The 72,089-nt window shown below is 33.6% G+C and overlaps 3 protein-coding genes across 5 annotated transcripts; 2 read left to right on the top strand and 1 right to left on the bottom strand.

Moving 5' to 3' along the window:
* The first annotated feature begins 23,927 nt into the window (after positions 1-23,927).
* On the top strand, positions 23,928-26,983 carry LOC131630104 (cytochrome P450 85A-like). The gene is made up of 9 exons (XM_058900901.1): positions 23,928-24,186; positions 24,330-24,651; positions 24,931-25,083; positions 25,352-25,597; positions 25,719-25,805; positions 25,904-25,982; positions 26,344-26,450; positions 26,552-26,676; positions 26,792-26,983. The coding sequence occupies exons 1-9, from the start codon at positions 23,999-24,001 to the stop codon at positions 26,880-26,882; spliced, it is 1,398 nt and encodes a 465-aa protein (XP_058756884.1). The 5' UTR covers positions 23,928-23,998; the 3' UTR covers positions 26,883-26,983.
* Positions 26,984-36,713: 9,730 nt separating this feature from the next.
* LOC131630105 (UDP-arabinopyranose mutase 1-like) lies at positions 36,714-38,808 on the top strand. Its single transcript, XM_058900902.1, has 4 exons — positions 36,714-37,141; positions 37,214-37,464; positions 37,579-37,747; positions 38,035-38,808. The coding sequence occupies exons 1-4, from the start codon at positions 36,824-36,826 to the stop codon at positions 38,344-38,346; spliced, it is 1,050 nt and encodes a 349-aa protein (XP_058756885.1). The 5' UTR covers positions 36,714-36,823; the 3' UTR covers positions 38,347-38,808.
* Positions 38,809-40,360: 1,552 nt separating this feature from the next.
* Positions 40,361-45,051, bottom strand: LOC131630055 (tRNA (guanine(26)-N(2))-dimethyltransferase 1-like). Of its 3 annotated transcripts, none has more exons than XM_058900851.1 (12): positions 44,771-45,051; positions 43,546-43,975; positions 43,123-43,244; positions 42,778-42,917; positions 42,615-42,687; positions 42,385-42,473; positions 42,160-42,265; positions 41,721-41,933; positions 41,430-41,624; positions 41,240-41,317; positions 40,897-41,098; positions 40,361-40,513 (listed from the first exon to the last, which is right to left on the bottom strand). In XM_058900851.1, exons 1-12 carry the CDS (start codon positions 45,023-45,025, stop codon positions 40,506-40,508), a joined length of 1,911 nt encoding a protein of 636 aa, XP_058756834.1. In that variant the 5' UTR covers positions 45,026-45,051; the 3' UTR covers positions 40,361-40,505. The 3 variants fall into 3 exon arrangements, with proteins under 3 accessions (XP_058756834.1, XP_058756832.1, XP_058756833.1); XM_058900849.1 differs by having other exon boundaries at positions 40,423-40,520; XM_058900850.1 differs by lacking the exon at positions 40,361-40,513 and having other exon boundaries at positions 40,551-41,098; positions 44,771-45,050.
* Between the last annotated feature and the right edge of the window lie 27,038 nt (positions 45,052-72,089).

Genomic DNA, 72,089 nt, shown 5'->3' on the forward strand with positions numbered 1-72,089 from the left:
TTTTAGTTGGTACTTTAATTTGAAAAAGAGCCTTTTATATATAAATTTTGATTTAAATTTTTTTAGAAAAAAAAAAGTAAAAGAAGATGATGACATAAATTTAATTTTAAAAAAGAAAAATAAAAAAAAAAACTCCTTAAACTACAAATATTTTTTAATCCCTTAACCAAATATCATATAATTGAACTTCTTTTGAATTATTTTATTTTTGTAAAAATCTCTTCTAACCACATTTATTTGTTTATAGACATATTTGAGAAAGAATATTATGATTTAGCATTATGATGAAATATGAAATTCGTGTTTAAATTCATTGTACTTTCTTTTAAAAAATCATTGTACTTTTTTTAAATTCATAGTTCAACAACGTAGCTTTTTCATTATTCATAAACCAAAGGGCTACAATTTGTTATTTGATGTCAAATCTCTTTCACAAGATCTTACAATGAATCTACACTTTTCTTCAAGTCACTATCCAACCTATCTTTTCTGCCACTTGAAGACAAGTTATCTCCTTCAAGCAAAAGTCAAAATACAAAATGAATTGAGTGAAGATAATAATCAGAAATAAGTCACAATCCAAACGTATGTCTCATTAAAATCATAAAGCATATTGATAAGATGATGGATGATCATCTTGTACACCAACCTTTAAATTGTACGGATATGGCCCTTTAAACTTTATGGTGTATATTAATCATAAAATCGGATTCTTTGCCGTCGACAAAACCCTACATAATTGAATATATCATTATTTATGTGACCGTTAGATCGAAATCAAATAATAGATAAAAGTTAAATTTTTATTTTTCAAAATAAATAAAAAAAATTTGTATAGTTGAAATCTAAATTATGTAACTAATAATTCAATAACTATCACATAATAAATGATAAAACCCTACATCATTATGTAACTATTTTTTTAAATTGAGATCAAATAATATAGATTACAATTGAATTTTTATTTTAAAAATAAAAAATAAAATCATGAAGTTGGAATCTACATTATTTAATCTTAATTCAACGACTACTCATAATAAACATGTGAATGCGAGATTTTGTCGAAGGAATAGAATTTGGTTTGTTAATAAATATGTCCATATATTTCACAAAATAATCCATACATAGAATGTTGGATGAATGAGTCATCTACATCTATAATAAGAAAAACAACAAATGAACAAACAAATAAAAGGGAAAAGGTTAAAGAAGTTGCACATCATGGTTATTTGATTGTGATTGAACAATGCTAATAGTGAAGAATTTGTCAAAAGTTTGATTTTTCAAAAAAATAATGTTGAGACGAAAATGACAGTTTTTATAACAATATGGCAGAGCATGCATTTAGTAAAGATTGAGTGATTTTTTTTTTTTTTTTTTGGTACAAAGATTGAGTGATTTTGATTGATCAGCATTCTTTGTATATGACTATTGTCCAAATGTGTATATTTATTTGAGAGAAATCTATCCATAATTGGATTCTATATTTTTAAATTGATGTTTCTAATTTTTAGCATAATAATAATGAAGGTCAATTTCAAAGCAATGACTATAAAAAATAAATGAAATCAACCAATAAATTAGATTATGTTTATAAGTACTTCTCAAATAAGTTTGTGGCTCTATTTATATTTAATATTTTAATATAATCATGTGGGTGACAACACACTATTTTGAATGGGTTTAAACAATCGAGGACTTTTTCTTTCTTAAATGTATTTTTCTATTCCATCAATCCTTTCTATTTTTGTTAAATATTCTTTTATATTTTCATAAATGTTGAAGGAATATTTTGGAGAAAAGTTTTAGAAACCGTATGATTTTTTTGTTTAAGTAGAAGTAAGATGGGGATATATGAAATATAAGTTCAACAAAAACAATAAGCATGCTTAACTTAAAGGTGAAAGTTTGAGATCATATCATCCCATAAATCACGCAGTTTAAATATATTGCGTGGTAATATAAAATGATGGAGAAATAGAAGATGATGTAAATCATTAAATTTAAGTTGACGACTGAAATGGGGGAAAGTTTATGAGTTTTATAGACACAAAGGTACAAATTAAACTGGAGGGAATATTTTATCGGGCTACGATAAGAGGAAATTGAGTCGAACGAGAGGCACCACGACCTCCCCACAAAGAGGGATTCATGCACTACCCAAAAAAAATCAAGTAAGACTAAACTCTTTAGGCCACGTTGATATGACCAATAGGACTAATGTTTGTCTATAAATACTTAATTGTATAATTATTTCAAACACACAATCAATAAACCAAGCTATTTTAAGTTTTTTTATCACTATTATTGTACCACACTTTCATGCATTTCATAGTTTAGTAGATGAACATCCTCATGCTCCATACTTTACGCTTTTTGGAGTATTTGAAGAACCCGTAACTAAGGGGCATAGTTCATCCCTATTTCATTGCAATTCCTTGAAGAAAAATGAATTAGTGTTAAATTCTATTTTCCAATCACTCGGCCAAGTGATATTCATTAGGTCAAGAATACTTTTGTCTTATTCACATATGATCCAAAATGTTGCTTGAAAGCATGGATTAACCACCACCATCATCAACAAGGCGGTCAGAAAAAAAATGACTCAATGTACCTCCATTCCATTGCTTCTAGAGGTCATTAGTTGATCCACCCGAGAAATTAGGGGTAATGATAATGTATTTTACTAGAGAAAATTTGGACATGGGGATACATGATATCATGTATCAAGTCTCTCAAAAACTTGTTGACATTGCTAGTCTTTTAGTTCGTAATGAGGTTCAATAAGTCAGAGTGATGGATACTAAGCCAGTAGATTCAAGTAACAATTATGTTATGTCTATCATACAAAGATTTCAAGAGAATCAAGGCTAAGTAGTCATTTTTATTTAAAGAATATTGATCAATGCAGGATTAAATCCTTCCTTGGTCCATAAGTCCATTTGATTCGTATACAATAGATACATTTGACTCTTTGTAATTCCTAACCCAATTTTTTAGCCATGATTAACCCTAGTAGAACCCACTGGCGAATGAAACATACATGTAGACTAATCTATAATTTGTAAATGTACATATAGTAATTTTCCACATAAAGCTTTGATACAAATTGGTAGTTCATAACCTTATGGCAACACGACTTATTAGTATGACAACATGGTTTATGCTAGAGGAGAAAACTTTGACAAAGTAGAAGGAATCCAAATACCGGTTATGGATTATTGGTTTTAATAATTGTTCTTTCCTGGAATTAGATATGTGATATTTGAACGAAGATGGTGGTGGATCGCAACCTCCGATTCGATGGAGTGAGGGTACCTGCAAAGTTAGCATTCTAACACTCAAGTCAGTATATGAATAAGAAGATCTACATGTTATATTGGAAACTTATTACCTCAATTAGGCGCCTACTCTATATTTATAGAGAGATGGAAAACAACGAACTAGCTATTTGTTTGTCGCTCTTAATGGATGGATATTGTTTATTTTTTAGATCTCTCATGATCATGAGAGTAACTTTCTTCAGTAATTGAGAAGGCTCTTGTAGGTGAGGGACCTTTATTAGATTGCAGGCTAAACCGGTATGACCAACTAAGATTTTCTGGGTCCCTTCTAGTCGATCCAAAATAGTTGCTCTAAGCCCTTACCGATGTATACGTAGGTGGGGGCTTAATGTTACAACCTCGGGTGCTAACCATTCCCTGGCTATTTTGGAAACAAGTGAATAAGAATCACTTCACTCCTTTAAGGAACCATGCATTTAATGCAACATGTTTCATACGTCTTTTCGTAGATATCATCTTAACAACTCTTAGGAACTTAAACTCTTGAGTGTTACATGTGAAAGACTTGGATGTGTTTAGTGATGTCTTTTTGCCTTCTAGAAAACTTTTTCTTTCTAAGGAATAAGCGCCTTTCTTCTTTTTCTGAGTCTTCTTTTCTAGTTTGACATTTCATTGTCTCCTCCTGTATTTCACTCCTTGTAACTGCAAAATTTGTGCATTATGAACAAGAAACTGCATAAAAGTATTAGAAAATCTTAAAAATATATTTCATCTTCTTGGATGGATACTGTTTATTCTATCACTACTTCTCTTTTTCCCAAACCATGCAGCTTTGACGGTGTTTCCTCAAAGGTAGGTTTGGATTCTAATTGGGAAATCGGGATTTCTTGTGAAGAAGACTCATAAATATAAATAATTTTACAATGGTTGTTTAATACAACCATAATTATAAGTAGTAAGCTTTTCAATTTACTACAACGAATAATAGACCGTAGTTATAAACTACACACTTAGAATCACATCCTACCTCATAACAATTGATCAACTGTGATAGCATCTTTTTACCAGAGTCGGCCCTGGGCCAGGATAAGTAGACCCACAGTCCATGACCTCACAAAAATGAGGGCCTCAAAATTTGATTTTACGGGCTTTGTAAATTTTATTAAAATATATTAAATATAATACATTACATTAAAAATACAAAAGCAGTGCTTGGCTGAGTGGTTGGATAGTGATTTTGAATTAATGACTGGTGTTTAATGTCCTGGTTCAATTCCCATGTGAATTTTTTTGGGAATTACTTATTTATTTTTCTTTAAACCAAAAGGAGAAAATATATTAATAAACAAAAAAGAAAAGGATTACAAGATACACAAGAGGGGGACCAAGCCAAAACCTCTTATGAAACAACCCTAATCCTAGGGGTACCCGCCTTGTCTAATAAGTAATCCAAATTAATGTCATTGTGAACAAAATTAAACCAGGAAGAACTTTTGCTCTTTAAGCCGATATTAGCTAATTGATCCGCACAAAAATTGGCTTCACGGAAAAGGTGCGTGATTGTAAAATCAATGGACAAAGAAAAAGACCTACACGTAAGCCAACGACATTTTATCTTCCACGACACAAGGTTAGGATTAGAAAAAGCCTTGACAAGGAGAACACAATCCGTCTCCAACCAAAGCTTAACCCACTTCATTTGCATAGATTTCTCAATGGCAATTATGGCAGCTAAGAATTCTGCCATCACAGGGGAACCATCACCATTGAACACACTGAAACTAAGAATATGGTTAGCATGGGAGTCGCGAAAAATACCGCCACTTGCCGTGAGCATGGGAGACCCGACAGCCACCCCATCGATATTACACTTGATCCAATCACCTATGGGAGGACTCCATAAAACCTCAATAAAATTCTTATGAATCCTAGGATGCAGATTGATGTCAAACTTCTTCAGCAAGGAAAAGCTACTAATGTCATTGTTTGCCTTTTTTGTAGTCATGTTTCCAACCATTTTTGCTCTAGCAGAGACTAAAGAAATACAATTTTTCCAGTGAATGAAAATATTCTCGAATTTGGCCTTGTTTCTAGACTGCCAGATTAGATACACGATGAAAACCAGGCAGGATTTGATAACAGCGTTGGCTTGAGGGTTCCAACTCGCTTGCAGCAACTGAGTACAGTCCTGGGTGGAATTGATAATGAAAGGCGATACAATCTGTAAACTGAACCATCTCCATATGTTAACAGCATAAGAGCAATTGAAGAAAAGGTGTTGAGAATTTTCTTCACAAATGCCACAAAGGGTGCAAATGGAAGGGAAGGAAAAACCTCTCAAAGTGAGGCTATCATCAGTGGGGATTTTGTTGTGTATCAGCCTCCAGGTAACCATTGAGTGGGCAAGGGCTGCATCAGGGTCCCAAGGGAAAATGCTCCAACTGTCATTTTTGTCTTCCTTTTTTAACCAATCATAAGCGATTTTATAGTTAGCTTGCCATGCTCCACGTGCTTCCAAGCCAACTCATCCTCAAAAACCAGAGATGGTATGGAATAGTGTTTAAGCTTATCTAGCAGAGAAGGAAAGGAGGCCAAGATATTTCCATGGATCCCCCAATTATTGTTTTTCCAACAGTCCGCAACAGTAGTCAGGATTTTAGGATGAAAATTGGTAGGAATGTTGTAGGCATTAGCAAGAACTTCTCCCGTCCAATTGTCGAGCTAGAAATTGATTTTTGTTCCATTCCCAAGAGTCCAAATACAATTCTCCAAAACTGTTTCATGCCAGCATTTTAGTCCTTTCCAAAGAGAGGACTTAATAGAGTACTTTAAAAGATTTCTATTTCTCATAACCCTGGCTTCTAAAAGGACATACCAAGATTGGCATCTGTTGAGAAACTGCCAGCAGAGGTGAAGATTGGTGGCTTTGTTGTAATGCTTCAGGGAGATGATGCCAATACCTCCTGCTGCAATCTTAGAGCAACACTTGTTCCAAGCTACGGTCACTAATTTCTTCTTATCCACATTACCACTCCAGATAAAATTCCTGATCCAGCCATCAATGCTTTTAATGATGCTCGAAGGCCAATCATAGATGGTGATGCTATGGTCCATCATGCTCTGGATAACAGTTTTCACAAGGAGGGCACGACCAGCGATTGAGAGGAGGTTTGCTTTCCAAGTAGCCAGCTTGAGCTTGATTTTGTCTGCAAGGGGCAAGAAATAGGCAGCTTTAGGTTTACCAACAAAGATTGGGACACCAAGGTAGATAAAAGGAGGTGTAGCTTTAGAGAATCCAATGATTTCAGCAAGCCTGCAATGTCTTTCCAAAGTTAAGCCACCTGCATAAATAATAGATTTAGTTGCATTACAATTCTGGCCAGAATTAATGGCATAATCATTAAGGAGTTTGGAAATAGAATTAATGGATTTACAATCCCCTCTACAAAAGATCATGATGTCATCGGCAAAGAGTGTATGTGATGGCACATTAATGCTTTTATTGGCTTTGATAAGATTGATCATATTGGCATTTACAAGAGAGGTAATGCCCCTGCTAAGAACATCTTCAGCCAGGCAAAAAAGAAGAGGGGAGAGAGGATCCCCCTGTCTAACTCCATTAGCACACTTAAAATAACCAACCATTTTACCATTAACCCCTATAGATATCATAGCAGAGTTTAGGATGGATTGAATCCATTGACAGAACTTGTTGCAGAAGCCAAACCTACTCAAAGTTTTCAAAAGAAAATTCCAGTTAAGAGAGTCAAAGGCCTTGGCTATGTCAATCTTGAGAGCCACATTACGGCTATAAAAATTTCAAGCTTATTTTAAAATTACAAATTAATCTATAATCTATAAATTATTTAAAATTATCTTTTAGAAATTTAGGATCCTATAATAAATAAGGTGTAGTTTTTTTAATTATTTTGTAATAAGTTTTTAAAATTTTAAAATATTACTTTAATTTAATGTTATTTTAAATAATTTTTTTATAAAAGATTATTTTTTAGATATATTATTTTTTTAAAATTATGTGATTTTGATTATATTAAAGTTTTTAATGATATATATATATTCAAATAATTAGATGTTAACACTATTTTTTTAATTTATAAAAAATAATTGAAAATAACTTCTAATATTTTTTTAAAAACTCTCATAAAAATATTAATTATTTTAAGATATGTTAGAAATTTTTTGTCTGACCAATATCTAAGAGTTAAGAATTATAATCATAAATCAGATTCAATCCTAAAATCAAAAGTTGGAAGTGATTGTCATTTTCAGAAGGAAAAAAATGTAAGAAAGGAGAAGTCTTTAAAAAGCTCAACAAATTAATTCAAATGTTGAAAGGATAACTTTAAGAATCCTAAAAAAATCATCATCAAGTTCATCAAAGAGATTAGAGGTCAATTTTTATTATTGCCATGGGACTCTAAAAAATTAGGATCGACCCTGTTTTTTATCAACCGTTATGAAATATATTTTCTGTAGTAATGATAAAATCTATTAAAAACCAAAAACCAGTCATACAATTTGTGAAAACAAAGTAGACAAGGTAGAATTAACGTAACTCCCTCAATTTGTAAACAAGAATAAGAATAGTAAACTAACACTAATCAAGTTTATTTATGATTAATTTATCATTAATGAGAGTGTAACAAAAAGAGTTTGTCATTGCTTTAAGGGAAAAAACGTCCATGTCTATGAATATTTGTGCAAGTGATTTAAATTAGGGAAATGTTAACTAGTGCCCTCAGAGTAATGATTAAGATTTTTAAAATAGTAAATTTATCTGGGTAATCAGCGTATTTAATGCCTTGAAAATTGAAATATTAATTTTTTTATAAAATATTTTCTTTTTTTTAGAATGTTTAACCATTTTCCCGAAAGCACTGGTTAGCAAGACCTTTTAAATTAATATGATGAAAAGAAATAGAAATAAACCACTTTTTGCGAATCATAGCACCTTGGTTGCCCATAGATTTTTCACTATATGAAAAATTCCAAATTTCTTTCTATTAATTCCAATGATGTGATCAATACGTACTTATCTTTTCATATTCTTAAGCTTAATTACTAACTCATGTTAATTAGACACGTTGTTAAACAATTAAGAAGATTAACACTTTCCATAACGTCGCTTAACTTGTTCTCATAAGATTCCAAAATTCATACTCCCCACCCACCATATCATAAATTACTTGTTAACCTCTTTTGTGGTTATAAAATTGAGATTGCTAACAACCAAACCAATTATCAAGTAGTGTAAGTAGGAGTGATAAAACGGATCCGTCCGTCAGACATGTCTGCTTTGCATGTATTTTTTATAGGACATATCAAGATTTTAGACCTGCACTCTCTAATATGTATGTTCTGATTTGCACGTTTTGTGGCAGGCACGAGCATTAGTATACTTTTTTTTTTTTTTTGCAATTTTTAACTTTAAAGGTGCAGTATCGAAAGGTTTGCCCTACCATACCCTCATTTTTTATGGGCAGACCAATGTTTTAGACTCGCGCCCTCAATAATGCGCGTCCTATTTTTTTCATGGTGGCTTAAAAGGGTCGAACATGCATGTTTGACAGTCCCAAATATAAAATAGACTATTGTACAATACTTAAACTTTTGCCTCTCTTCGTGATTAATAGTGGTAGAATGTCCACATGGAAACCTCTTTTAACCTCCCTCTGAGGCAAACTTATCTTGGTGTAACAAGCACATCAATTATGGGAAGGATTGGTCTCATTAATTAAATTTATAATAGTATCCTTATTGTTATCTCTTGTTTCTTAATATGCTTCATAATGTTTTTAAGCTCATTACTCAAACTCAAAGATATTTTCTTTGGAGATGATTAAAAAGGGAAAACTAAGATTCCTAGGTTAAGTGGTTTATCATGTGTTAGTCAAAGAATGAGGGTGGTTTGAGAGTTAGAGATTTAATACTTTTCAACTTGACTCTTCTAAGTAAATGGATGTAGAGAGTTATTTCATAACTAAACAGTTTTATAGCGTATAGTTTTTGTTGATATGAATGGAAGTAATCTCATATGTTATAAAGATGGTTGTCATTCATGTTCTAATAAACAGTGCTCAACTTGGTGCAATGAAATTTTCATAGGGGATTTATCTTTGGAGTTAGACTCAAACTAATTCTCTGAAGACTTATAAAAGGTGGTCGAAAACTGGGTTTTGACCTTCTTCTAGTCATATATTTGAATGTGAGAAAAATACACAAGAAGGGGGAGTTGAATTGTGTATCTGATAACTTTTACATTTTTAGAATCAGCAGCTTCTTAATCTAATCAAGTTCAAATTCTAAGCTAGAGTAAGCAGCAGTGAAATAATTTAAAGTGTAGAAGCAATAGGTAAATCGCACACAATAATTATCATGGTTTCTCTATAACAAGAGTAGTCCAGTCCCCTTGTCACACAAGAGCTTTTCACTATAATCATAACCTGATTACAACTTGCTTAGACACATCAGTCCAAGACTTCATACTCAATCACACCTGAAAGAGACCCCTTGCCTAAACACACCCGTTCAAGACTTCCTTGCTCAATCAACCTGAAAGTTGCTTCCTTGCCTAAACTCACAACTCACGACTTCCTTGCTCAATCTAACCAGAAAGAAACTTTGTTGCCTAAACTCACAGCTCAGGACTTCCTTTGTCAATATAATCAGAAAGAGACTTCCTTGCCCAATCTAACCAGAAAGAAACTTTGTTACCTAAACTCACAGCTCAAGACTTCCTTTGTCTATCTAACCAGAAAGAGACTTCCTTTCTCAAACACTCAGTCTGAGACTTCCTTGCTCAAACACACTATTTGAGACTGTTACAAACTCTAAACAAATTTTTTAGGATCACAACAATATGTACCTGATATACAATTAGACGTACAAATAATACAATACAAGTAAAGATCTTGTTACTTGAGATTTCTTGGATATACAAGTGTAAGAAGCTCTCAAGTCTATGTACAATACAACAACTATGTATAAAAGCTTAGAGTGCGAAATAATTCATGTTCTTTGTTGAATAAGTTATTGTTGTTTCATCTTTTGAATCTTCAGCTCCTTATATATAGAGGGAGCAAAAGAGATGTTGGAAGCTTGCTTGCAGAAGTATCTTTGCTGAAGAAGCAGTTTCCAAGAGAGAGACGTTGAAGTAGGTACGATAAGAATCTTCATTTTCTGAATATCATTTTGGCATCGTGTGAATCGAATGATTTGTAAGTTACAGAATGTAGCTACTTTCCTAATAAGCCTACAAATTTGAATCAATTAATGGACAAAATTAGATTCTCATTTTGGAAGTGATTACTGGATAAGTCCCATGAATCTCTTTGCACTTTTTGTGACTAGGTTACAAAATTTTCCATTTGCCTTTTGAGATGATTTTTAACTAGTATCTTATTTATTTGAGTTACAGTGTTTTCTTTTGGGGAGTTTAGAGTTTTTTATTTTCTTGTTATCTTTTTTTGTCCCACTTATTGTAATTTAAGTATTATTCCTCCTTAATTGGATATTTGTTGGTTTTGGGGTTAAGTCAATTTCCTGATCCAGGTTTAAGTTTGCCTCTATTTATTGGATGAACTCATCCAACACGCAGTTTAACGAGCTGCTATTAATGACTTGGAATAGGTTTTATCTCACTAATGCTTTGAATATGTAATGGTATATAGCCCCTCTTATCAGTCGAACCATGCCACAATAATTTTCTTAGGATACTTTTAATTTCTTGAATGATCTTAACTGGTAATTTGAAAAAAGGAAAGGTTATATATTGGCAAGTTTAACAGTGCTGAATTTAGCATTGTTACTCTACCACCCCATTGACATCAGATTTCCCCTCCATGTAGAAAGTTTTGATTTCAATGTATTAATCATCGGCCTCCAAAAATTTAATTTTCTTGGATTTCCACCAATTGTTAACCCTATGAATTTGAATGTGATTTTGTCTACTTTACACGCTAGAAATTGAGAAGCAGCTTGCATAAAATTTGAACAAAGACCTATCTCATAAAGTTTACTTTTACATAAATTTATTCTCAACCCTGAAGCATTTCAAACCCTCTTAACATAGCTTTTATTGCCCAAAGATTTGACCAAGACCCCTCACTTATTAGTATAGTGTCATCAGCTAACTTTAATAAGTTATACTCCACCTTATTCTTTACCTTAAAACCAGTGAACATTCCACCATTGATTGCTTGTCTAACAATTCTTGCCACACCTTCTGCTGTTATTGTAAACAAGAAAAAAGACATTGGGTCTCCTTGTCTTATACCTCTCAGGACTTGGAATTCATTTATTAGGATACCATTCACTAAGATTGGCATGTGACTAATAAAGACTCCTACTCCTATCCACTGCATCCATCTATCACCAAATCCCATTCTCTTTAACATGAATCTCAAGTAACTTCAGTCAACACAATCATAAACCTATGCAAAATCCACTTTAAACAATAGAAAGTTCCTCTTATTTCTAGTAGCAAAATCACTTACTTCATTTTTTTACCAGTACTTCATCCAATATTTGCTTTCCAGGGATAAATGTAGTTTTATTACTAGAAAGAAACTAGAATCTTGGATACAACTTTAAGTAGGCCACCAATTAAGCAGACTAGCCTATACTCTTCTAGGCTTTAGGGGTTCTCACATTTGGGTACCAATGCAAGAAATACATATGTCATTTCCTTAGGGGGCCTTCCCTTATTATGGAACTCTTGGATGAAGCATATTACCTCCTCACCTATAATCTCCTAACTTGTTTTCAAAAACTCCAAGTTAAATCCATCAGGTCCTAGGATTTTGTCTCCCTCACCTTCAAACACTGCTTCCTTAATTTCCTTCTTTGAGAGTTCTTCCTCCAATCTCCCACTAATCTGAAACCTTGTAGCAAAATGATTTTTAATTACTCCTTTCATTGTCTCAACATCCTTAACTAATCCCAAATTTGTTTGTACTAATACAATTGCATTCCGCCTTGTTCACATCTTCATGATGGCATGAAAGTATCTTGTTTTCAGGAATCCCTCCTTAACCCATATTTGTCTTGATTTTTGTTTTAAAATGCTCTTCTTACAATGCATATTTTTCCATATTAAATCATGAGTTTTTCGTCTTCTCATTTTCATCTCCTCAATTACTTGACAACCTACCAGCTGCATTTGATCTTCTAGCTCATTTAGGTTCTCCACTCCTTCTTCAATCTTGAAATATATCTATTCAAACACATTTTTGTTCCACCATTTGTGCCTTTCCCTTAGCAACTTAAACTTATCTTTTATGACAAATGATTTTTTTCCTTTTAATACAAAAGAGTCTCATTCATACTTTACAAATTCCAGAAATTCCTTATGTTCATACCTGCAATTATTAACTTTTAAAGATTTAGGGCCCCAATCCAAAATGCTAGACTTAATCTACGCTGGCTCATGATCTGATATATCTTTGTTTCCCACCATCTAAGCCACAACACTCCATTTGCTTATCAGCCCAACTGTTAGTAAGAAACGATCCATCCTACTTCACAACATTCCATCATATTTTATCCATGTGAATATATTTCCCACCGCTGGTACATCTACCAATTCCATTAATTCTATAAAACTACCAAATTCCCCCATCTCAATCTGTCTATTACTATTCTTCTTCTCTCTCCTCTCCTCCCTACTTTTGATAGAATTAAAATCTCCTCCCACCACCCACTCCCCTAAATCTGATTTATTCTTCCAAGCCACAAGATCCAACCACAGTAATCTTTTACCTACTAACTTATAAAGAGAATAAAAATTAAATAACAATTCATACTTCTATATAGCACATTGATCCCTAAGAATCCTTTACCCTTGAAGTTGTAAACAAGTAAAATCGAATTACTCCTCCCAATTGGTAGAATTCCTCCTGACTGTCCATCAGACTCTTTTGCCGACCACTCGCACTCCCTCGATCCCCACATACTCGTCACTATATGATCCTCCATCTGCTTAACCTTTGTTTCTTGAATGAACACTATATCAGCCCTTCCCTTTAATAATATTTGACTTACTCTTTTTCTTTTAAAGGAATTTTTCGCTTCCTCTGATATTGAACGTCCCTATATTCATGGGACCCTAGTGATAATCTCCTTCAATGCCTCATTGTTTTTGTTCTCCCTATCTTCCATTTTCGAATGATACCTTTAAAAACTTCATCTTCTTCATCACCTTCCATACCTATATCCTTGATCGAATTCCACACTTTTGTTGTGGCACTTTCAATTGACTTCCAAATTCTGGAGTTGCCTTGTTTAACATCTGAATCATTAATTGATTCATAGCATATAATCGAACCCCCAATAAATCTAGATGAACAATCTTCTGAAGGCTCCACCATCGTCTTAGGTATAGGTGAGGATTCCAGATGCAGTATCATTCTAGGGTTAATATTTGAGTGAATTAGGACTGAGTAATAAGAAGGGGCATAAGGGATCTTCAGACTTTCATAAATCTCCATAAGAGATTTTTTCTTACTAGGTCGAATACTAGATAATGGGCCTCTCAAACCATATTGTGAATAAGTTATTGGATCCGATGCCCTGATACCAAGCCCACAATTATCAGGTTATGATTTGGTACCTCCCCTACCCGATCCTCTCTTTCAGCACACACCAACTCCGTTGACATTTGCCCTTTTTCAATTACGTTTACATCCAAATTAAATGTTGACTTCACCCATTCCTTATGAGTACCAACTTTTTTTTATACACCTTTATTGAAACTCACATTTTCTTCTATCTCCTCAGAGATTTTAGAGTACGCCACCTGAACTTTATTGTTCTTTTCCTTCCGTTGCTTGCTTCGAAACTTGGATACCACTTTCGCCTCCGTGTTTACTGTGAAGTGACCTGAAAACTGTTACTCATACTATTTGTCCCATCATCACCTTTCTCATCACCTTCATCTTCCCCCACGCGCTATCTTCTTCCTCTGACGAGCTATCATTATGTACATTCTCTTTACTGGCTTCTTTGGGACTATTATTCGTTTTGGCTCATGCATATCCTCATGCTTGTTATTTTTTATTTACTTTTTTCAAATTAAAAATAATCAAAAATCAGAAGATATCTAATTTGTTATAATAACTATTTTAAAGATAATTATCATAATATTATTTTTTTAAAATAATAAGTTTACTTTTGTATGTTTGTAATGATGGAGATCTTATTTTATATATAAAAACCGTAAAAATTACTTTTGAGATTTCTAAACATAGATTAATTAAATAAATGTAATTGGCCACCGGTACCACTATCAAAGTGTCCCTACATTTCTTTAAAAAATTGATGTGATTTTTATTTATATACATTAAAAATAAAGGGTTATTTTTGTTGCATATGCATATGAATCTTATACTATTGTTTATAAATAAATTTTTGCATGGACAACATCATATTTAACTATATTTCAAATAACTCACCCATGTTGTAAGACTGAACAGTAGAAAAAGTCAAGAGTACAGTTGAATGGATTTCTAGGAAATATACAATATTATTCCAACAGTTTGAAACTGCCACAAGGTTCAGTCTTAAATTTTCAAAATTTGCAGTTTAGTATATTTAGAACTTAGAAAAGAGAACCAAATTCTTTTTTCCCTTCTCTCTGCACATACTCACATGGTAACCTAAGAAATATTGTCATGTAGTGACATTATATATGAGCAATTCCATGACCAGAGATCTTATTCACAAACATGTGAAGGACCACCCCTTTTCTTTTAGGTCCAATGGGGTGCTTTGCATGTGCCTATTCTTAAAAAAAAAAAAATTATCATATTTTATTTTTAATAATAATGTTTAAATAATTGATGGTTTCTATCTATAATTTATTAGATTAGTTAATCTAACATTCTCCTTCTTAAAAAATGTTTCATAATAATGCTTTGATTCATTGATGTCATAAAGTTAGTTTTTTGAAATTTTATTTTATTCATGAATCGTGCAAGTTTGAAAGAACATTGAAAATTTAAAGTGTTTGATTGTTTAAAAACTTTAAATAGTATTTATTATGCATTAATGATGTTTCGACCATGCATGTTTGAATTATTGTTTTTTTTCTATAGAACTTTTGTTTGAGGTAAAACAAAATGTTAAGATGGAAAGAGGTGATAAATGGCTAAATTACTTAATTTATAATGTATTCTAAGTGGCAGAAATATTAGACTTTTCACTTCGCCTGAATGTTGTCTGGTCTCTGACAAGCAATGCGTATTAACCCCTTCACAAATTATTAGTATGGGAAATACATTTTTCTACATCTCGAGCCTTCTTTTCAGCATTATTTCCCCCGCACTTGATGTAACAATATGCTTGCATTACTACTTCAGCGAAGGACATCTATAGCCCTTGGCAAGGGATTCATTGAAGTATCTCATCATGAGCCCATTATGGAATGCTCCTATGAAAATTTCCTAGTTTTGATGGATTACCTTAACTGTTGCTACATTGAAGCGTGTGAGATACTCCTTCAAGAATTTTGAGGGGCCTTGGAGAATGTTGAATATGGTGGTGGTTATGGTTATCTTCCTATGACTGCTTGTGGTGAATTGGTGGACTAGCTTCTTCACCAAATTTTGGTAGCTGGTGACAGAGAGTCAGGGGAGGCCCATATACCACCTCAGAGTTATGTCTCGGAAGGTGCTAGATAAGAGCTTGCACTTCAATAAATCTTCAATGATGGCTATCTGAGTGTCAATGGAGGCAACATATGTTGGGTGAGAATATGGAGTAGGAAAATAGTCTAGAGGGGTGAATCGACCCTTAAAAAAAATTTGGCTGATTTTCCAAAAATAGAATATCAGAGGTTTTTCAAAATGCGAACGAAAAAGTTTAAAACAAAAATATGAGGATTATAATTTTATTGGAATTTTGATCACGTTGACAAATAATTAATTCACAAAACTCACAGATTGTTCAATAATGAATAATTGAACGACTGTATATTACACGAGATGTGTCCTATACAATGTTTCAATTATGATTGGATTCTAATAGCACTAGTTTCCTAGAATTTAATTACCACTAAAGCTCTATTAGTCACCAATTCTAACAAAACCTAACCTTGCGTAATAAGTCGCTACCAATTAAATATTTGATAAACTACGCTAAGAATTGAAAACCTAAGCATTTAATATCCTACGAAAATTAAATGCAATATTCTAATCTTCATTGGTTTTCCATTGAAGCTCCTTTGCATTTCAACAAATATTGCAAAAGTTCACATAATCACTAATCCACAATATTTCTCATGTGTGTAATCTTTACTTAATTTGCTCTTCTTGCATCTTCTAGTATCACCAATCTGCTTGCAGTCTTTGTGTGTGGCAATCACCCATTGATCCCACTGATTTCTTGAGCGATGAACTATCTATAGATTTTAAAAGAAATCCACCTTGTCCATAGCCTTCCTCACAGTCACTTCCAAGGTGATCTGGAGAGAATAACCTCCTTCTTTTCACTGGAATTTATCAGCACCAATGACAATAACCTTAATCTTGCAAACTACCATAAAATCTCAACCAAATCTTCAAGAACGATTAGTTTCAAGATGGCGTCACCCTCAATCAATTATAAATATCTCATTATCAAGATATAAAATAAAAACTATAGGTTTAGGAAGAAAGAAACTTGTTTGCAGGAGTTTTTGAACTTTCAAAAAGAGAGGGCGTTATTTCACAAAACACGCACTATAAATTGTTTAAAAGTTATGTAATTTGTAAAGGTTATATTAAGAAAAATGATGACAAAGTGATTTTATATGTGCTTGAGATTAAGCACAAAATGGATGGAAAAAGTTAGTTAGATTTGAGTCAAAAGTATTTCATGATTTGAGTCAAATGAGCAAGTAGAGTGAAACAAATTCTCATGAAAAAAAGTTATGGAACCTTGTTGGCAGGTAATATGCTTTTGTTTTAATGATGACAATTGTGAATAACTTAATAGATACTCATTATGATAAAGATACAACTTGATGACAATTGTAAAAAATAAAACAAATACTCAACATGATAAAGATGCAATCATAAAGAAATTCAACCAATGTACTTAAAGCGGTTAAAGATGCAAGTCATGGGTTTGATAAGAATTGACAAAGTTTTAGACATAGATATAGCTTCAAACATAAAACACAGTTTTAGACAAAGGAAAACAAATATATTATATCAAAATCCTCAAAGGAAATCTCAAAGAAAGTGTCAACACAAGAGAATTCATCACACAAATCTCAGAGGAGTTAATCTCCTAATTTAGAAAGTGAGTGAAACTTTTGTAAACCAATACTTCTTTCTTTGTAGAAGTAGATATCTTTAAGCGTGCAGACAGACACACACAAACCCTTTATAAAATGTTTTTGAAAAAGAAAAATCTTTGAAGAAGTGTGTAGAAGTTGCTTAGAAAAGGATGTGAGCATTAAAAAAGCCACAGAATTAATTTTTAATTGAATCTAATTGATTAGAACTAAGTGTTAACCGATTAGATTATCACTTCCGTGAGGAACGAGGAAATTTGAACGCGCTTAGATCCTATGCAACAGCTATATATCAATTCTTTCCTATTTTTGAACTCATAACCGTTATTTTTAAATGAACTAATTGATTGGCTCAATCGATTAACAACGGTCATTTTTGCTTTAATGAAGTTTCCTATTTTTGGGAATTTCAAGCCTATAAATAGAGGTTTATTCCTCATTACATTTCATCGAGAAAACGAGTTGTGTATTAACATTATATCTCTCTCTATCTCTATCTCTCTCTCTCTCTCTCTCTAAGTTTTCATTTTCACTTTCTCTCACTAGTTCTTATAGCCAAATGCTTTTTTGAGAAAAGATATTTTGTGAGTGAGGTGTCTATGGAATTCATGATGGATAACATTGTATAAGTTCTCCAAGAATGTTGTTTATGCATCTTTGATGAACACATCCCATTAAGGGATAAAAATATATGGTTAGAAGCTAAATCTGTTAAAAGCTTTGGTTGGGGACTGTGTGATCAGTCCCTGTGTTTATTTAGGTTAAAGACCGTTAATATTGATGAACTTCCCTTAAGGCTCTGAGTAAGTCTTTTTTATTTTAAGGTTGAAGATTATCAATATTGATGAACTTACCATTAGGTTCATGGTTAGCCCGTTTAAAACTATAGGTTAGAATATCAGCCTGTTAAAATCTCAAAAGGTTATTGGTTATCATGTTTAACCAAATTGAGCTCAGATATTTCGTGGAGAGAAGATTAACCACTTCACCACTTCAATCTACAATGGGGAAGTAATCTTGGCCACTTCAGTCTCAACAATTTCTATGGACAAGACACAAACGATCATATCTTATGTCTTGTATTATCATGGTTATAGGATAACCACAATTTCCTTGTATATGGGAGTTTGTGAGTTTCACCTAATAAAAGCTCTCAGTTATATAATGGAAAATATCAAGATCAATTTTTAAGGAGAGAAGTATGTATTTTTTTGACCGAACCTCTATAAGTCTTGGTGTTTTTATTCTTCTCATTACTCTTTTACTTTTCGCACTTTATTTTTATATTCCGCTGCTTAGAAAAAGAAAAATATTTGCAAACTCTGATTTTAATGTCGAAAAGTTTTCAAAACTATGTTTTCCAAACCACAATTCACCCCTTTCTTGTGTGTGAAGTCTCAAGCTAAACAAGTGGCATCAGAGTCTAACTCTTATTTAAGAACTAACCATCTCACGAGGAAGATGACTTCTAACACAATATTCTTTTTCAAAATTCAACACCACCTTTTTAAAATTTATTATTTCTTTTATATACATGGGTTTTCTTCAAAATAAAAACTTTTTCGCTAGAAAGTTATTCAATGGCCTGTTTTACCTTATTCATCAAGTTAATAATGAATAAGTGGAAAAACCTTATTTTGTCTATGGACCGAAGAAGACAAGAAAAATAGATACAGATTTCAAATTTAAAATTTATAATCTTTTTTATGTTTATCATTGTTTCCAAGGAAACATAAGATACTTTGAAGAATATATATGGAGTCTGTCCAAGTATCAATCCAAAGGATATGAACACATGAGGCGAAGATATTCTTTTCTTAAAATATTTAGATTATTGTAGCTAACATTAATCTAAAGAATTTAGAATTGGAAAATATTTCAAACTCCTAAATCTATAGATAGAAACCTTCATGAATTTTAGGAAAACCAAGAGAGAAGGAACATAGAAGTTGAAGCAGTCAAAAGATTAAACTGGAAAATCATACCATGTTCCAGCTCTATCAAGGAATCCTCATGTTCAAAGAACAACAAAGAAGATGAAGAAGTTCTTCAACAGTCGAACAAAGAAGAGGAAAGATTTCAACCTTGGGGAGAAATATAAAGAATCGTCTTCCAACGAAGAAGATAACACGTGCTCAAAGGCACCTTACAAGGAAGATGGAAGATAGAAAGAAAAATCAAAATAGTAAACTTACTTGTTTTGCAAGCAATGCTTTGCAGTTTAGAGCTCTTAAGATAATTTGAAGAATCTATATAAAAGAAAAAATATACATTTTAAAGTCTTTGATCCTGGCAAATGAACGATAATGACATATGTTATGATTAAATCAACATTATTTGATAAATTTCTCAATTTATGATATGTGATGATCGATAAAGTAAATAAATGGACTTATATAGCTATTTTTAACTAACTCTCGCATCCAATGATGCATGAAGATTGAAGAAGGATACATTTTTGAAGTGTCTTATCTAAGAAAGTTTTAACAAGAATTTTTCTTGATGCAGGTAAAATTATTTTAAGTTTGAAATAATCAGTTAATATGATTAACCCCTTAAAATAATTATTTTTAACTCTTTTTATGATTTGAATAAATATTCTTTTATTATGCATTTTTAAATATTACTTATTTTTAACCCTTAAAATAAGTTTGCTCAAGTGTTTCAAGCTTAGGGGTGTCAAAATCATGAAGTGGAAGTGTTAAGGAAGCAGCCCAAAAGGCCCAAAGACAATAAAAATAAAAACGGGAAAAGTAAAAATTAATCTATTAGATGATTCAAAACGGAGAAAAATTGAATGTTGAACAACTCCCCAACGAATAATTGGAGAATTAAGTGTTGAAACATATACTTGCAATGGAAAATTCTTAAATATTGTTGTTCCTAATCGATTAAATGGAGTCTACTGGAAGCCAAGGATGTTAAAGGTATTGATCAAGTAACAAATTAGTCCAAAGGTGGAACATCCACTGGCATTTCAATAATAGGAAGAGCTTTTGTTTCAAATATGAAGTCCTTGAAGAAAAGTCCCTTCAAGTTTCATATTCAGATGATGATGAAGAGTGGTTAACCTTTGTGGGTTTCGAAGGAAGGGTGTATTAGTAACATTAGAAGCTTTATGCTTGCATATCTTGTTGAATCTCTTCTGTGTCAAGTCTTTTCTTTTCTTCCTTAGGGATTGCTCTTGTCCTTGTATTTTTTTTTGGAATTTGTTGTACTTCGTCTGCTTCCTTTTATCAATGAAAGCTAGTTTCTTTGTTTTTCTCTCACCGTCTTTCTGATTATGTGTTTAATCAATTAAAATATCTTAAATTTTTTATTATGACAAAAAAAAGGAGAATAATAATGATGATTTTGATTCATATATATATATATATATATATATATATATATATATATATATATATATATCTTAAAATCTCACTGCTTACATTTTTAATATTATTGCGAAATGAGATTAAAATTCAAGGTTCATGATTCAAAATGAATAAACTGAATCCTGATAAAGATGAAAAAACTTCTGATGGTCATTCAGAAAAATTTAAGAAGTATTATCTGAAGTAACTCTGATGTTCAGAAATCTAATAAGATTTGATAAACGTGCTCTGATGTTACATGATTTGTTTCACTAAAGTTCTTAGTAGCAATGAGAAACAAAGCGCCTTATTATGAAAGATCTCACACGTTGTGATACATGAAGCTTTATGCACTCTGATATATGAAGTTTTAATGCGCTCAGATATTTGAAGCTCTGATCATTGAATGTTTATGATGAAATCCAACTCTGATAAGTTTGACCAGGGCTACTGTATCCCTTATTTGACTTAGGGGAGATTGTACAACTCAAGGAGAGTTTTCTCTATCTTACTCTAATTGTTTTATGATATTACCTTGTAAAATTATTCATCAAAATACATGGTTTTGTCATCATAAAAAAGGGGGGATTGTTAGAACAATATTTGGTTCTGCATTCAATCTTTAGTTTTGATGATAACAATACATATATTTTATACGCAACAATTTTGTGCTCTAATAGTTTCTTAAGTGTGCAGATACTATTTTGATTGATCAAGGATTGTTGTCTAAAAAAACATCGGAATCAGCGCTGGTACGCATTAGAAAAACTATTCATCTATTTTTGAAGTGACATAAGCAGTTCTTAAGAATGTTGAATGCTCGTCGGAAAAGGATTTTCAAAGTGTTTCTAAAGATAAGCTACTACCATATTAGAAGTCAAGATTTCAAGCCTAGATAAGATTTTGCTTCCAGTTAAGAAATCAAGATGCGTCATTCAGATAAGTTGTTGCGTTCACCTGTAAAGACTTCATTCTGACTATGAAGACTCAATTCTCTTAGGACGTCTACGTTACTTGATCTCTTCCATTCTTTCTTTACTTCAGATAAGAAGTACACTCCAAAGAAAAATGACTAGAAACTTGCGCTAGAAACTAAATAGTACAACAATACACTATCTTTTCCACTACTGCGAGGACGTATGTATGAATACAATTTTGGTGTGCTATTTGTCTCCCACGATCTTTTTGGATCCGTTACATCATTTGGAAAGGAAATCTACGACTTATCCTTCTCGAAGGTCATCTTCATGGAACTATATATATGAGATACTCTCCATTGAAGAATGCTGCTAATTCACTACGAAGTTGCTCAAGCTACTCAAACTATTTCAAGCTCAGCATACATATCTTCAAAGGGAAAAGAGAAAGAAAGAATATTAAAGAGATTGTACTAAACACTCCATTGTGAGAAAAATATTTCTTAGAATCTCAAGAACACAAGAGTTGTTGCTCATTAGTTGTGTTATCATTTGTTCTTAAGTTTTGTTTCAATCTGCTTATTTAGAAGCACAATTTTGTAAACACTTTCATTTGTAAATTTTTTGAGATTTGTATTTCTCAAGTGGCTAGGTTGTTAGTCTGAATACTTGAGAGGGCTAAGTTGTCCTTATAGACTCTTAGAGGTTGTTTGTAATATTTCAAGATTACTGGATTAAGTCCTTTTCTAAGGTGAAATCATCTTGGCGGGTAGACAATATTAGTCTTTTCTAAGGCGAACTTGTATAAAACAAAACGTATCAATCTTTCTTCATTTCATATTCATCTCATTGTTATTGGTAAATAGTTTTTCTAGAAGTTTTTTTTTTAGAAAATCCAATTCAAACTCCCCTTTCTTGTGTTTTTCTCTAACTTCAATCCCAACTAAATTTCAAATAAGATGCCTCATTCAACATTAGTAAGGATCTCAGCTCTATACCTCCTTTCAAGTAAGATAGGTTTGCACACCTTCTTTCAAGTCACAAACCATTTTGTATTTATCAACCTTTTCAGACCATATGAAGTTTTTTTATGCATCTTTTCAAATATCTAATCAAAGAGACGCGCCAAAAGTAAAAGAAAAAGAAAAAATTGATAATATAATTTTGTGTCTGAGTGAGGTAAATCAATTGATATGTGGTAGTTTAGTTAGGTGTAAGTTGTTGGTTCGTGATTTGATTCATACAAATACATATTAATAATATTTTAAATTTTAATTAGGATAATAAGTTTAAAAACTAATTTTTTTAACATAATGATATTTAATTAAAGGCTGAAAAATACAAGTATAAAATGTAAAAAATTTAAACCATATATCCATACAACAAATAAACAAAATGGCCAATGATATAACTTTTTAATTATTTTCAGATGTTTATAAAAACTAATAATCTATCAATGAAGTAATCATAATTCCATATACATAACATTTCAAGTTTTAGTAAAAAAAAAGTTAAAAATATAATACTTTTATAGAATAGTAAGTATTAATGTTCATAAAAGGTTGAAAAGTATAAATATACATATATAGATAAATGATGTCATGTTTAACTAAATACAAAAAAAAAAAAAAAAAAGTGAAAGAGTAAATATTTTTACAGTGTCTATCTACTCATTTCACTATCATCAATCACAAACCATTTTTCTCTTCCCTCTAAAAAACCAAACAAACTTTTTCAGCTTAAAATCTCGAAGGGCTAAATAAGGGTCTGAATTTTCTTATACATAAATTATTGTACACTGCACTTTTCTTTTTTGCTCACTTCTTTCATTAAAAGTACCAACCACCCTTTCAAATCTTTTTACCATTTTACATACAAAGTGTTTACCATTATTTAACACTAATTATAATAATCAGATTTTTTTTTTGGAAAATATTTTGAATGAATTTAACTTTTTTTTTTAGCTTATAATTTTTTCTATATACAAGGCTTTTAATAAATGAACATTATTATTATTTTATTTTCTTGTGTGAGAAAGTTCCAAGGGCCTATATATATATATGAGTTTATGTGCAGTCTCTTTAAGAAACTAAAACATAGAAACCGTGTCTTTTTTTTCTTCAGTCTTAGTAAGTGAGAGCAACAATGGTTTTTTTCATGGCAATTTTTGGTGTTTTCTTGATTCTCTGTTTATGCTCTGCTCTTTTGCGATGGAACGAATTAAGATATAGGAAGAAAGGTTTACCTCCTGGCACAATGGGATGGCCAGTTTTTGGAGAGACAACTGAGTTTCTAAAACAAGGTCCAAATTTCATGAAAAATCAAAGATTAAGGTAACAACAACAATATCATGTGTTTTTTTTTTCTCTTATGTTTTTGTTTTTAATAATGTTTCTTAAATTAGTCAAACTTAAGCACTGTTTTTTGCATGTACTTTTACCTCAAAAAATTTTACTTTTTTTTTTTTGTGTGGCAGGTTTGGAAGTTTTTTCAAATCACATATACTTGGTTGTCCTACAATAGTTTCAATGGACACAGAGGTTAATAGATACATATTAATGAATGAATCAAAGGGTCTTGTTCCTGGATATCCTCAATCTATGTTGGATATCTTAGGAAAATCTAATATTGCAGCTGTTCATGGTTCAACTCACAAGTACTTGAGAGGAGCACTTCTTTCTATCATTAGTCCGAGTATGATTAGAGATCAAATTTTGCCTAAAATTGATGAGTTTATGAGCTTTCAATTGAGTAATTGGGATGACAAAATCATCAACATTCAAGAGAAAACTAAAGAGGTTTGTTTGGTTTGTAACATTACATCAGTTCCTATTCTTTGTTTTATAAACCGAACTGGACTGGACCGGACGGTTTAACTGCTTGAATTATGAACTAATATCATGGTTCAACTGGACTGATCCGGCGGTTAAAGCAGTTGAACCATGATTTTCAAGTCTCATTGACTTGACGTGTTGTCTTTTCGGTTCTATGTTTAGTTCGGTTTTTAAAATATTTTTCAAATTTTTATTAACTAATTGACAATGATTTAACTTTCTAACATCAACTTTTTTGAACAGATGGTGTTTATGTCATCTTTGAAGCAGATTGCAAGTATAGACTCAAACTCCAAAATTGCTGATTCTTTCAAGACAGAGTTTTTTAAACTTGTTTTAGGAACCATTTCCTTACCTATTAATCTTCCCGGAACAAATTACCACCGCGGATTTCAGGTTTGATCATTAATCATTTCTCAATTTTTCGATGAATCACTAACACAAACACACGAACACCAGACATAACTTAACACAGTTAATAATAAAAATAGTACATGACCACAAATGATACACAGATGTATAGAACATCATTTACAATGATCATATGTCTGTATCCGACACTCCCATGTACATCGGACACATTTTTAGTATGATAAATCTGTGGTGATTATTTTGGTTTTTTAGAGTAGATTTTAATATAAGAATATTTCACTATGTTTTGCAGGCAAGGAAGAACATAATTAACATTTTGAGACAGTTACTAAAGGAAAGAAGAGCAACCAATGAAACTCACAAAGACATTCTTGGTTGTTTAATGGAAAATGAAGAAAATAAGTACAAATTAAGTGATGAAGAAATAATTGACCTAGTAATTACACTTATGTATTCTGGTTATGAAACTGTTTCAACCACATCAATGATGGCTGTCAAGTACCTCCATGATCATCCCAAAGCTCTTGAAGAAATTAGAGTGAGTACAAAATTTCATCATCATTTCCTTAAAAACAATTTTATTAAAAATATTAATAATCATATTCAAATAAAATTAATATTAGAAATTTTTTCTTATGGTTTTTATGGAATATTTGCAGAAAGAGCATTTGGCTATAAGAGAGAGGAAAAAACCAAATGAACCAATTGATTTCAATGATATCAAATCAATGAAGTTTACACGTGCGGTAAGACTATATACATTTTCAAATTATTTAATTAAGTTTAAATTTTCTTCTAATAATTTCTAATTATTTTTTAAAATTTTTTTATTTAATTTTTTCAGGTGATTTTTGAGACATCACGATTGGCTACAATAGTTAATGGAGTTCTAAGGAAAACCTCTCAAGATATGGAACTAAATGGTATATTTTATTTTTAAAAAAATTAAAAATAAATCTTTAAATAAATTAAAATTGTAACTTGAATAATAAAATAATTATTAATGAACCAAAAAAAGGGTATCCCTTAGGATATGCATACCTGTCATTTTGAACATCAATTCAACAACCCTACTAAGACAACTTCACTATAAAACAAGTTTTACAGATAAGAATGTGTCTTTTCCCAAATTCCTTTTTTCCTTTTAGAATTAATTAAAATACTAACCTTAGAGCTGTCAAACAGAATTTGAGGAAGAAAAAAAAAAGACAAAAAGGAATGAATAATTTAACATATTATTTTTGTAATTAAAAAAAGTTCTAATAATTTATGTTTTTTTTTCAGGATATTTGATTCCTAAAGGATGGAGAATATATGTGTATACAAGAGAAATAAATTATGATCCTTTTTTGTATCCAGAACCATTAGCATTCAATCCATGGAGATGGATGGTTAGTACCAAAAAAAAATTATTTATTTATTTATTTAACTACTAAAAATAATTATTTTTTTTGGCTTATATATATTGATATCATTTAAATTCAATTTGCAGGATAAAAGTTTAGAATCAAAAAATTATTTCTTGTTATTTGGAGGTGGTACTAGACTTTGTCCAGGAAAAGAGGCAGGAATCACAGAAATTTCAACTTTCTTACACTATCTTCTAACTAGATACAGGTGATTAATTTTTTAATTTAAAATAGAAATTGAACATCATAAATTGCAGAATTGATAAGTTAAGATTTATATTTATTTGAATCTTCATTTAACATCTTTTTAATGTTGATTGTAGGTGGGAAGAAACAGGGGAAGATAAACTAATGAAGTTTCCTAGAGTTCAAGCACCAAATGGATTACACATGAAATTTTCATCTTATAATTAGGGGAGCACTTTATGTACAGTAGTGAGATATACAAGGTTGTAGGATGAAAATTTTCTTAAATATATTAGAATAAAATTAGTTTTTCTCCTAGATCTAATTTTGTTTGAAATTTATTTTTTGATTAAAAAATAATTAATTTAGAGAATCAATTTCACTGTCTATTCACCAGAGTCATAATTAAATAAAAAAAGTTGGAATAAATTTTTTTATACTTCATCTTGAACAAATATATTTATTAGTTACACTTAGAAATATTAAAAATATTGAATATAATGAATAAGAGAAAAATAAATAACCTATCAAAGTCAATGGGTATAGTATTTGGTCAAAAGAGATAGTGCTTGGGCCCACGGGCCGAAATACTATGGGCTAAGATTTCGAGCCCCATGCTTAGTCTTGGAATATGGAATTTGAAACCAAATAAATTATAATTTATACACCTCCACGGTTACAACTACATTTTTTTAATTTATTATTCTCTTTGGTTATATTTATAAGAAACAATTTACTTTTTAGATATATTTGAATGATTAATGTATTTAGATAATATATTGTCCAAATATTGTTCAATATATTTAAAAGAGTGAAGACTCATTTTGGTCCCTCACAAATATTACACGAGTCAAATTAGTCCTTCACAATAAAATAGACCTAATTTAATCCCTTATAAAATTTAATCGGATCATATAAGTTCTTCTGTTAATATTTTTTTTAAAATCGGTTTTTTCCTAGTTTTAAACCGTGACTGGACTGCCACGTTGGATTTTATTTATTTTCATTTTTTTAATATTAAATTGATTTTTATTTTTAAATTCATTTTTAAACAATTATAAATTAATAACATAAAAAAGCCAAAATTGTTTCTTATAAGGAGTTGAACTCAAACCTATGTGATTAATATTAAGCAATTCTAAATTTAAAATAAAAAATACAATCGGCAATTCATCTGGTGACTTCACGGTTGCCAAAGAAGCCCCAAGAAGCATCAAACATTTCCGATGAGATCCATGGAGCAATTCTTAGATAGCAAGCACTAAGTCTCTTCAGATTAAATGACAGTCAATTTAATAAAATAGAAATTGATCCGTCTATTTATAAATGATAATCACTTTACTAACAATAGAAATTGATTTGTCTAGTTGCTATTGATAGTCATTTTACTAACCGTAGAAATTGATTTGTCTAGTTGTAAATGATAATCACTTTATTAACAATAAAAATTGATTTATCTAGCTGTAAATGATAGTCACTTTACTAACAATAGAAATTGATCTGTCTTGTTGTAAATAATAGTCACTTTACTAACAATAGAAATTGATTTTTCTAGTTGTAAATGATAGTCACTTTATTAACGATAGAAATTGATTTATCTAGTTGTAAAGTGAAAATTATTTAACTTGAAGGGACTTGGATTTGAGACCTCATAGGTAAAAATTTATGTATAAAATTTGTTAATATTAGAAGAAATCATTGAATTTACTTGTTTAAAAATTACTTTATTAGAAATAATTTTGGTTTTTTTGATATTATTCATTGATAACTGTTTAAAAATGAAATTAAAAATAAAAATTAATTTAGTATTTAAAAAATAAAAAATAAAAAATAAAAAAAAATCCAACGTGTCAGTCCAGTCACGGTTTAAAAGTATGAAAAGAACTGGTTTAGAAGTAGGAAAAAACCGATTTAAAAAAAATATTAGCAGAAGGACTAATATGATCCGGTTAAATTTTGTAAGGGATTAAGTTGAGTCAATTTTTTTGTGAGGGACTAATTTAACTCGTGTAATATTTGTGAGGGACTAAAATGGGTCTTCACTCTATTTAAAAACTAAATTTTTTCTTATAAATAAGATTTATAAGATCGAAGATAATAATATTTTCTAATTTTTAGTGAAGAATATACTTTCTTAATATTACTTTCAATAAAATTTAATTTGTGATCATGGGCTCTACCTTGAATCATAGAAATATTATTTTATATAAAAAAATTGAGGTGTATTATAAAAAATGATTATTGGACTCCCCAACTTTTTTGGATATCCGTGGAGAAATTTCTAAAATGTCCTTATATTTCAAAAATGCATCTCCGAAGTCACGTTTTTATAAAAAAAAGATGGTTTTGAATGTGCACTTCAGAAAACACCTTATTTTTTTGAATAAAAGGTGATTTCGGAGATGCACTTCTAAAAACACTTTTTTTCTAGAAAAAATATGACTTCGGAGATGCACTTCCGAATTCACTCCCCTTGAAATATTTCGGAGATGCACTTCCGAAATATTGTCTGATACAGAAAACATAAAACAAACGAACAACGCTTCGATTTATCATAAAGCATCAAAATTACAAAGATTACACAACATGAAATTAAAGTTACATATTGTTAAACACGGGTAGTTGAGGATGAGTCAACATTTGATGACGTCGACTCCCGATCTTTTGAAGTTTCGCATCCAACTCGATCGGATCCTTCGTCGTTCTCGACTTCAAATAGGGTGAACTGGACGTCTCCCTTGTCGTTAAGCGAAGGCGAGCGGTACTCAAGCCTGACGACCTTCCGATTTTCCGGGTATTGCAAGAGAGAGTTAAGCGACGTTATCAATTCCGCGAATGGCGTGTCACGCAAGTAGCGAAATTGGAACGGCATCGGGTAACCACTATTGAAGTAGACAAAAGCTATGTGGGGGTAGGTTTGTGTCATTGTTGTTTGTGGCTTCTTGTTGATGAAAAGGTATGGTGTATTATTTATAGACTTATTGGAGTAATAATGACCCAACAAACCTTATTTTTCTTTCAGTGGATGTTTCGGAAATGCACTTTCGAATTTAGCAGAGACAGAACAGAAAATTAATTTTTGATGTGTGTAGTCTGTTTTGAGAAATTCCACAAATTAAACCAATACAAATACATGTAATGAGTATAACATAAACAAAGACAACATTAAATATAAGTATATTATATATGTATTGAATCGGTTTGATTTTACATTCTAAACGACAATACATACAAAAAATGACACATCCGGTCTACAGATAAAAAATATCCGGTAAAATCTAAAATGCTTCTAACCAATCCTCACCACTTAGTTACAAACCAGTAACTTCTTAGACTGCTCTCTATTTTCCTCACGCTCTTACTTCATCATTTCTTCAAACTCCGCCACTCTTTTGTATGATGTGTTGTCCACTGACAAGAAGTAGCCGGAATAGGACACCCTAGTTTCAAAAAACTTGCACAGAGTGGCGCGATCTTAGATACCCGATTCAAATGATGCGGCTAGACGCGTTCAAAGGCGGACGACTATGAAGCGGAAAAAATGTCTCTGAAAATCCAAATCTCATTAAATCGACACACACCCAGAGATGCATCTCCGAAAAAACACCTGATAGTTAACATCCAACGTTTAATTTGAAATTTAAGTACTTTCGAAGATGCATCTCCGAATTCTGGAAAATTCTAGAAAAAAAATACTTCAGAGATGCATCTCCAAAGTAGGGATATTTTGAAGTTTTCAGCAGTGTTATTCCCACATGAGGTATGTAAAGAAATTGTCTAAATAATTTGGGTGCAAAAATTTTTGGTTCCCCTATGGGGGTGACCCCCAGCGAAAACCCCTAAATACCCCTACTTCGGAAATGCATTTTCGAAGTAAATTTTTTTCTAGATTTTTCTAGATTCGGAAGTGCATCTCCGAAAAAATTAGAATTTTGGTTATTTCGGAGATGCATCTCCGAAACACCAAAAAAATTGTAATTAATTCGGATATGCATATTCGAAAATATCCCAAAATTTAAATTTTTTGAGATATTGATTAATTCATATATTATTAAATTGATATAATTTATAAGTTATAAATAATAATAATGATAATTATTCGGTTGATATTTCTATTGTAATTTCAAATAAAATGAATAAATAAATTTTATATTAATAATTACTAGAACTATAACTAATACACAATAATTATGATTATATAAAAAATAAATACATTAATAATTATTCAACAAAATTTTAAAATAAGAGAGATCAAATAAGAATAAAATTATTTACTATTTTATTCATCTTTTAATATAAATTTCAAATTACATAGTTTTTCAAAATAATAAATAAAAATCTAAAATCTAAAAATTATTTTAATAATTAATTATGATAAAAAAATCATTTTTTATTTAGTTTAAAAAAATTAAAAGAAATTTTATCTTAATTTTATTTAATGACTAAATAAATTATATATTTATTTTTATATAATTCAAATTTTACTTATGAAATTAGAATATTTTTAATTTATATAAGTTAGTAAAATAATTTTTAACTTTAAAATTGTTTAGGAAATTTTGAAAATTAAAAGTGTTTTATATAAGTTAGAATGTTTTTAATTTATATTTGTGTATAAAATGATTTTTTATAACTATTAAATTGTTTTTGAAAATTATTTTATAAAATAATTTATTTAATGTCTCATAAAAAAATAGAAAATAAATATCTTTATTATTATTATTATTATTATTATTAATTTTTATATAAAAATAAAATGTTAATTTAAATATTTATTAGGTTAATATTATTATTATTGTTATCATTATTATTATTATTATTATTATTATTATTATTATTATTATATCTTGATTATAATGATATATATTTAATAATTTATTTTAATTAATACAATTAATTATACTATTAATTGAATTGATTCACCTTGATTTTAATTTTTTAATAATTATTGAATTTTTTGGAAATGACATTCCAAGACCAAAAATTAGAATATTTCGGATATGCATCTCCGAAGACATCCCTCTCTCAAAAAAAAAAAAGTTAATTTCGGAGATGCATCTCCGAAAACACTTTTTTTTGTGTTTTCGGAAATATATCTCCGAAAACACCATTTTTTTTGTGTTTTCGAAAGTGCACTTTTGAAATCAACTTTTTTTCGAAAAAAAGTAATTTCGAAGATATATTTCTGAAATATAGGAACATTCTTAAAATTTCGCCGCGGGTGATTAAGAAGTTCAGGGGCAATAAAGAAATTCTGAAAGTTTTTCCTTTTTATACTAGCTTTATCATGTTCTCTTAAATTGGGCAAGCCCATAAACAAACAAAATGTAGAGTTTGCGATTTTTATCTGTCATAGTTAAACCCGGCACTTCCTATAAACTTTTTTTTTTTACATTTTTGGTTTTTTAAAAAGTGTCTTATTTTATCAGATTTTTTTATATAATATTAAAAAATTTAGGTTATTTGAAAAAATATTGTATTTTTTGAATTTATTTAAAGAAATATTGAATATTTGTAAAATATTCGATAAAAATGCATTTTTTTTAAAAGTGTATGATAAAATACAAAATCTTTAAATTATTTGATGCATTTATAGAAATTTTAAAAAATCTGATACTTTTTATGTTTCCCGAATTTTCAAAAAAAAAAATTGTTAGCAATATCGAATTCTCCATAAATATCATTTTTTTTTGGAAAAATGTGGTACAAATACACTGAATTTTTAAAAAATTCTATAAAAATCTTTAAAAATACTAAATTTTAGAAAATATGTGGTATAATTGTATCAAATTTTAAAAAAAATCGGTAAAAAATTATATCATTTTGCTTGAAAATATCATATCTTTTAAAAAATCTGGCAAAATTCATACTAATTTTTTAAAAATTCGATAAAATTTTTTGAAATGTTTTGTATCGAATTTTTCACTCAATTTTGAAATGTTTTGTATCGAATTTTTCTGTTTCTTGTGAGTAAATTTTTTTATCAAATGTAATTTTTAGATAAATAAATAATAATAAAGATATTTTGATTAATATAAAAATAGGGGGATGTCAAGTTTATGTGTGAGAATGACAAGTAAAAATTTGTAGAGTTTGTAAGGGAAAAGAAAAAAAATAGTTTTTCAATCCATCTTTTTATATACTCAAGTTTCCTTTAAAATATTTGATCGAAAGAATTTTTTAGTCTATTTTATTTTTTTTATCAAAATCTACTGTTAGATTGATTTTTTCGATAAATTTCCCGCATTTTAGAAAATAAATTGAGAACACTTATAAAAAATAATACTTTGTATAAAATTATTCTTATTTTATAACTCTCTTAAACTAGATTTAGAAAACCAATAAAATGCCAGCTTATGAAAAATTTATTTTCATAAATAGATAAATTATCACTTTGAAATCTAATTTCCAGATCATACCAAAAAAATTAGAGTAATATGACAAAACATTCTACGCATATTATGAAATTAATATCTGCCACAAATGTTAGGGAGATTTGGGAAGATTTTTGTACTAATGAGGAAATCTCTTTTAAGGTTTGGGAGAAAAGTTTAAGTTTATATATTTTAATGAGTGTGACGTGTCTATAATCTCTATATGTGTCGAAGGTGATGATGTTTTCTTAGGACTCGTTTTTCCCATCAAATGTTATTAGTGGGGAAGGTTTAAAGTTCTCTAGAATTGAGAAGTTCTAAATTTCGCTGAAATCATGTTTTGCAAGTTAAATAATCAAGAAAGTTTTCAATAACATGTTTTTAATAATCAATATGTTTTTTATGATGACAATTAAATGCAAGCATAACAAGCTATCAAAGATGTAAGTAGACGAAGAAGTTTTTTTTTTTATCAAAAGAAGAATTTTGATGATCACTACAAACATCCTCTAATGATAACACTCAACTAAACTAAATCTCAAGCCTCATCTTCAAGAAGAATTTAAGCAAATGTGTATAAGATTGGATTACTTGACAAGTTTTGAAGCTTCAAAGTGTGAAAGAGATGAAGTGTGAAAGTTCATCTTGTCGCGTCTGAGTGAACAATATGTTGTAAAAGCATAAGGACTTTTATGTAAAGGTATACTGTTATATCACACACATTAAAATATGTTTTAAGCCTATTTTTCATTAAGAATTATTCCAAAAATTGTTTTGGAGTCGGGCCAGTCGAATGATGAACTATCTAAATGATTTTAGACAAAATTTGTAGTGACCTATCGATTAGCATTCATACCCAATCGATTGAGTTGGTGTTAAAATTGTCCTTAAAAGTTTGGAAGTTTGGGACGGTGTTTTAATGGACGAAAACAACTTTATAGCCTTTCTATCCTTTTAAAACATCCTAAACATTTATTTTGAGGCCTTCCAATTGATTGACACATTAATTTTGACCCAAGAAATTTTCTTTTTTTGTGCCAACCTCTAGTCTATCAATAAAGGTCCTTTCTTTCTCATTTTCACAGTCAAAATCGTGAGCATTCTATCTCACGCCTCACTCTCTCTCTAAAAATATTTTTCAATTTTCTCTCGCATATTTTTAGCCATAACGCTTTGAGAAAGTTCTTTTGTTTAGCGAGGTATTATTTGTAATTCTTGAATGAGTATTGTAGTAAATTCACCAAGAAGCGTTTTCCCTTGGTTGAATAACTTATCATAAGAGCCCAACGAATTTCCATATACACCCCCTAGAAGCACCTCACCCCTTTTTGTTGGCTGATGCTTGTGTTTAATTTTGGACCCCTTTTCTATGAAGAGCCCAACACCGCCCCAATTCATCTTTGCACCCCTATTTTGCTTTTTTTGTTAGCGCATATTTTATTTGTTTCTATTAATTGTTTTAGTTTCATTTCATTTCTAATATTTGTTTTATTTTTATTTCCCTCTATTATATATTCAAAATACAAAAACATGTTTTTATTTTTGACTTTATTTCATTTGATTTTCTTTCATACTTTAAGCAATTAGTTAAATTTTGATTTAATTAATTGATATTTGTTAAGTGAAATTAATTAGTCTTGCTAATTAATTTTTCTTAACTTTAGTTAATTAATTTAATCAATTTTTAATTAATTGATTAAATAGTTAATTTGTTCATTTTCCTTATTTTAGTTGCTCCTTATTTAGGTTTAGCTTTATCGTTTAGTTTTAGCTTTTTCTTTTCAACTTTTAAAACACTTAATAAATATCAAAAGTGGAGAAGGGTGAGTATCCTTACATTAGGATTTAATTCACCACTATCCACATTTTCCTTTAAAAAATACCCAACAAAAAACACTTAAAATATTTATTGTAATAAATTTCAGATTCTTAAAAAGTAGAGAAGGGTGAGTATCCCTGCATTGGGATTTAATTCACCATTATCTACATCAAAAAATACCAACCAACTTCATTTTTCTTTACTCTTTAAGAACATGTTAATTCCTTTCCATGACAATTGTGTAAGTCTCCAAAGGTCGAGCAGCAGTGGAATGTGACATTTAACATCGTTCATTTAAAAAAACACAAAACATACAAAAATTTATAAGCCGGACTACGACTGCTCTGATTCCTTAAAGGGATACGTAGGCATTGGGTCGCGGGGCGTGAAAGAGCACATCTTTGTAAATATTTTTTTTCTTTTCCCCGTGTTTCTTTTCTCTTCTTTCTTCGCGCGTTTCCCTTTAGGTTTTAGATTTTAGACAACACCCATAGACTTAGACTAACAAGAGCGGATCCCGTCGAGTACGACGGACGTGAGGAGTGCTAATCTCTTCTCCTTGCGTAACTGACACCCTTACCTTTTTCTCTTGGTCGTAAGACCTCTGTTTGTTTCCCTTTAGGTTTTAGTCGATGTTTTCCTTTTCCCATCTTTTGGGATAAATAAGTAATCGATGGCGATTTCATTGATTTAATCATCTGATGATTTCGATCCAGTTATTTCAGTTAGCACTCCCTTGCGCTTTTTTATAATACCATCTTTGCTTATAAAAAAAATTAAGACAATATATGAAGGGATCATGTTCCTTAGATGCTATTAAAATATGAAGTTATTGAAGAAGAAAGTGAGACACAACTAAACTTAAACGAAGAACGTGAAGATTTGAAAAAAAATACTTTAACAGCTTAGAGCACCATTATCGGTAGTGTCTTATGATTTTAAAGTCACCCATGTTAGAAATTAGTATTATTTAAATGCAATTGTAATGCTTTTCATATGGCACCGTTGCTTTTTGCAACCACGGTGCTTTGACTGGTTTTGAATATTTTTTTCTTTGTTAGTCAATAATATAGTTACATGCAGTATATTCAGTATATTGTAAGATTAATAGGACTCACTTTAGAGTTTTAAATAAGTAGTATGGATATTTGAAAAATATAACTTAGTTGTTTAAATAATTAAAAAATATGAAAAAAATATAATATATTGTGTAGGTTCCATTTATACCACTAAATTGAGTGGTATGACTGTGGATGCTGTTAAATACTTTGTTAAGATGGTGATGGAGAAAAAAGGTGTGAACTTTGCAAACCCTTGCACAACTAACTTTTCTTATGAAATTTAAGTTTAAAAAGGGGGTCAAAAAGAGTAAAAAGAAGGCAGAGTGAAGTGCATTGTGATTTTTTTTTATTGGGACCCTTCATTAATTTCTTATTTTCTTTTCATTTATGAATGGAGAAAACTCAGTGATTCATTGACCAAATTTATTTATGAATAATGATCATGACATTTTACTTAAAGGTATAGGTAGTCATTTGCTAATTCCATACGTTTAATTTCCAAGTTCCTCTCCATGAAAAGACTCAAAGTTTGAATCTATAAGTAACATTGCATGTGGTCTTACAAGGGACAGCAATATAACTGAAAATTAGTAATATTACAAGGGACAGCAATAATCAATTTTATTTTAGAAAATATGGTGTAACTATAACTAAAAATCAGTGTCTCTTTTCCAACCACAAAAATGACCAAATCTCACGGCAAACCACACAACCTTTGAAAAAGTCACAACTTACCTTAAACATTCCGAAACCTTAAACTAATCCCACACTTATGCCGATAACTCAGCCACTTCCACATGTTACATCACTATTCACACCCCCTGATATATCTTCACACCCTCCTTCTCTTTCCTTTAAAACACTCTCACTCTCTCTTTCTCTCAACAATCACACTCTCTCTTTATTGCAACAACCATGGCTGCAACTGCAACTTCACCTCCATTGAAAGATGAACTTGACATTGTCATCCCTACTATAAGAAACCTAGATTTCTTAGAAATGTGGAGGCCATTTTTTGAACCTTATCATTTGATCATTGTTCAAGATGGTGATCCTACGAAAACCATCAACGTTCCACCTGGTTTTGATTATGAACTTTACAACAGGAATGATATTAACAAGCTTCTTGGTCCTAGGGCTTCTTGTATCTCGTTCAAAGACTCTGCATGCCGTTGCTTCGGTTACATGGTTTCCAAGAAGAAATACATCTTCACCATTGATGATGATTGTTTTGTAAGTTTGTCTCTATCATTTTTCTCTTCTTCTTGAAGAGTTTCTTGTTCATATGTTTTTTTTGTGTGTTAGGTTGCTAATGATCCATCTGGAAATCAAATCAATGCGCTTCAGCAGCATATTAAGAATCTTCTGTGTCCTTCAACACCTTTGTTTTTCAATACTCTCTATGATCCTTTTAGAGAAGGTGCGGATTTTGTTCGCGGATACCCTTTTAGTCTTCGCGAGGGTGTTCCTACAGCTATCTCTCATGGACTTTGGCTCAACATTCCTGATTATGATGCTCCTACTCAGCTTGTCAAGCCACTTGAGAGGAACACTAGGTATGTATAATGTACTATCTCTCTGAGTTCACGCAGTCAGCACATCAGTGGTCGTTGAATCCAGGTCGAATTGTATAGATATTTTTAATTTAATATTTGTGTTGATGTTATAAGGTATGTGGACACTGTTTTGACTATACCAAAAGGAACATTGTTTCCAATGTGTGGAATGAATTTGGCATTTGATCGTGATCTGATTGGACCAGCTATGTATTTTGGTCTCATGGGAGATGGTCAGCCTATTGGACGATATGATGATATGTGGGCTGGCTGGTGCTGCAAGGTTCTTTTCTTTTCTTTCTATTTCAATTCAACATGTTGTTATTATTGAGGCTTAATGATCTATGTAGCACCGACCCGTGTCCGTGTCAGTGTCGGTGTCGACGTGTCAATGCCGGTCGTCGTGTCCATGTTTCATAGTTTGTGATTCATAATAGTTTAGACATTATGAAGCACAGACATGCGCTTTTTTTCAGAGGTGTCGGTGCTTGCAGTTTAGAAATTCAAGTTTGAGTGGTAAAAAACAATCTTACATTGTTAAGAATCATTTTTTATGTATGATTTGCTCAGGTAATTTGTGATCATTTGGGGCTAGGGATCAAGACTGGACTCCCCTACATCTATCATAGCAAAGCAAGTAATCCATTTGTGAACCTAAGGAAAGAGTACAAAGGGATATTCTGGCAGGAAGATATCATTCCATTTTTCCAAAATCTTGTTCTTCCACAAGAATGCACAACTGTTCAAAAGTGTTACATTGAAATGTCAAAGCAAGTCAAAGAAAAACTTGGAAAGATTGATCCTTATTTTGACAAATTGGCAGATGCTATGGTCACTTGGATTGAAGCTTGGGATGAACTTAATCCTTCCAAAGCATCTTAGGCCAATCACAAAGCATAAAAAAAAATCTTATACTACTAGAAAATGTTGAAATAATGACGAAAATCAGAGACCGAAAAAAAATAAATTGGTCGCTAAATCGACGTCTCTATCACTTAGAGATGGATTTTGCCCTTTTTTCGTCTCTAAAATTTTGTCACTATTTCAACTTTTTGAGATAGTTCGTGAAGTGCAAACATGGCGGTTGATCTTGAATTTGAACTATTTATATTGTGTGCTTTTTCTAAAGTGTTTTGTTTTTGATATTATTGTACCTTTAGAATTTGCAGCATTGTTAGCTGTAATTCTAAATTTTAAGACTTTGTGGTTTGAGGTTAAGAAGCAATAAGGTACAATGGTCTAGGTCATTGTTACTTGTGACTTTTGTTTTATGAGTTCTAGTGATCTTTGTTTGTTGGATCTTATATCATTTTGGAAGCAATGTGTTCTTATGTGAAAACATGTGTTATTGAAAGAATGTTAATGCATGGTTCATTTAGTTGTTACTGAGCCTTTTAAATATGAATCATTAGAGTAACGATTAAACTATTTTTACACATGTATTCAATCAAACTAAGTCGTTTTTTTAAGTTTCTTTTTAAAAACTCGACATTTGACCCTAAAACCGACTAATTCACAAATCAAACTACATCTCATCGTTTTTCTAAGTTTCTTTTTAAAAACTCGACATTATTTGATTCTATCAGATATAATGTTGACTAGCGTCGGGACCAAAGCAAAGATCTATATGGACCTATAATAACTGCAGTACGAATGTCTATGTCCTTAGAAGATTTGGAACCTTGTGGCATTGATTTCTTTTTAATAATGGTACTGCTGCATGCATCAGGAAGATCTAGCTAGATGTGATTTTGGTTCAATTGGATGGACACCATTATTGTTCTTATCCTTTCAACTTTGTAACTGCTTCTGTATGTACTAAAACTCTCTGAATGTGTTTGCTGCATTATTGGTAATTACTAGTTCTTGTACCCTTGTTTGTGTTCTTGGAAAAACATATGTGGACTTATTTTACCCCCTCACCGACACTAGTACTGATTCTTTTAGGGGACACAAAAGTACTACTAGTGATATCTCATTAATAGCTTATCGAAATAAGTTATGAACTAGTAAAAAAAAATTTACAAGCTTTTGAGAATAAATATTACTAAAAGTAACTTATGTTACCCTTATATACAATTCTAAAGGTATAGAGTGATTTTACCTAGAATTGATTTTAGAATGATTTTGCCTATATTTGAAAATCTTTAAAATTCACGGCAATAATGTACGATTTGGAAAAGTCATCAATAGTAGCTTTAGAAAATCGTCAAGAGAAGGTCTTGAACTTGACATGGCCATGGATGACTTTGCTTCCAAACACAACTTAAAGTGTTTGATTCTTTTAAAATAGAATTGATTTTATATATAAATGTATGTTTGGTTTAGTTTTTGGAAGAGAAAAAACAATTTTAAAAGTTAAGAATTGATTCTAAAATGATTTTGAAATGTTTAGTTCTTCTTAGTAAAATTAAATCTGCCTCTAGAATTGATTATATTTAAAGCTACAACTTTTGAATTGAACGTGAATTTTACACTAAAATTTATTGTTCAACTCATTTTTACTTAAATGTATTCAAATATAAATCAATTTACATCAAACTCGCATTTAACCAAAATCAGTTCTATAAAACCAATTCAATCAAAATTAATCCTCCTCACCGTAGAACCAAAGATACACTAAAAGTGATTCTAGTTAAAATTAAAATTTATAATTTTTGAATTTAAACTAATTTTAACATTAGAAAATTACATTAAAATTTTTTGTTCAATTCAATTTTGCATAAAATCATCTAAAAATAAACCACTTAACATGCCACTCGATTTTAACTAAAACCAATTTTTTTTGGCTCCAAAACCAAACATATGCATAGAAATCAAATATGAATATTACTAAAAGTAAGTTATCTAAGCACTTATTCAATAAACGTTTATATCATATCATGATATAAGGGCTTAAATTCAAAAGATTATAGAACTATGACACAAGCAACATAAATATTATAGTCAGAAACACCTCAAAAATTGTAAATCCTATGGTCCCGTATTTAAAACAACATTACAAAACAGTAATAAAAAAATTGTCAAATTTTGAACAGTCTTCAAGAACCTGCATGCTCAAAGTTGTTGGCCATAAAAATGTGTCATTATAAAAAACACCAAATCAAAATTAAATCAAAAAACAATTATTATTCAACACAGTACAATTTCCAAATAACAACAAAAAAAACAGATTTAAGTAGCAAATTTGATGCTAAGTGCCTAAATCTCTTGCCACAACATTTAACTTAATTCTTCATTGAGCAAAAAGGCACATAATCTAGAAAAATAACTTAGCTCAGCTCACTTTGATGTGCAAAATTTTGGTGAAAACAAATAGGCTTTCTTTAGTAACCAAAAAAATGTGGAATTTCATGAAAATTTGATTTCAAGAGCCTTTTTTTATGAGCTAAGATGTGGCATTATTATCTTCTTCAGTCTTTGGCTTCTTACTTTTAGGTTCTTCTTCTTCATTGTCTTCTTCATTGTTGAGAGCATTAAGGGCTGCTTCACCTATCAGAGAGACATGTTTGCTAGTGATTGTTCGTCCCGCCCTTAGTTTTGGACCCCAATGTCTTTCGGGATTTGGAAGAAACCTCGAAACTTTCTTTGCTTGCGCCTTGCTAAGAGACGCTACAGCCCTAGCAAAATTAGCCTGAAAAAAGAAAACATGGACAAGAAAAGAAAACTTTATACTACGCTGAATAATTCGATTTTAGGAGACGTTTGGTTAAAGGACTTAATAAAAGCACTTATCATGAGAGTTATGCATAAGTTGTTTCTATACTCAACATACCTGAAGAACAGGTTCCTTTGCAAGTATGATACTTCCAGGTTGATCTGCTGGCTGACCTTTCACGGGATGATTTTTAACCTACAATGAAAGGGGTGGGGCGTTATTTTATTTAGGAACCGACACCGATAATGACCTAATAGTATAAAAGAACGAGCCTTAAACACGTGAAAGCGAGCATTTAATCCCTTACCCAGCAGCGCATAATGTCCCAAATAACATCCATAGGTGCGTCTGATTTAAGCCCTATTGCACAAACATGAGATCTAGAGATACGATATCCAGCATTGATGACAGCAGAACGGAAAATAACTGCCGATGGAGATGTGCATTTAAGGGTTGCACAAAGGTTATGCAGACTCAAAAATAGAGGAACATCTGGCAACTCCTGCAACAAAGAAAATACATTGAAAGTATTAGAAGATTTGACTCCCAATTAATCGTAACATATGAAGAAATGTGATAGGTATAAAAATATGCATACCTCTGATATTGTATTCAATATGGCAGATATGTGTTCGTAAGCAGGATAACTGGATTTCATGCGATTCACGTCTGTTATAATAGAAGTTACCCATTCTTGGTCATGTATAGGAGCAGACCATATAGGGCCACCCATAATGAATTTTTTCCCACAGTCAGTGCAATCTTGAGGAACAACAGGACCAAATCCGGGCAAATATCTAACACTAGCATTCTGAAAGAATCGGAAAGAAAAAAAATCTAATGAAAATAACGTCGCCGCTACAGGAATCACTAATATTATAGTCATTCAAAATAAAGCAACACTTAAACATGTTTCTTAAACACTTGAAGCATCTGCTCTTATCTTGAAGAGTCAATAGAAATAAGCTGAAAACAGCATTTGAATAAGTCATAAGTCGAATATGGCACCTATTAACAGGCTAGAACATGATAGATACCTTGGTAGAGGCCCTTCCAAGGGGTTGAAGGTGGAAAGAATCGCAACCAGTGCACTGATAAACATATGAAAGCTTTAGCGGAGTGTTTTTCATAGCACTTGCAGAACTGCAACCATGTAAATTTCATCTTTCAGTTAGAAAAAGAATTGTATGATTATGAAATATTATGGAAATACCATTTGATAAAAGACTCTGGCAAAATATTTGCAAAAACTAAGGACTTACGTGTATATGCGAACAAAAACACGAAGATAGAAGTCTTTTTGAACAGATAGGACAGGAACAATATATCGTTTGTATCGATTAGCGTGACTCTGCATTATATTAATTATTAAGAACAAATAAGTATATTAAAATTTTAAAGATATTCAATAGATCCGAAATTTCTATTAATTGAAAATTTTGAAATTAAGTAATTATATCCGATTTCATTTTAAAGAGCTTCAGATATATACCTCAATGGAAGCAAGAACGATCCTCAAGGCCATTTCATGGCAATATTTTCCTTTTGTCGGGTATGATCCATATCTAGTATAAAAATCAGTTGTTAGAAAGCCAATTCAACAAACAAACAATTTTGCAACGGAAGATCATATCGAATAAGAGTAATAACATTACTTTGAATAGCAGACCTCCCCATTTCCTCCGCAGAGTACAGCCATATCTGTTGCAGTACACATCAGTATACCTCCATCAGCAACAGCTTGAACGGCTGAATCGAGAAACACAGAAGGTGAACCATATGGATCAAGATCAACCTGGAAGACAGAAAAGGTAAAACTAAAGACCATGAAAATGTGTTTTTGTTATATTAAAAGCATTTTTGTCAAATAGCTGCTATAGCGGTGCTATGACACTGTTCATAATGTAGTCTAAACATTCCCCTATTTTCTGCTATCTGATATTGACAACATTGATGAAAAGTTGAATAAAAGTGCATATTAGTAGAAAGCATCGACTTACCACATCGAATTCTTTAGGGTTTGCTAGCATATAGACGCGAGCATCAGCAAGATGAGACTCCACTTTTGAAATTGCCACCGAGCCATTGAATTGAATGTTCCTTTTGCAAGCTTCAACAGATGCTGCAAGAAAGCAAAATTCAAGTATAAGCATGCATTGCAAATGCATAAGCTTAATAATCAAAGAAGCACTTATCTTAAACAAAAGTAGCAATTATAAGTATCCAAATAGCATATATCAACCACTGAGGTGCCGGTTTATAAGAAATAAAGTGACTTTGACATTCAATACCTTATTATTTTGTGTTTGTTTAACATATTGAAAAAAATCTCTTCTTTAAGCAGTTTAATCAAAAAAGTGATTTTCATTAAAAACTACAAAAAACAGATTCCAAGGAACAAATTTGTAGATAATGCAAAGCACCTGGATCATTGTCCAAAGCAACAACTTGACCAATCCCTTCTACTTCACGAGCATATCTGAGAGCCCTTAACCCAGAAGCAGACAAGGCCTCAAGAACCCTTGGTGGCTTCAGCTCCTTTGGTCCTTTTACTTCCGAACGAACAATTTGCTCTTCATCAGCATCACATTCTTCATCGATCTTGCCTGAACCTTCCATTGTAGTGCATGATTCTTCAGGAGAAGCCTCTTCCACTGATTCAGATTTGCCATTTGATTTATGATCTTCTGGTGGAGCTTTGTTATCTACTTCCTCCACGACTGATTCAGAAGAATCATTTTCAGATGCTTTCTTTGCCCCTTTTGCTCTCTTCAACAAATTTGCCTCGTGCTCTTGCTTCCTTTTCGATATAAATGTCCTCAAAACGGCAATGGACAAATCCCTATTATTAACCTGTTCATTACAAAATCAGAATAAATATAGGATCAATATACACAAAACAAAAGTGGAATTTTTTTCACACAAAAAAAACTTATAAGAAACAGAATAATTACATACAAACACGACAAAAAATAAGTGCATGCATTGGAAGTGCTTTTGGAAAAAGAATTGATTTTGAATGAATTGATTATATAAAATTGATTCTATCTAAAAGTAAGTTGAAGGTTAAGTGATTTATATTTGGATAAATTTATGTAGAAGTGAGTTCAACAATAAATTTCAAAGTAAAAGTCACGTTTAAACTCAAAAGCTACAAATTATAGCTTCAACTAGAATCAATTCCACTTTAGAAGAACCAAAGATCTCAAAATCATTCCAAAATCAATTCTACACCTCTCGAATTGCTTTTGGCTCTTCCAAAAGCAAAACCAAACATACACTAAGCTTCACAAAATTCCCGGTGCTAATGTGATCCAATAAAATTCACATTGATTCCAATCATATCCTAAGGGAATAATGAATGTATCTGATAAAACCTAACCAGAAAACTCCTTAACAATTCAATTAACAAATCCCAAATCACAAATCATCAACAAAACCCATCTCAATAAACTCACAAAACCTCCAAAATCAGCACCACCCCATTACACAAGTTTCAATTTTGTTCACAACCCATCACTTTTTTCACCATGAACCAAACATTCAATTAAAAAAACACAAAAAACCCAACTAGGGTTTTTCATCAAAAGCACGATTTCAAAGCAAAACACCATAACCCGTGATTAAAAAAGCAAACTTTATCGTTACCTGAGCTTTGTTAAAAAAGACTGTATTTTTCTTATGCATAAGAATCTCAGCTTCTCCTTCCTTAATAATTTTGAAATCTTCAGGATTGAAAGCCATTGTTTGTTCCTCTTTCTTCTCCTTCTGCACTTCGGATTCTCCGGCGCAGGAAGAACAAGGAGAGTTGAACACAGAAAAGGGGTTCGATGCAATTCGAGTTGCTGCACGAACTAGCTTCAGTTGAAGTTTGAGAGTACGAGATTCTGTAACCAACCACATAAGAAACCGTTTTTATACATAGTTTTTAAATGTGTGTAAATTCAAAACCCTACTATGATTTTTTTAGATTTCTAATGGTCAAAAATTAATATCTAAATTTTCAACATTTTATCTTTAATAACAATAAACCCCAATTGTATGTTATCTTTACTTATCTACCAATCAAACATTAGATTATAATTTATAATTTATAATTTATAATTTATAATTTAATTAGATTATAATATATAATTTATAATTTAAATTTAAGTTAAATTGATTTTCATATTCATGGATATGATTATTTTTGTCGTGTATGTTTGAACGCGTTTGTTATATGAATTGAATTTAAATAATTGAAATATGTGAGTGATTTGACAATAAAATCGCATATTATACTAGCATGATATTCATTGATATTATTTATGTGTATCATAAAAATTTATTACTAGGGTGAGATCTTAGTTGATGTGGCATATAGTAGGTCGTGCACCAATAAAACGACGATGATTGAAGTTTTTGAAATGATGTTGAGGATGAAGTTTGCGAGACATTCTTAGTGTCGTTGAAGTTTGAGTAATAAAGAATTATAAAAATTTAAAATTTTAGAGAATCTAATGTATTATTTAAATTCTTTTTATTTATCATTTTTCGATTGAGATCAATTGATTAAAATGTATTATTCACGGTATTTGTATATGGTTATTTAATTAAACATCAATTGCTTATTTTTTGTTTTTGATAAGCAAACTTTTATTGATAAAGATTAAGTTTCCGCAAGATGTGCAAAGTTACTAGTGTAGTCTATATATAAAATGATATTACTCCATAGTGGCGGGTCTATTAAAAGGCAAGCATGGGCACCCCTAACAAAAATTAATTTTAAGAATATTAATAAAGTGTTCATACTAGAAAAATCAAAAGTCAAACAAAAGAGGATCCAAGTTTATGACTAAGATATATAAAACTTGGTATAGAGGAAGGCCATAGAAAACTGAGGAAGTATGCGTTGAAAGAAGAAAATAGAATACAGCGATAAAAAACCCATAACATAGAAAAAACAGAGAGAGGACTAAATGTGAGTGTGAGGTTGTTCATTGGAACAGATGCAATATATTTGACAACTAAGGTTAGTTTATAATAGTGGGCTTTAAATTTTTTTTGTACCTAACTTCTTTAGGCTACGTACTTGCTAAAAGCACAATGAGTGACAACACCCAACTATGTAGGGCTGTCAGAGAGTTTTATAGTTGTTGTGGTGTTAGCGCAAGCTTACTTAGAGATGGTAAGAAGCTTTGTATACTGGTATTTTATGAGTGAATTGAATGTCCCCTAAATTCAAGGGTTGTGTTCTTTATAGGAATCCCCTAGGCCTGGATCTTAAGACCCTAGAAAACGGATACAACATTCTCTCTCTCATAAGCGTGGGAAGTGGAACCGTTATTCTCTTATGATTTTGGAGAACATTACTTGCATCTTTAACCACCTCAGATATCGTTATGAGAGATAAAGAAATATCATTTCCCATGTTTTGATAAGGGGGTGGTTATTTCAGACGATGGGCATGGATTATGATAAGTAGACACACAAATCAATAAACGGATGCCTAGTAGCCTTGCTCTAGGGAGACGGACAGTATATGCCCGCCTTTAGTGTATCTTGCATTGTCCCCAATGAATCCCTCCACAAACATACCAGTGCACAATCCATTAAGCACAGTAGCTTGTACAAGACGAAGTGATTTATTCTGATAACTACTGCATATTTAAATGAGTCCTTCCGGCATTATTGTAGAACAAAAGTAAGTGTATTTTGTGGTCTTTATGGGTATTGGGTTGTGTTTTAAAGGTCGTTCAATAATTTCTATTACTTTAAGAATGGTTTATCATATGGTTGATTGTTGTGAGTACTGAAATGTAAAATAACAAAAAAAAATGAACTTTGGTGATTAATGGTTTAGAAAATTTGTTGGGGTTAGATTTCATTTACCTATTCTTATAGAGAATCCTTGACAATAATATGTAATAATAATAATCATCTATTAATATTATCGCCCGAAGCTCTCATTACAACTCATGTCTAAGTCAACAATATGAGATCAGTCGTATTACTTGATAAACAATCTCCCAGCCTATTAACCAACACGACAACATTAAGTTTCAATAGTTAATATGAATACTTAACCTAAATCTAAGTCTAGACTTTAGCATATCCAATAGATAAAAAAAACTTAGATCTAGTAATAATCTATACCTTTCGAATATTAAGTCATACCATAAAAATGTGTTTTAGGCAGCTAATACAAAACAAGCATTAGGAGCAAAGAATTCATCGATATTAAAGGTGTAATACAGTGAACTGACTTTTTTATAATCGAAAATGTTGCGGTAAGCAAGAGTCGCCACCGACTTTTATTTTATCCAAATTAAATTAGAAAGGCTAAAAGAACAGAAAAAACCTTTTTTAAAAGAAAATGGGTTCGGGGGGTAATTATGCAAAGGGAAGGTGTAAGGCACCCTTTGCATCCATGGTTTTCCATGGGCTCTTAATTGCTTTGCTCGTTTTGAAAAGAAAAGTAGATGAAGAAGAAAAGTGGACTTTAGCTCGTAAATGAGCGTAGCCATTTTTGAAGAATTATGAGAAAGAATATAACAAAGGTTTAGAGCAAGGCAAAGCAATTAGGGGCAATTACCTTAAAGTTTTGAAAATGAGATTCTTTTAGCCTTTCAGAGTGAAAGGGTCTATCCTTGCCATAAGAGGGAAGGAAGCCTTTCATTTGGAGGTTGAAGGGTCATCGCGTTATCATTCGCCACAAGACTGACCCATGCCATAGAGAGGCAGGTAGTCTAAGGGAAGGATCAAAATAGCCTTTTTCGTAGGCAGCCAGAGGATATCTCAGCCTTTTTCGTAGGCAACTTCCGAGGGTCGAGGTCATATTAGTGTATCGAAGGCAGCATCATTAGGGTCGTATGACCTTTATTGATCGAGGCAACATGGCTGAGATATCCTCGTATTCGAGGGACTGGCTATTCTGCAAATAAACACAAGGCAACAAGGCAACAGGCAGCAAAGAGGTTACCCCAAAAGTGTGCGTGTGTACAACACGTGGTTAATTCATTATATCATCTTATAATTAGTTATCCTAATTCAGTTCAAGACTTGCACTCCCTAGGATTACTAACCACACAATAGATATTAACAGTAATAATGGGGAAGGGAAATTGTAACCAGCGGAGGAGAGGGGAATTGAAACCAGCGGAATATAATAAAAAACAAAAAAATATAATAGTTTAGGGTTTTAGGATTACCGATACTCGTAGCTTTGGCAATTGGCAAATCCTGAAGATTTGGAAAAGGAAGAATAAACAGAAAAATGGGTGAGTGCATTATCGATTCAAATGATAATTGGGGTTAACCCTAATCAATAACAATAACAATAAAAGAAAAAGGGTAAAAGAAACCTAGCTTCGATTGATGAAGATTGATGGGCAAAGGTTTGCCTTGAGCCTTAAGCACTGACCCTGACCATTTAAAGAATTGAAAAAAAATAGAAAAAAGTAAGTGTAGGAGAAGTTCCGTTAACAAGGGCACTAAACCCTGATTAAATAAAATAATAGGTAAATAAATATTTAAATAAGGGAGGTTAAGAACTTAGCTTTTGATTGATAGGCGTATGGCGCGTGGTCGAAAGATCTTGTTCAACCCTGAAAATTTTGCACGAAGAGAAAAGGAAAATGCAAACCCTAACAATAAACCCCTAAGGTTTATTAAGAAAACTTGTTGTGACCTGAATGCTAGAATCACGTGTATCAGGTGTGGTCGAATCTTGAAGGTCCACCATGAAACTGCAGGTTCTGAAGCGTTAGGATTAATCCATACAGCTAAAAACAGTCCGATGCTCACGATGGTAGTACCTCGCAAAAACAGCAAAAACAAGAAAGTGTTAGTATCGAAAAATTAACAAATATGAATGGCAAGTAAAAGAAGAATGATTAATTAAAATAGTTTTGGTGTTTTTGTTATTATCAAAAGAATAAATGAAAATAGTAAAATAATTAATAATAAAACAATTAAATTGGGCCAGAAGAATAATAAAATGGAGCTGTCAATATGTAAATTCGGATGGGCTTGAAATGTCTAGAAGTAAGCCCAAAAAGAATTAAATGATACAATCCAGGGGAGGGTGTGGTTTGCTGCAAGTAAGGTGCAAGGATAGTAATTCTAATTAGGCTGGGTCCAAAACTTAAAACAAACAGCAAAACCTAAAAACCCAATGAGGGCTCCGCCCCTCTTCTTCTTCTCTTTGACCGTAAAAACACCAAAAATATCTTCTGCATGTTCAGATTTCTCCCCTTTCGACAAAACGAGTTCTCTCCGTTATTTTCCTCGATGAGGAAGCTATAGCACGGTTGAAGAAGGAATCTCTCATCGGTCGGTGCCTTGGGGTGTATGGACTTCGGTTGGCCGTTTGCTTCGTGTGGATTCAGATTTGAGAAGTTGTTGGGTTATGCAACAAACCGAATAGGTGGCCGCTGATGCGTGTTGTTTCACACCTCCTCTTCCTCTTTGTTTCTCGTTTGGTGAAGATTGAAGGAAGAGACGTGTTGGACGATGATGAGCTTTCCAATTGAATCCGCAAGCTGTTGGCGTCAATGTGATGGTTATTCGCGTCGGAGTCGGATTGTATTGTTGGGAGTGAGGTTGTTGCAGAGTGGTAATGATGCTGTTGCGATCTGATGTCAAGTTGTGCAGCGATGTTGAATCGTTGTGTCGTTGAGATTATATTGCAGGTGCAAGAAGATGAAGGTACGTTGTGATCTGGAATTTGTTCGAGTGGCGGTGTTTGAGTGTTGGTGACGAGGTTGAACGCTAAAAGAAGAGGATCAGACCGGTGGAACTTTGTAGATCGGAAGTCGCCGCTGCGCGTGTTGCTTCGAGTGGATCGGTGAGGCTGCGCTGTGAAGCGCTGTGAATGGCGTCGAGAAGCAAGTCACGGTGACGCATCATGAGAGGTGGCAGGGTCGCCTGGAGGCGTGACTATTCCAAGAGACGGACTCAACAAATGCTCTACATCGAAGCGACATGGATTTTGCGTGGGCGTTATTCCAATAGAGCAAGCCTTCAATCTCGTCTCCTCGATTTTTCTACAGTATTTGATATTTTCTTGTTCCCTATTTCTGAAAAAAAACAAAATTTTAGAAAAAAAACAACAAAATCCGTAATGCTGATGTTTTGGCTTTAATTTAATCTGCATAGTGACAATAGGAGAGATTGTCTTCTTCGAAGACCAAAGTGTTTGCCGCTGGGAAAGTCTTTGGCTGATACTTCTCTGGTTCTATGTTTCGTTTTGTCGTCACTCGATTTGTGATGATGGTGGTTTAATCCTGCTCTTGATTCCTGCTAAAAAACATGAATTGTTGTATGCATAAATTTGAAATGTTATGAATTGGAAATTGTTCTATCATATGGTACGAAAAGTAAAAAGAAAAATTAAGAGTCTTATCTTCTGGTGAAAAGTGTACGTGAGAACTTCGTAGTGTAAGGGTTAGTGTTGTTGAATATATACGTGACAGACAAAAAATCAAGGTCCCTCTCAATAAGGGTTAATTGTTGTTATATAGAGAAAAAAAATTAGGTTAGAATGACAATGGACTTGTACCAACTTGAGCTCAATGGACCTTATTCTCATTATTTACACCTATAAAACAAAAAGGAAATAATACAATAATATAACAAATATGATTTACTAATTGAATTAAAATTAAAATTGTAAACCAAAAGGGATTAGTAAATCAAAAAATGCTGTTAAATCGTAAAAACGAACAAACTGCGCAAAGATGGACACGTAATGTATATTTTTATCTTCTAAATGAATGTTAATGCAAATGGTGCCAATGATTGTGAAGCGACAAGCCAGATAAGAATGAGGGCAAATTTTGGGGTATGACAGCTGCCCCTGTTCAATTTTCTTAAACCTGAAGATGTAGAGTGGTTTGTATGCCAGTCGGAACCTGAAGGTGGAAGAGAATTGAACACTAGAATATGTCGCGGGCGAAAAACCGTTTTTGTGTCCCTCTTTTTTGTGGGATGAGACACCTGATGCCTTCTTTGGGCTCGAGTGCTAAAAAAAATGATTTTTCTTTGTTTCGACCAAACTTTTTATTATTTCCAAAGAAGGAAAAGGAAAAAAGCTGCAATAACCTAAAAGTGGGGGAGAGATTCCGGGTAAGAGGGTTGGTTATACGAAGGGAAGGTATTAGCACCCAACGTATCTATAGTACTCTATAGGTTTCTTTGTTTTGTTTATTCCATTCTTGTTGTGGTGGAGGTTCTTGTGAGAAAGAGGTGGGACCTAAGGTGTTTGTTTGATTATGCTCGCAAAGATCATCGCGATCCTCTGCATACATATCCCCTAGAGGGAATCAGAGCATCTGTAGCTCGGGGTCTACGGGTGCTAAGGTTTGAATGGTTTTTTTGTTTTGTTTTGCTCGCCAAGGATCGACCTTGTGCCTACGTATTCTCAAAGGGATGTTGGGAAAGTCAGAGCAATCGTAGTTCCCACTTATGCTAGTGGAAGCAAAGAAAAATAGACAAATGTCGTCTAAATGCTAGATGTATCTAATCTATATCATCACATACATCTGTTTGATTTTGTTTAAAAATCTTTTCATTATAAGCCCGGGGCCATGCCACTTAGGGTGCTTAGAATGATAAAGATGTTTTTGTTTAACCAGCCTTGTGGCAAAAACTTTCAATGAAGTCAGCCTTGTGACAAAAAGTTTTAATTAATCAGCCAGCCTCGTGGCAAAAGTTTCAATGAAGTCAGCCTTGTGACAAAAACTTTGATTAATCATCCAGTACGGTGGTAAAACAGTTGGATTGATTAGCCAGCCTTGTGGCAAAAAAGTTTGATTGATTGATTGATTGATTGTTTGTGATGATATATAAGAGATACTCCTAGCATAGAGATGAAAAATGTCTAATCTCCTAGGGTATTTGTTTTGGATATTGGGGATGCTTATAAGAAGCCCGTGGGTCCTTGTACGAAGCCCAAGAGGAGGCTATCCGAGGGTCCTTGCATTGTAAGCCCAAGAGGAGGCTATGGGAGGGACAATCCAGGGTCCTTGCATTGTAAGCCCAAGAGGAGGCTATGGGAGGGTCACTCGTTTGTACAAAGCCCAAGGGGAGGCATGGTATAGTTGGTTTGAGCTCTTAGAGCGATTTCACCGGGAAACCATACTCTATGTCCTAACCTAAACTAGTGGAGATTCTTTGCACGAAGCCCAATAGGAGGCTATGGGGAACCTAGTGTTGTACTAAGTTGAACAAGCATATATAACACACATATGAACAAACATGAACAAGTATGAACAAACATGCACAAGTACATGAACAGGTATGAACAAATATGAACAATTATACATATATGACAGAGTGTGTGTATATAATGGAGTTTATGAAGGAAATATACCTGTAAGCATGATCCATTTGAATACACAGGGCTTGGGACTCACACTCGGGGAAAAGTCCATTTGAATTTATTCAAAGCTATGTAAACAGGTATTCACAAAAGGGCTTGGGACTTATACCTACATGGAGGCCCATGGTATATTTTTGGGAAGATTTAAAGAAACCTTCATTTTTGGTTTGTTATCAAAGTTAAAACAAATAGATTGAGATATGTACAAAAGGCGTACAATGAAATACCTAATTTCATGTACTGGAATGGGTATGTACAAAAGGGGCTTGGGACTTATACCTACGTGGAGGCCCGTGTTTTATTTACAAAGCATGGTTGACTGTTTATTTACAGACGCGTTGTTTGCAAAACGGTTTGAAGATTTGTTTTGAAAGAGTTTTCTGTACAAAGAAAAACTGTATAAAGAAAAGGAAAGGGACTTATACTCTCTAATATTCGAGAGGCCCATGTTTTATTTTCATAAAACATGGTGGATGGTTTAAAAAAGAGTTGAGAGATTTGTTTGTAAAAAAAACTGTTTGGAAGTTTATTTGGAAAAAGTTTTCTGTTAAAAAAAACTGTACAAAGAAAGACGAAAGGGACTTATACTCTCTAATATTCGAGAGGCCCCACATCGTTTTGAAAATCAATTGATCAATTAAAAAGATTTAATCAATCGTTTCCTTTGAAAATCAAAAAGAGATGGTTTACCGTTTTTGAAACGAATCGCGATCGCTCGTTTTAAAACGATTTGAATTTGAAAGAAATCAACTTAATTAAGTTTAAATCAAATTTTAATGCTTAATTAAGACCTAAGTGATTAGGGTTTGATAAAAAATATTTACAAGTGATTATGTTTGAAAATTAAATGAAGAAACAATATTTAAAGTATTTAAAAACACTTAAAATGTATCATTTTAAACCTAATTAAAAACACATTAAATAAATCTTTTTTTGTGATTTTTTTTGATATTGTAAAAATATGTCTATTAAATAAGAAGTGTGTAAAAAATGAAGAAAAAATAAGTTATTTTGATTGATCAATGAATTAATTAAAGTTGTGTAAAAAATAGAGAAAAATAGTGATAAAAAATTAGGTTTTGACCTTGGAAGGGTTTGAACCCATGACTTGAGTTTGAAAGGTGAAAAATAATACCACTGGGCCACCTGCGTAGCTCAATTGTATTATACCTTCATTTGTTTTTATTTTGAAAAAGGTTTGTAATAACAGTTTGGAAAAATAAGTGAAAATGAGAGTTTTGAGAAAATATTGAAAAAAATGGTCCCAAGGGGACTCGAACCTGGGACCTTGAGGCGAGTGAGAGACTTAGAGGCAAGCTGGCAACCACTGGGGCGGTGATACATCCATTATCCTAACTCATTTCATTTTATTATATGATAAACAGAAATTTGAATTTTTGAAATTCCCACTTCATCTTCAACCTCAAGACAAACCTCCATGGTTGATTTCGGGTTTCTTTGTTTCTCAACCAATTTGAAAAATATAAAAGGCAAACTTGTTCAAATTTTCACCACGAATTCAACCATGTCAATTATTATAATTATAAATCAAAGATGAAGGAGAATTTTGAGAAATCCCAAATTAAACCCTAACTGAACAAATTCAAAATTCTCGAGCCACAGTCAATTTTAATGCAAGTTATGGATTCAGTTAGCTTTAGCATGATCATATGAACAATTTACTCTTTAAAATTTATGCTAAATATGCATGAATGATCATATTAGAAAACACATAAAAACTCACCTTGGCTGGAAATTTCAGAACTCGAGAGAGTGCTTCCAGATGCAAACTTTTGATCCTATTAGCTTCCTTGAGTGTATTTGAGTGTGTTCCAACCCCTAACTTGCTTTGAAACTTGTTGAAACTCCATGACTAAATCAAAGTGCAGCATGCTGATTTTTGAATGAGAGAGTTTGATTGGCACGATACCAGAAGCAATTTTATGGTTTGGATGAGTTCTATATGATGTATATGAGGTGTTGGAAGTGAAAATTTGATGGATGCACGAGTGGATTTTGTTTTGGCAAGTTTTGGCTCACTTTGTGCATAAATGGAGGTTGAAGAGTGATTATGTGTTTTGGGTGTTTTTGAGAGGTGTGAATGGTTCAAACAACTTCCATATGATGTTTAGGAAGTGTTAGAAGCATCACTTTGCTTAAAACTTCAAAGGTTTGGAAATTGGTATTTCTCCCTCTTTGAAAACTCATGAAACTTACAACTTAAGAAAGAAAGAGAAAACCAATTCTTTGAGAGGTTTGGTGTGATTTTGAATGTGATTTCCATCTCTATTTATAGGCCATGAAATCTGATTACAAGCCTTGGCAAGTTGAAAATGCAATGATGGTTTTGGCTTAAGAGATAAAAGAGAATATTTCCATTTAATGCTTTAGGTTAAAAACCTAAACCATGGTTAAAAACTCAAGTTCCATAATATTCTCTCCAATCTGATCTTTAGAGATAAGAATCTTGCTGCAATCATTTCATTTGATCATTTCTTGCATTATTGGTCATATAGTATAAGAACTTTGTGAGAAAATGGTGAAAATTCAAGCATAAGGACCTCTAATGACAAAATTCAAAACCATAGCTCCACTTCATAATTTTTCATGCTCTTGGACATTTTGGAAAGCTCATATTACACACTTCAAAACCCTAGTTGAAAGTTTCTTCAAGATCTTTAAGGAAGTGGGTGAAAAAGATCCATGAACTTTGAGAAAAATGAAGTTTCAAGTGAAGTTTTCAAAAAGTACCAACTTTGAAGCACCATATCTCTTAAATGGTTGATCTTATGGAAAAATTTTATATGTGTCAAAGTTGTTTATTGGATCAAAATCTACAACTTTCATGTTGGAAGTTTTTTTCAGTTTGTAGGTGAAATTTTGAGTTATTCCCTTCCAAAGTTTGGAAAAAAAACATTGAAAAACACTTAGAAATTTTTCTAAGTATGAAAAGTCAAACTTTTGACTTTTGATTCTTGATTGATTTTCTTGATTTTTCTTGATCAAATGACTTCATATATCATATATTGATGATTCAAAACTTCAAAAGTCATGGTTGACCAAAATTCCCCAAAAGTCAATGGTGATTTTGTACAGTTGACTTTTTCAGACGAATCGCGTTTCTGGAGATTTCAAATGAAACAGGCTATCCTCATCAAATGAATAGTATGAATGGATTACATTGAAGCATTAGAGGATATTGAGCCATGGTTTGAGTTGTGGCACCATGTCCTGATTAAAAAGTCAGTTGCTCAGTGAATTAGGTCAAAAAACCCTAATTGTCGCCCTGATGAAATTGATGACTGTAGGTCTTGAATTGAGATGCAATTTCCATTGTATATTGTCATAGGGATTATTTGAGGATGATTGAGGTCTTTGATTGACTTCCTGGGGATTTTTAGGGTTTCCCAAATGTGATCCCTGATTTCAGTCCCTGATAGTTCAAAATCCTGATCTGAGGATTTGTCTGATCAATCTTTGTGTAGGAGATGTTATGAGCCAATGGATTAGGTCAAAATGATGCACTTGAGGTCTTGATATCATGTCCCATAGTCATTAGGTCAAGTCTTGAGCAAAAGTCAGGAGTATGCTATCTTCAGGCAAAACCCTAATTCAGTCGATTCAGAGCTGTTGAGCTTGTTGAAATGAATCTCTGAGGACCAAATGTTGATTATTGATGAAGATGATTCATTTGAGATGAAGGGAGAACAAAACCCTAATTGAGTGTTATTTGTACTGATGAGTGATTTCCTGATTAAATCCTGCTGAGTCACAAGTAGCAAACACAAGCTATGCAATTTGTTAGAGATGCAAATGATGCATATGCAAATGATATGAGGTGGTATCTTAGGTCAAAAATTGGGGTATGACAGATGCCCCTATTTAAGTTTCTTCAACCTGAGACATGAAGATTGAAAATCTTCGTTTTGATAGGGTGGAAGAGACTTAAATATCAGAAGACGCAAATTTTGGACCTAAGATACCAAAATTGCGAATGATGCAAGGATATCTTTACCGAGGGGATATCAAGAACTGACTCCGCTGGGGAAAAGAGATCGGGAAGGATGTCTCAATTCGTTTTAGGAAGAGAATCCGTTTTGTCTTCTCGGGAAAGCAAGTGTATGCTCCACCGGGGAATGATAGCTTTGTAAGAAAAGCTTACCTATTGACATTATCGACTATCTGCATGGGGATAGACTTGTTTAATAATGCGAAGGTGAAAGGTATGAAACTGTATTACCGACTATCAGCATGGTGATAGACTTGACAAGGTAAAAAAGTTTCAAAGGTTTGGTTAATATTACCGACTATCAGCCTTGTGATAGACATGTTAAATAATATAACCAGAACAAAAGGTTACCGACTACCAGCCTTGTGACAGCGGTTTTGAAGACATGATCAATTATCAGCCAAGTGATAAAATGATTCTGGAGACTTTGTTAGGGAAATTACTGGTTATTCAGCCTTGTGAACAGTAATAAGGCCCTGATTGTCAAGTGGTCTTCATGATTGATTTCCTTGAGAGGAAAAAGCTTTTGAAAGAGACATAAGCCGCTCAAATGACAAGGCTATTGCTTATTGTCTGTTTTTCACGACTCTGGTTGGGGAATCGGAATTTGAATCTCTGGTAAAGACAAGGTTCTAACCATAAATGAATTGGAAAGAAACAGCCAATCAAGACTTTGTACCCATGAGGAATGAACTCGAATGGGGATTTTCTCCTTTGTTTTGGAGAGGAGAAACTAAAGCAACCTTCTTCCACGAGGAATGATCTCAGTGGGGAACTGGAGAAACAAAATGTTCTTTCTGCTTATGGGTGACAACCTACTTGGAGAGATGACACGCCCATATTTGTTTCTTTTTCTTCTTTTTTTTTTTTTTTTTTTTTTTTTTTTTTTTTTTTTGAGGATAGATATATCCTAAACAAGTGAATATTGAGGCAAACATTGAAAAATGCAAGAATGTATAAATGATGCAAATATGTATGAATGATGAATGTCAAGAATGTAGCATGCATGCTGACGATACTGACAGACAGAGAAGTATATACTGGAGAAGGACCAACGTCGCAATACAACCAGATACTTGGCAAATGTTTTTCAACACGGTGTAGATAACACAGGTGATGAATGGTGTTGCGTGCTTTAAACTTCTCTGGGGAAGATGAGCATCTTTTCTCATTGAGATGAAAGAACCTCTTCACTGGAGATTGGAGATCTTCTTCATTGGGGATAAAAGACCTTCTTCACTGGGGATAGAAGAGCTTTTTTACCTCGAGGGGTAATTGCTTCAAGAATTCTTTTCTGGGACAAGAATACCGTTGTCACAACAATTTTTCCGGGAGAATCCTTTTTGTTCATCCTATGGAGACGACTGCTGATGTTCCTTCCGTTGTTCACAACTCAAAGGAAAATTTCGCTTTTATTTTGAAAAAGAAAAGTGAAGTAAATTCATTTAAAACTTATTTTTCTTTTTTTTTCAAAAACGAATAACACAATTAAAGCGTCATTTTACAAGCTAAAAGAAATTAAAGATCGCAAACAAATAGACACAAGGCTCAAATTTATTTAATAGGATGGTAATCAGCTAAAGGCGTGATTCCATGGAGTATTTACAAAAGTTGGAAATGGTAATTATGCGGAAAAGGCTACATTGAAAGCAATAACCACTATTCCCTAACAACTTTGAGTTCCAACTGTGCTTGTCGCTTCAGATTGGTGATGATTTGTTTGAATATCCTTTGATGAAGTACAGACTCTTCAGGTGACGAAGTATAGACTAATGCAGTTACTTTGTCATAAATCCCTAATTTTTGCCTAGATTGCCCTTTCAGGCTTTCAACCTACCAGGATGAATTTTTTTCTGTTTATTGTCTCTAATTTTTGCCTGGACCGCCCTTTCGGGTTTTCAATCCACCGAGATGCTCATTTTTGCCTAAGTCGCCCTTTGCGGGTTTTCGACTTACCGAGCTGTTCTTTTGTATTTTTTAGACAAAGTATTTCTTGACTGCATCAGCATTCACAGGATGTGGGAGTTCATCACCATCCATGGTTGTAAGAATCATGGCGCCGCCAGAAAATGTTCTTTTGACAACATACGGGCCTTCGTAATTAGGAGACCATTTGCCCCTAGAATCTGGTTGAAAAGACAAGATCTTTTTAAGCACGAGGTCGCCTTCTTGAAATTCACGAGGTCGAACCTTTTTGTTGAAGGCTTGTTTCATCCTTGCTTGGTATAACTGTCCATGGCATAGAGCAGTCATACGTTTTTCTTCGATTAAGTTCAACTGATCGTATCTGCTTTGACACCATTCAGCCTCTGATAACTTAGTCTCCATGAGGACTCTCATTGATGGGATTTCAACTTCTACGGGGAGCACAGCTTCCATGCCGTATACTAGAGAAAAGGGAGTTGCCCCTGTTGAAGTACGCACTGAAGTACGGTACCCATGTAAGGCAAATGGCAGCATTTCGTGCCAGTCTTTGTAAGTGACGACCATTTTCTGAACGATCTTCTTAATGTTCTTGTTAGCAGCTTCAACGGCGCCGTTCATTTTTGGTCTGTAAGGAGAAGAGTTATGATGCTCAATCTTGAATTCCTCACACAATTCTTTCATCATCTTGTTATTCAAGTTTGAACCATTGTCAGTAATGATCTTGCTGGGAATACCATATCGGCAAATGATGTTATTCTTGATAAACCTCACAACCACTTGTCTTGTAACATTGGCGTAAGATGCTGCTTCGACCCATTTGGTGAAGTAATCAATTGCTACTAAGATGAAACGATGACCGTTTGAAGCTTTCGGTTCGATCATTCCAATCATGTCGATACCCCACATGGAGAAAGGCCACGGAGATGAGAGAACGTTGAGTAGAGTTGGTGGTACATGGATCTTATCTGCATAGATCTGGCACTTGTGACATCTTTTCACGTGTTTGTAACAATCAGATTCCATTGTCAACCAATAGTATCCTGCTCTTAAGATCTTCTTGGACATTGCATGCCCATTTGAATGAGTTCCAAAGGACCCTTCATGCACTTCATGCATTAACATGTCTGCTTCGTGTCTGTCCACGCATCTAAGCAAAACCATGTCGAAATTTCTTTTGTATAGCACATCTCCGTTCAGGAAGAAACTGCCAGAAAGTCTCCTTAGAGTTTTCTTATCTTTGTTTGATGCCCCAAGCGGGTACTCTTGAGTTTGAAGGAAGCGCTTGATGTCGTGGAACCACGGTTTATCATCGATGACTACTTCGGTTGCAAACACATAGGCGGGCCTTTCAAGGCATGTGATTCTGACTTTAGGCACATCATTCCAGTGATTGACTTTGAACATGGAAGATAGAGTGGCCAAGGCGTCTGCCATTCGATTCTGATCTCGAGGTATATGATGCAATTCAACCTTGTTGAAGAAAGTCAACAGACGTCTTGCATAATCTCTGTAGGGAATCAAGCCAGGGTGGTAAGTTTCCCATTTGTCTTTGATTTGGTTGATCACGAGGGCTGAATCTCCATATATGTCTAGGATTTTGATCCTTAAGTCAATGGCTTCTTCGAGACCCATGATACAAGCTTCATATTCTGCGATGTTGTTGGTGCAATCAAATAGCAATCTGGCGGAGAATGGGATATGAGTACCCTTGGGAGTGATGATGATTGCCCCAATTCCATTGCCAAAAGCGTTTACTGCTCCATCAAAAATTAGGCCCCATCTTGATCCAGGCTCAGGACCTTCTTCAGGTAACGGTTCATCGCAATCTTTCATTTTCAAGTACAAGACATCTTCATCAGGAAAGTCAAACTTGAGAGATTGATATTCATTAATTGGTTGATGCGCCAAGTGATCGGCGAGAATGCTTCCCTTGACCGCTTTTTGAGCACGGTACTCAATGTCATATTCGGATAACAGCATTTGCCATCGAGCAATCCTTCCTGTTAAGGCAGGCTTTTCAAAGACATACTTGATCGGATCCATTTTGGAGATTAACCAAGTAGTATTGTATTCCTTGATACTGTCGAACGCTTTCTGGCAATCTTCAGTCCATACAACCCCTTGATCTTTACGGAGAAGCTTGAAAATTGGCCCACAAGTAGCAGTCATTTGAGAGATGAATCTGGAGATGTAGTTCAATCGTCCGAGAAATCCTCTTACTTGCTTTTCAGTTTTTGGCGCAGGCATCTCTTGAATAGCTCTGACTTTGTCGGGATCTACTTCAATACCTCTTTGGCTGACAATGAAACCCAAAAGTTTTCCAGATCTAACCCCAAAAGTACATTTGTTAGGATTCAAGCGAAGCTGATATTTCCTTAGTCGTTGAAACAACTTCAAAAGGTATTCAATATGTTCTTCTTCTGTACTGGACTTGGCTATCATGTCGTCCACATAGACTTCAATTTCTTTATGCATCATGTCATGAAAGAGAGTAGTCATTGCCCTTTGGTAAGTTGCACCTGCGTTCTTTAATCCAAACGGCATCACTTTGTAGCAAAAGGTACCCCATGGGGTGATGAAAGATGTCTTCTCCATGTCTTCGGGAGCCATCTTGATCTGATTATAACCGGAGAACCCGTCCATGAAGGAAAAGACGTTGAACTTAGCAGTGTTATCAACCAGCATGTCGATATGTGGTAATGGAAAGTCATCTTTTGGACTGGCTTTGTTCAAGTCACGGTAGTCAACACACATTCTGACTTTGCCATCTTTCTTCGGAACTGGCACTATATTGGCCAACCATTGGGGATACTCGGAGGTGACAAGAAAACCCGCGTCGAGCTGTTTCTGAACTTCCACTTTAATCTTGTTAGCCATATCAGGGTGAGTCCTTCGCAATTTCTGCTTAACCGGCGGACATTCGGGCTTCAATGGCAAGTAATGCTGAACAATATTGGTATCCAACCCAGGCATGTCTTGGTAGGACCAGGCAAACACGTCAACATATTCTTTGAGAAGGTCTGTCAACTTACTCTTGATATCAGCATCAAGCAGTGATCCAATGGTCACTTCTTTTTTGTCTTCTTCAGAACCCAAGTTGATCTTTTCTAAAGGCTCTTTGTGAGGCAGAATGGCTCTTTCCTCGTGCTTAAGTAATCGAGAGATCTCGTCCGGAATCTCCTCTTCTTCCTCTTCTTCGGCTTCGAACACAGGAAACTCAAAGTTGGGAGAGGGCATAGGGTTATTGCATTCAATGGGTTTATCAATAGTAAATCTGCACATGTGATTAGAAAATTTTATGAATGCAAGAGTGTATGCAGATTTTTTTTGAAAAAGTTTTTTTTTTTATTTTGGTTTTTTAGGATTACCATTTCCAGAAAAAGCAAAAAATAAAACACATAATGTAGGGAATTCAAAATGACGCTTTATTTATGATTCATTTTTGAAACAAAGCCCTAAACACAAACTCATTTGTCTTGGGCAGGACAAAGAGGGAAACTTTTAAAACAAAGCCCTATACACAAAGTTATTTGGGCGGAACATTTAAAAGCAAAGCCCTATAAAACATCTCTCTGCTTTGGGCAAGGCAGGAGGTCAAAATAACAGCGAGGTGATTACTTTGAGCGGCGAACAACATTCGGAACGTCGACAGCTTTCCAGTAGCAACGAACTCCTCTGTGTATTATGTATTCAGGAAAATTCTCCCCAGAATTATCTTCAGTATTGACATTGACCGCTGGTTGAGCAGGATTTGAAGGTCCTGGTTTATCACCCTTGTTCTTTGTAGAGTTGAAACGGTCTTCTTCTACTTCTTGAAGAGCATAAGACGAGTCACAATCTTCAGAATTTTCAGGATGTGTTTCCCAGTCTTCAGGATGAAGAGACTCATTGTCAGCGACACTTTCTGAGTCAGTTGCGAGACCATCTTCCCCTTCATCTTCAAAAATGGCATTTATGTGATAATAACCATCTTCAGGATTATGAACCTTGGCAGATACATCGAATCCGAAATCTTCAGTAACTTCAGGCTGCTGAGAAAATTGACAGGGCTGATAAGCCTCTTCTGGTTGACTATTATATTCAAAGGAATCTCCCCATCCAGTTGGTTGGATATCCTCAATCGCAATCTTGTAACTTTCAGGTGCAGTATATTTCACCATATAATCAAATTTTCCACTTGGTTGTCCCAAAGTGTCCCAGATTTCTGCAGGAACAGGCTCAGTTTCATTGCCTTTGGATTCTTCTGAAGGAGGATATGGTTCTTCCTGAGATATGTATCCCGAGTCATTGAGATAACATTTCCATTCTTCTTCAGGATCAGGTAGACCTTCTTCGATGCATTCCTCAATAAGGACATTGACCTCTTGAGGAATTGGGTTAAGGAACCCTCCACTATGGAACGTTTCTTTGATCGGACGAAGGGTTTCATCCTTCTTGGTGCAGTTTGAGAATGTTGGTGAACATCCGAGACCTGCTCTAGTTTCATTCTTGGTCGGGATCACAACTTGCCCCCAGCCAGTGGTAGTTCCATCTTTCACTACTTTTACTGCCTCTTTGTAAGAAGAGATTGACGCTTTCTTTTTGGAAGATTCGTCTTCTAAAGAGAGACCTTGGAACTGAGTTCCTTCCACATCATCAGCACTGATAAAAGAGAAATTGGATAAATGGCTCACCATCAAGGCTTGTTCTCCACTTATCGTTACCAATTTTCCATTTGTCACAAACTTTAACTTTTGATGGAGCGTAGAAGTCACTGCCCCTGCTTCATGGATCCATGGTCGTCCCAACAGACAGCTATAAGCAGCTTGAATGTCCATGACCTGGAAGGTGATTTGAAATGTATGTGGACCAATTGTCATGGGAAGGTTGACTTCACCGATAACAGATTTTCGCGATCCATCAAATGCTTTGACAACTACACCACTGAACTTCATAGGCATTCCTTGGTAAGACAAGCGAGCAAGAGTCGTCTTTGGCATCACATTCAAGGAAGATCCGGTGTCTACCAACACATTGGACAAAGAGTCTGACTGACAGTTCATAGAAATATGCAAAGCAAGATTGTGATTTCTGCCCTCTTCGGGGAGTTCTTCATCACAGAAGCTTAAATTGTTGCAAGCAGTTATGTTGGCTATTATCCCATCAAAGTGATCAACAGTCACATCATGATCTACAAAAGCTTGATCTAAGACTTTCATCAGGGCTTCCCTGTGGGCTTCTGAATTCAACAGTAATGAAAGTATTGAGATTTTTGAAGGAGTCTGCATGAGCTGATCCACAATCTTGTATTCACTTCTTTTGATAAGCTTCAAAATTTCATCAAAGTCTGGATTGACATTGGTTCCACTGGATTGACCAACATCAATGTTTGTATTACTGACAGGAGTTTCCTCAGGATTCCCCACTGGCGTATTGACAGGATTTTGCCTGGTTGCAGGAGCAACAGGCTGCTTTGGAGGTAGTGGAGTATACACACGTCCACTTCTTGTTACACGACTTACATCAGCGATGTTTACGACAGATGAAAGAGTTGGTAAAGGAACTTCTTGTCCGTCCTTTATCATTGTGGCATTGTAGTTGTATGGAACTGCCTTGTCAGAGTCATAAGGAACAGGTCCAGGTAAACAAATGATCAAAGGAGCAATAGGAACCTTCGGCTTGTTGTAAGTAACTTCCATGCGCTCCGGCATGTTGAAATGAGGAATGATGACGTTAACTGTAGGCATTTCCGAGTTGATATCTGAGACTAAAAGCTCATGCGGATAACATCCTATCATGTTAACTTCATTTTCATCCCTATTTCGGTAGATCTGAAGAGTACCATTATCCAACAGAACTTGGAGATCTCTTCTTACAATTGAACATCCGTGAGGATCTACACAGCATATTCTACAGGAACCGTATTGATGCTGGCGAAAATTCTGCCCCCGACAAAGAGTGGCGTGCATTTGTACCAAATTGGCTCTTGAGTAATTGATATTATAGACCCGGTATGGACCAGGACATCCATACACCATGTTTACCACATGCCCTCCATGATTGGGCAGCGGATTTGCTTGCACATTTGGATTCAAATTTCTGAAAGAGAGAAGATTAAATCTAACCAACCTCTGAACTTCATATTTCAAAGCTATGCAATGCTCAAGATCATGGCCAGGTGCTCCTTGATGATAAGGGCATGAGACCTCAGCTTTGTACCACCATGGGAGTCTCTCAGGTACTGGTGGTGGTGCTTTAGTTTGAATAAGGCCTCTTTCAATCAGTGCAGGGTACAATTCTGTGTAGGTCATCGGAATCGGATCAAACTGTGGAGCTCTTTGCACACGATTCTGATTATTGTTCAGCTGCTGAGCCTGTGGTCGAGGCTGTTGTTGCTGAAACTGTGGGGTAAATCCCGGATTCGGTGCTGAATTAACGACTGGCGCAATAGCAGCAATCTGTTGTCGACGATTGATGTTTCCTCTTGGCTTCCCTTGGGATACCATGTCAACACTTTGTTCTTTCTTCTTTGGGAAACCACTTCCGAACTTTTTGGTTCCACTCGAAGATCCACCTTCTTTAATCAGACGTCCGGTTCGGACTCCTTCTTCTAGACGCATCCCCATGTTTACCATTTCGGTGAAATCACTTGGAGCACTAGCAATCATGCGTTCATAATAAAATGGACTGAGAGTATTCAAGAAGATCTTTGTCATCTCTTTCTCTTTCAATGGTGGATTAATCTGAGCAGCAGTTTCTCTCCATCGTTGGGCGTACTCTTTGAAAGCTTCATGGTCTTTCTGAGCCATGGACCGAAGCTGATCTCTGTCTGGAGCCATATCCGAGTTATACTTGTATTGTCGGACAAAGGCCTCACCTAGGTCATTGAAAGTCCGAATATTAGTGCTATCCAAGCCTGTGTACCACTTCAGTGCGGCACCAGTCAAACTGTCTTGAAAGTAATGGATAAGCAACTGATGATTATCTGCATAAGTAGACATCTTCCTGGCATACATCACAAGATGGCTTTGTGGACATGAACTTCCTTTGTACTTCTCAAAGTCTGGGACCTTGAACTTAGCTGGTATTTGTACACTGGGAACCAAACATAGCTCCTGGGCATTCTTTCCAAACAAATCTTTGCCACGGATAGCTTTAACTTCCAGTTGAATCTTGTTAAACTGCTCTTGGAGATCTCCTACAAGATTACGCTGATTTGTGCTATCACCCTGATCATGATAAATCTCATTGCCATCATAAGGAACAGTGTGAACCGTAGGGGTCGGAACTGTCATAGTGGGTTGAGAAAGTGCCATAGTGACTTGAGAAAAAGTTACCCCCTGATTTGGAGTAAATGTTGAACCTTGCGCGGCAGGCGCTTCAGTTGTAGCTGTTTGAACCCCAGAGAAATTATGGCGGAAACCTGTACCAAAGCTGAAAGGCGGGCCCCAACCTTCTGGCATGGAGAAAGATGGAATACCGAATGCAACTGTAGAAACTGGAGTAGTGACTTCAGATGTTACCGCTGCTTGACTGTTGGGTGGTGGCGGCTGATTCTGTGCGGCCATTAAGGAGTCAACCAGAGTAGTGAGACTTTCCAACTTTTCCTGAAGGGTGGTCACTGTACCACGGAGCTCAATATTCTCTTGTTCAGAGTGTTCCATTACTCTTCTTCTGTTCGAACGAGTATTGTATCTGTGATCTGATTGCGAGCGCGGTCGAGAAACTTTGAGACGCGACAGCTTGACGATCTAATGGAGAAAGATCCGAAAGATGAGACTCTATACAACAGACTCGATATGCAGAATGATGTATGCAAAAAGAAATTTATGATTTTTCCAAACATTTTTTAAGATTATTCTCTTGCAAACATTTGAACACAAACAAATCTTTTATTCATTTATTATTTTTTTTTATTTTATTACAATAATTGGAAATGTTACAACATTGGAGCGTAGCTCCTTACAAAAGCAAATAATAAAAAAAACTAAACAAATCCTAAGCATCTTCATCAGACGAAGAACCAAATGCATTGTGCAGCTTGAGCTTCATGATTTCTTTCCCATAGTAAGCTTTCAACTCGGCCTTTTCAGCTCTCAGTTTGTCGACAACATTCTTCCAATCATCAGGAGTCGGAGCGTTGCTTGTCGAGGCTTCAAGATTCTTCTTGCTTTCTTTGATGTATCTTCTGATTGCGGCATCTTTCCGACGAATCTTCTCATCTTTGCTCATGAGCCATCCATCTTGATAATAGAGAGTTTCTTCGTGATCTTTCACTCTTTTCTTCAACTTTCTATTTTCCTCATCAGTTTTACGAAACTTTTCTTCCCAAGCGTCTTTTTCTAACCTCATCTTGGCTAAAATCTCTTGGTATTCTTCCACAGTGTCAATGGGAATGTTGGGTAGTTGAGACACCACAGGGAACATGGGTTTTTCATAATCATAAGGCATTTGAAACTCCTCTGCTCTTTTCTTTACCCAGCAGGTATAGGCGTTTGTAGCAATGCAGTTTCTTTCCCCACCTTTTTCTTTTCTTCGGACGTCGTACCAAGCTCTCACCATTCTTGTCTTCAACCTTTGAGGATCTTCCCCTTCTCGGTAAAAGTAGCATTCCACTGCGAGACCAATTGGTTTAACTGAATTTGCATATCCGAGTTGTCGTCGGGCTAGTACCGGATTGTAGTTAATTCCTCCTTGTGTGCCAATGAGAGGTACGTTGGCGAACTCCCCACAACTATCAATGGTTTCTGTACCACAGCGAGCCAAGGTATACCAATGAATATCATTATTAGCAAGAGACATAAGTCTTCGAGGCCAACGCAAGCCTTCTCGGTTTTCCGTGAAAATAGGGGACTTAGGTAAGTGTGAAACAATCCATTTGTACAAAAGAGGTGCACAACATACAATGGGTCCACCGCCTTGGCGATTCCTATGATGGATAGAGAAATACGTGTCACCAAGCAAAGTCGGAACAGGATTTCCAATCAGAAAGATCTTTATGGCATTGATATCAACAAAGTCGTTGACGTTGGGAAACAGAACCAACCCATAAATGAGCAAGGCTAATACAGCTTCAAAAGCTATCATGCTACCAGTGTCAATGAAATCAAAGGCTTTCTTTATTAGAAACTGCGAAGTCAAACCCGGAAAATTTCCTTTGGTAGTCCAATTACTTTCTATTTCAGATTTCTTCAAGTGGATACTTGCTGCAATGACTGGTGACTTAGGAATGGCTTCCAAACCATTGAAAGGTATTTTGTCAGACACAGGAATACCCAAAAGATCGGCGTATTCTTCCAAGGTTGGTACCAACTGATAGTCTGGAAAGGTAAAACACCGGTAGACGGGATCATAAAACTGAACCAGAGTTTTGAGAAGTCCTTCATCAACATGAGTGTTCAAGATAGGCAAAAGCTTTCCATGGCTTTTCCTAAAATCAGAAGGATTTTGTACAGAAGATGCTAACTCTTTCAGCCTTTCCACATTAGGCATTTTGAAATCATACTTTTTGGTATGCCTTTTTACCCACTCCATAACTTAATCCTATAATGTTTGCAAAGAAAATTCTCTAAATTTTTTGGAAAAAATCATGTTTTTATGGAAAAAGATGGGTTTTTTAATGAATGTATGAATGCATGGATGCGTGGATGCCACATATTCAAACATGGTAAAGCAAACATGGTAGTTCAAACATGGTAACGCAAACATGGTACTACAAACATGGTAGTTCAAACATAGTACACATAGGTTCAAAGGTCCAGCGTCACGAGCATGAGGTCAGAGAACCAAACATGGGATAGTACTAGGGTTTATCACCTGCAAAACATGTTCTACTGATACGTCAGAGTCTACATTTTTCTTTCGGATATTACCGGCTTGCACAACTGAACTTGTGAGCTAGAAATATTCTCAAGAAAAACTCGTCTGAGTGTGGTTCTCCGCATGACAACTATCCAAGTCTTCACCTGGATCGTTTCTGCACCACGTCCTAATAAGGCCAGGATGGGTTGGGGTTCTACAGCCAACTCAGCTTCTACAGTTCAATGAAAGCAATAATGTCTTCGCAACTGAACTTGCTAAACATATACTACAAACAAGGAACCTCCACTGAGCGGAAGGATTCTCATGCTGACTTTTTAAGGACTGAACTCCTTGTATGCCATACATGACTATACCCTCCACCTAATTCTTATGTGTACTTAATCCGGGTTAGGATTTGTCCATAATGTATCACTTGTAACAGAATCACACCAGTAACAGGACCAAGGAACCACACATGTAACAAGAATAAAATAAAAACAAAACAAATAGAAATAACCCTTTCTTTGGAAACAATAAAAAGATTCTCCCCAGTGAAGTCGCCATTTTTCTGTCGCGGGCGAAAAACCGTTTTTGTGTCCCTCTTTTTTGTGGGATGAGACACCTGATGCCTTCTTTGGGCTCGAGTGCTAAAAAAAATGATTTTTCTTTGTTTCGACCAAACTTTTTATTATTTCCAAAGAAGGAAAAGGAAAAAAGCTGCAATAACCTAAAAGTGGGGGAGAGATTCCGGGTAAGAGGGTTGGTTATACGAAGGGAAGGTATTAGCACCCAACGTATCTATAGTACTCTATAGGTTTCTTTGTTTTGTTTATTCCATTCTTGTTGTGGTGGAGGTTCTTGTGAGAAAGAGGTGGGACCTAAGGTGTTTGTTTGATTATGCTCGCAAAGATCATCGCGATCCTCTGCATACATATCCCCTAGAGGGAATCAGAGCATCTGTAGCTCGGGGTCTACGGGTGCTAAGGTTTGAATGGTTTTTTTGTTTTGTTTTGCTCGCCAAGGATCGACCTTGTGCCTACGTATTCTCAAAGGGATGTTGGGAAAGTCAGAGCAATCGTAGTTCCCACTTATGCTAGTGGAAGCAAAGAAAAATAGACAAATGTCGTCTAAATGCTAGATGTATCTAATCTATATCATCACATACATCTGTTTGATTTTGTTTAAAAATCTTTTCATTATAAGCCCGGGGCCATGCCACTTAGGGTGCTTAGAATGATAAAGATGTTTTTGTTTAACCAGCCTTGTGGCAAAAACTTTCAATGAAGTCAGCCTTGTGACAAAAAGTTTTAATTAATCAGCCAGCCTCGTGGCAAAAGTTTCAATGAAGTCAGCCTTGTGACAAAAACTTTGATTAATCATCCAGTACGGTGGTAAAACAATTGGATTGATTAGCCAGCCTTGTGGCAAAAAAGTTTGATTGATTGATTGATTGATTGTTTGTGATGATATATAAGAGATACTCCTAGCATAGAGATGAAAAATGTCTAATCTCCTAGGGTATTTGTTTTGGATATTGGGGATGCTTATAAGAAGCCCGTGGGTCCTTGTACGAAGCCCAAGAGGAGGCTATCCGAGGGTCCTTGCATTGTAAGCCCAAGAGGAGGCTATGGGAGGGACAATCCAGGGTCCTTGCATTGTAAGCCCAAGAGGAGGCTATGGGAGGGTCACTCGTTTGTACAAAGCCCAAGGGGAGGCATGGTATAGTTGGTTTGAGCTCTTAGAGCGATTTCACCGGGAAACCATACTCTATGTCCTAACCTAAACTAGTGGAGATTCTTTGCACGAAGCCCAATAGGAGGCTATGGGGAACCTAGTGTTGTACTAAGTTGAACAAGCATATATAACACACATATGAACAAACATGAACAAGTATGAACAAACATGCACAAGTACATGAACAGGTATGAACAAATATGAACAATTATACATATATGACAGAGTGTGTGTATATAATGGAGTTTATGAAGGAAATATACCTGTAAGCATGATCCATTTGAATACACAGGGCTTGGGACTCACACTCGGGGAAAAGTCCATTTGAATTTATTCAAAGCTATGTAAACAGGTATTCACAAAAGGGCTTGGGACTTATACCTACATGGAGGCCCATGGTATATTTTTGGGAAGATTTAAAGAAACCTTCATTTTTGGTTTGTTATCAAAGTTAAAACAAATAGATTGAGATATGTACAAAAGGCGTACAATGAAATACCTAATTTCATGTACTGGAATGGGTATGTACAAAAGGGGCTTGGGACTTATACCTACGTGGAGGCCCGTGTTTTATTTACAAAGCATGGTTGACTGTTTATTTACAGACGCGTTGTTTGCAAAACGGTTTGAAGATTTGTTTTGAAAGAGTTTTCTGTACAAAGAAAAACTGTATAAAGAAAAGGAAAGGGACTTATACTCTCTAATATTCGAGAGGCCCATGTTTTATTTTCATAAAACATGGTGGATGGTTTAAAAAAGAGTTGAGAGATTTGTTTGTAAAAAAAACTGTTTGGAAGTTTATTTGGAAAAAGTTTTCTGTTAAAAAAAACTGTACAAAGAAAGACGAAAGGGACTTATACTCTCTAATATTCGAGAGGCCCCACATCGTTTTGAAAATCAATTGATCAATTAAAAAGATTTAATCAATCGTTTCCTTTGAAAATCAAAAAGAGATGGTTTACCGTTTTTGAAACGAATCGCGATCGCTCGTTTTAAAACGATTTGAATTTGAAAGAAATCAACTTAATTAAGTTTAAATCAAATTTTAATGCTTAATTAAGACCTAAGTGATTAGGGTTTGATAAAAAATATTTACAAGTGATTATGTTTGAAAATTAAATGAAGAAACAATATTTAAAGTATTTAAAAACACTTAAAATGTATCATTTTAAACCTAATTAAAAACACATTAAATAAATCTTTTTTTGTGATTTTTTTTGATATTGTAAAAATATGTCTATTAAATAAGAAGTGTGTAAAAAATGAAGAAAAAATAAGTTATTTTGATTGATCAATGAATTAATTAAAGTTGTGTAAAAAATAGAGAAAAATAGTGATAAAAAATTAGGTTTTGACCTTGGAAGGGTTTGAACCCATGACTTGAGTTTGAAAGGTGAAAAATAATACCACTGGGCCACCTGCGTAGCTCAATTGTATTATACCTTCATTTGTTTTTATTTTGAAAAAGGTTTGTAATAACAGTTTGGAAAAATAAGTGAAAATGAGAGTTTTGAGAAAATATTGAAAAAAATGGTCCCAAGGGGACTCGAACCTGGGACCTTGAGGCGAGTGAGAGACTTAGAGGCAAGCTGGCAACCACTGGGGCGGTGATACATCCATTATCCTAACTCATTTCATTTTATTATATGATAAACAGAAATTTGAATTTTTGAAATTCCCACTTCATCTTCAACCTCAAGACAAACCTCCATGGTTGATTTCGGGTTTCTTTGTTTCTCAACCAATTTGAAAAATATAAAAGGCAAACTTGTTCAAATTTTCACCACGAATTCAACCATGTCAATTATTATAATTATAAATCAAAGATGAAGGAGAATTTTGAGAAATCCCAAATTAAACCCTAACTGAACAAATTCAAAATTCTCGAGCCACAGTCAATTTTAATGCAAGTTATGGATTCAGTTAGCTTTAGCATGATCATATGAACAATTTACTCTTTAAAATTTATGCTAAATATGCATGAATGATCATATTAGAAAACACATAAAAACTCACCTTGGCTGGAAATTTCAGAACTCGAGAGAGTGCTTCCAGATGCAAACTTTTGATCCTATTAGCTTCCTTGAGTGTATTTGAGTGTGTTCCAACCCCTAACTTGCTTTGAAACTTGTTGAAACTCCATGACTAAATCAAAG

The sequence above is a fragment of the Vicia villosa genome, unplaced genomic scaffold (genome assembly GCF_029867415.1).
Source record: "Vicia villosa cultivar HV-30 ecotype Madison, WI unplaced genomic scaffold, Vvil1.0 ctg.000643F_1_1, whole genome shotgun sequence".
In the NCBI taxonomy this organism is placed as follows: Eukaryota; Viridiplantae; Streptophyta; class Magnoliopsida; order Fabales; family Fabaceae; genus Vicia; species Vicia villosa.

Excerpts from the sequence above, each read along its gene's own strand:
- LOC131630055 (XM_058900849.1), bottom strand. The coding sequence starts at position 45,025 with ATGTGGTTGGTTACAGAATCTCGTACTCTCAAACTTCAACTGAAGCTA. Across the intron at positions 42,918-43,122 it reads ACCCTAAAGAATTCGATGTG|GTTGATCTTGATCCATATGG; the intron begins GTAAGTCGATGC and ends TCTGTCTTCCAG. Across the intron at positions 41,934-42,159 it reads TTGGAAGGGCCTCTACCAAG|AATGCTAGTGTTAGATATTT; the intron begins GTATCTATCATG and ends CGATTCTTTCAG.
- LOC131630104 (XM_058900901.1), top strand. The coding sequence starts at position 23,999 with ATGGTTTTTTTCATGGCAATTTTTGGTGTTTTCTTGATTCTCTGTTTA. Across the intron at positions 24,652-24,930 it reads TTCAAGAGAAAACTAAAGAG|ATGGTGTTTATGTCATCTTT; the intron begins GTTTGTTTGGTT and ends TTTTTTGAACAG. Across the intron at positions 25,806-25,903 it reads CAATGAAGTTTACACGTGCG|GTGATTTTTGAGACATCACG; the intron begins GTAAGACTATAT and ends TAATTTTTTCAG.
- LOC131630105 (XM_058900902.1), top strand. The coding sequence starts at position 36,824 with ATGGCTGCAACTGCAACTTCACCTCCATTGAAAGATGAACTTGACATT. Across the intron at positions 37,142-37,213 it reads CCATTGATGATGATTGTTTT|GTTGCTAATGATCCATCTGG; the intron begins GTAAGTTTGTCT and ends TTTGTGTGTTAG. Across the intron at positions 37,465-37,578 it reads CCACTTGAGAGGAACACTAG|GTATGTGGACACTGTTTTGA; the intron begins GTATGTATAATG and ends TGATGTTATAAG.